At 42.1% G+C, this 63,868-nt stretch overlaps 5 protein-coding genes and 1 long non-coding RNA gene across 8 annotated transcripts; 2 read left to right on the top strand and 4 right to left on the bottom strand.

The window, feature by feature from the left end:
• Window positions 1–12,113: 12,113 nt before the first annotated feature.
• On the bottom strand, window positions 12,114–15,933 carry arl4aa (ADP-ribosylation factor-like 4aa). The gene is made up of 3 exons (XM_069537630.1): window positions 15,829–15,933; window positions 14,764–15,111; window positions 12,114–13,577 (listed from the first exon to the last, which is right to left on the bottom strand). Exon 3 carries the CDS (start codon window positions 13,482–13,484, stop codon window positions 12,882–12,884), a length of 603 nt encoding a protein of 200 aa, XP_069393731.1. The 5' UTR covers window positions 13,485–13,577; window positions 14,764–15,111; window positions 15,829–15,933; the 3' UTR covers window positions 12,114–12,881.
• Window positions 15,934–16,173: 240 nt separating this feature from the next.
• c13h7orf78 (chromosome 13 C7orf78 homolog) lies at window positions 16,174–19,287 on the bottom strand. The gene is made up of 4 exons (XM_020103438.2): window positions 18,665–19,287; window positions 18,373–18,457; window positions 17,932–18,074; window positions 16,174–17,769 (listed from the first exon to the last, which is right to left on the bottom strand). Exons 1-4 carry the CDS (start codon window positions 19,085–19,087, stop codon window positions 17,683–17,685), a joined length of 738 nt encoding a protein of 245 aa, XP_019958997.2. The 5' UTR covers window positions 19,088–19,287; the 3' UTR covers window positions 16,174–17,682.
• A 941-nt stretch (window positions 19,288–20,228) lies between these two features.
• LOC109639782 (uncharacterized) lies at window positions 20,229–24,520 on the top strand. Its single transcript, XR_002203441.2, has 3 exons — window positions 20,229–20,320; window positions 20,494–20,574; window positions 20,760–24,520. It is a non-coding gene; the product is annotated as an uncharacterized lncRNA (long non-coding RNA).
• A 9-nt stretch (window positions 24,521–24,529) lies between these two features.
• vwde (von Willebrand factor D and EGF domains) lies at window positions 24,530–41,669 on the top strand. 3 transcript variants are annotated; one of them, XM_069537981.1, is made up of 32 exons: window positions 24,530–24,858; window positions 25,646–25,836; window positions 26,756–26,987; window positions 27,108–27,182; window positions 27,745–27,992; window positions 28,617–28,706; window positions 28,906–29,053; window positions 29,727–29,941; window positions 30,030–30,103; window positions 30,250–30,523; window positions 30,735–30,931; window positions 31,021–31,871; window positions 32,457–32,593; window positions 32,839–33,003; window positions 33,269–33,373; window positions 33,815–33,929; window positions 34,713–34,963; window positions 35,434–35,653; window positions 35,878–36,015; window positions 36,607–36,819; window positions 36,964–36,993; window positions 37,087–37,416; window positions 37,673–37,768; window positions 38,294–38,389; window positions 38,472–38,567; window positions 38,825–38,920; window positions 39,142–39,237; window positions 39,711–39,806; window positions 39,883–39,978; window positions 40,122–40,217; window positions 40,310–40,407; window positions 40,885–41,669. In XM_069537981.1, the coding sequence occupies exons 1-32, from the start codon at window positions 24,789–24,791 to the stop codon at window positions 40,897–40,899; spliced, it is 5,250 nt and encodes a 1,749-aa protein (XP_069394082.1). In that variant the 5' UTR covers window positions 24,530–24,788; the 3' UTR covers window positions 40,900–41,669. The 3 variants fall into 3 exon arrangements, with proteins under 3 accessions (XP_069394082.1, XP_069394083.1, XP_069394081.1); XM_069537982.1 differs by lacking the exon at window positions 36,964–36,993; XM_069537980.1 differs by having other exon boundaries at window positions 36,964–37,416.
• A 39-nt stretch (window positions 41,670–41,708) lies between these two features.
• On the bottom strand, window positions 41,709–44,871 carry seraf (Schwann cell-specific EGF-like repeat autocrine factor). Its single transcript, XM_020103409.2, has 5 exons — window positions 44,658–44,871; window positions 43,785–43,880; window positions 42,898–43,002; window positions 42,399–42,494; window positions 41,709–42,042 (listed from the first exon to the last, which is right to left on the bottom strand). The coding sequence occupies exons 1-5, from the start codon at window positions 44,869–44,871 to the stop codon at window positions 41,930–41,932; spliced, it is 624 nt and encodes a 207-aa protein (XP_019958968.1). The 3' UTR covers window positions 41,709–41,929.
• A 2,707-nt stretch (window positions 44,872–47,578) lies between these two features.
• On the bottom strand, window positions 47,579–54,119 carry tmem106ba (transmembrane protein 106Ba). Its single transcript, XM_020103404.2, has 8 exons — window positions 53,976–54,119; window positions 52,245–52,455; window positions 51,181–51,244; window positions 50,878–51,037; window positions 50,091–50,231; window positions 49,772–49,821; window positions 49,619–49,672; window positions 47,579–49,257 (listed from the first exon to the last, which is right to left on the bottom strand). Exons 2-8 carry the CDS (start codon window positions 52,441–52,443, stop codon window positions 49,137–49,139), a joined length of 789 nt encoding a protein of 262 aa, XP_019958963.2. The 5' UTR covers window positions 52,444–52,455; window positions 53,976–54,119; the 3' UTR covers window positions 47,579–49,136.
• Window positions 54,120–63,868: the final 9,749 nt, after the last annotated feature.

Genomic DNA, 63,868 nt, shown 5'->3' with positions numbered 1-63,868 from the left:
GCTCTTTGTGTTTCCTGGTCAGCGAGCATACTAACTAGAGGGAGAGAGTGGATTTCCCTCCACTCTCACCTCATTAGGATGCAAGTGGGGCCGAGGTCTCCGGTGGATAGGGGGGTCTTTTGTCTGTGTCTGAGCCGGAGTGGGACCCATTTGTCCCCCTGTCTCAACAGGGACGCAGCATTTTAATAGCCGGAGGTTGACCTAGTTGCCTCGTCTCGCCCGCACTTGTCTCACTGAGCATTTGAGAGTGAAAGAAGGGGCAGGGAGGAGAGGGGAGAATAAAGGGAGGAACTGGGGTATGTCCCCCTCCCCTGCTGAGTGATGGGACAGCTGAGGGCAGGAAAACAAACCCACATATTCTCACCGCTCCCGCTGCAGAAATAGAACGGCAGCATCCATGAAGGCATGTGTGCTGCCAGCTGAGGCCGACGGGCGAGATGCTGCTGAAGATACAGAAAAAAACCTTCACGTGTAAAAAACATCACCAGAGTCGTTTGAATCATGAATCATCCACACGGCCAAGTTTGGAAAAACCGGTGAAATCCAGGAAAGTGTTTTAACTTCTTCACTTAACAGAAACGTATCTGTGAGCACATGTTATGAGGCCTTGGCCTCCCGATGTACAACCATAGATTTGTTCCTGTTAATTGGGAAAATATTCAAACAAACTATCGTCACAGCCACGACGAGTTGACGCAGTGTTTGAGTCAACAGCGGTGTCAGGTGAGCTCTGCAAACATGAGGAGCCGGTGCCCAGATGAATTGTATTGACTGAACATACAGTGTAACACACAGTACCTGTCCCAGTGGCGTCTTTTCACTGTTTCCATCAGGATGCAACATGTTTACAGCCTCTATTACCTTCTACCTCTTGGTTTTACAGCCTGTTTTCTCCTCTGTGCTGCTGGGAATCGCTGAATTTCCTCCTCTGGGTTCCATAAAGTCCGTCTCATCATCTCTCAGTCGTCCTCGGGGTGTTTTAGAAAGAAATGTGTTGTCAGCTCTCAGACGTCGGCATCTTAAAGAGCTACAGGGGACACTTAAAGTCGTCTTATCCACCCAAACACTCAGAGAAACACAGACATGCCCCGAGACAAAAGAAATCAAACAGGACGAGTTGTTTCGTCTGGATCCCTGTAGGACGGGATTTAGAGAAACTGGGGATTCAGAGCAAAGCCCTGACAATGTTCGAGTTGGGCCGCGGCACGTTGTGTGGAGTTCTCTCGAGTTATAAAAACATGCTGATGCTGACAATAGCTGATGAGTGAGTGTTTGCTCCTTCCCAGATGTGCCTGTGCCCACGTGTTTGTCCGTCGGAGAGAGCGTGCACGGCCTGTGGCACGGACTTCCTGCAGGGCCAGGATGCACCTGCTCTGGTTGAACAGGTCGTTTGTTGCACCAAACGCATCACAAGGGGAGGAGGAGGAGGAGGAGGAGGAGGAGGAGGAGAGGGGACCATTGTGCTGAAAGCTGCTGAACTTGTAGAACAGTGTCCAGTCATCAAGGAACACAGACTGTTTATTTTCTGTCTGTGTGTGTGTTTGGGAATATTTCCATTACATACAGATGTAGTTCATTTCTTTATTTGCTTTTCTCATGTGAAAAATATTTCTCTTTTTGTTTCCTGGTTCAAATGGAAGCGTTCGGATTAAAGTTTCACTTCTACATCACAAGTGTTGACTACACACAGACGATCCCTTGAATCATAATTTGTCATTTCTATTAGTGATTAATATAAATTAATTGACTGTATTATTATTTTAACTTGCATTCAGTTTTGTAAGACAACTAACTAAACATTTAGTTTGTAGGTTTGTGAAACAAATCAGAGACATCCTGCAATTCAGAGGCCTGAAGCCAAATCTATGTCTCGCAGGGTTTGTGGGATTTTTTTTTTTAGATGTAAAACATTCAACATGAACCAGCTTCTAAAATGGTCTTCATGTTAAAGTGTTGCACAAGCACTGCTGCAAAACACCTGTGATCTATTTTTATCAGTGATTTCCTCCTGATTTAACTTCCTTTTCTTGCATCACTCACTTTTCCTTCCATTCAAGTTTTTCCACCGTCGACACACACGACAGACGCTGAAACCGCAGCTGTGTGCAAGAAAAACTTCCCCTGAAATCCCCAGACTGAAAAAAAAAAGCTTTTAGAACTTGGACTCCTGCCGATCAGCACCTAAATATTAGACTTTCAAAGTGAAGCTTTAGGTGCAGATCATCTGGAGCCAGAACTGAAGTGCACTGTTGCTGCTGCAGCTGAACAAGGCGTCGTCTGTCTCCTCTGTGGTTTCAGAGACAGGTGGAGGTGGACACAGGCCACTTTTGAAGTTTCTGCTTTCAGTCCCCGTCGTGTCTCGGAGCTCAGGGGCCTCGCTGCAGCGAATCAAACGCGGCCCAAAGACAAAGCTACTTTGTGATTCTCTCTTTTTTTTTTCATGGCCACAGAGATAGGTTGCTAATGAGGCTCCAGCCTCGGCTCAGGTCGGCTTTGGGACTCGTGTTTCAGCTCATGTTGCAAAAAGAAACTTTATCAGTCTGCTGTCGATTCTGCAGCTTGTGTTCAGCCCCAAGGCTGTTTTTTTAAATTTTTTTATCCTCATTATGGTTTTGCAGAATAATTTAAGCATGTGGCACGGCCGCCACTTGAACTATCACACACATGTTTTCATTTTAGTTTTTCAGTGTAAATGAAGTCATCACTTATCACCAGTGCTGAATGGAGGAGGTGTCAGATGTGGGTCTCTCAGCAGAATGAAGGACAGATCTTCCTGCATGTGAAGGACAGAAGATTACTCTGCTTTAACTGGTCAGTCTCAGGAGATCAGGTGAATTGAGGAGGACGAAGCTTCAGCTAAGCCTCGTCCTCGCTGAGTGGAGCCAGGAGGACTCCGTTTGTTTCAAGGGTCTGGACGTTAAAGAAAAAAACCCTCAGATCATCCGACAGACTAATTCCAGCTATTTGAAAACATGTCAGACAATAGTCTCATTTTGAATCTGTCGACTGTTCGTCGTGTTTATAAAATCTTCACTTCAAACGGGGAAATTACTGGAAAAAAATCTGACATGTGAGGTTTAACTGAGGGTAAAAGGAGCCGGAACAAAAGAGCTCTGTGGGAGGGAAAGTGATAAGAGGCTTAACATTGGCTCAGTGTCAGTGCAGCTCTGTACATGGACTTTACTGCCACGGGAGACACAGCAGGAAGGAGACGGTGCATCTTCCTGTACTTTACTCTGAGAAACATTAGAGAATAGTGAATTATCACTGAGCAGGAGTTCACAAACACTTCAGCCCCTCGACCACAGAAATAAAGACGCCAGATACCTGCAGCCTGCACGCTCCTCTGAGGTGGTTGAAGAAAATTAGGTTAAATTAAATTACCTGCGTGCAAGTTGCATTACGTGTCTTCGTGTTTCCTGTAGAGCAGTGAACTGACCTGCCGCTACTGACGCTGACGTTAATCTGTCTTAATCACCTCAGGGGGTCGCGTGGGGACAAAGAAAATTGGAAGACTAATGAAATATTCTATATCTGCTGGGTTTTATTTTAAATCTTTTTATCTCTTGTAATAAACATAGGTAAAATATCCTATTTCTAATTTATTTTAAATGTCGTGTTTTCCCTTGGAAATAATCTCATGATCCTGACGGGGCCCAACTCAGGAGCCACTGAGGTTAAGTACCAGTTCCTGTGTTTGCTGCGTTCGCTGTGTCCCTGTAATGATTTAGCAGAAAGTTGCACCAGATGACTGACCTCTGACCATCAGTGGTTTCTTCTCCCTCTTTCATATTTGATTTATAAATTCAGATTTACACCAGAGTTTAAAATCGTGGGATCCGATTTATTAAATCACCAGCAGGTTTAGTGATGGATTCATAAATAACTGCTTGAATCGCTCTCCGGTTTAGAAAAGTTGAGTTACCGTGGGCGTCAAACCTGACCTTAGCCTGACTTTCATTTATTTGGATTCATGGCTCAGGGAGGTGATTGGATATAAACCAGTCCACCCCTGAAGCAGCGTCTGATAGTTCCACTCCTCACCCACAGCGTCTGACACAGCAGCAGGGGACCATTGATAAGCTTTCTGATATATTGACTTTTAGTCCGTTTTTTTAAAGATAACGTCTTAATTCGGGGTCACACGTCCTGACACCCTGCAGCTGACGAGGCGCTGCAGCCTCCACACCTTCAGACGTGAGCTCAGGAGGAGACCGGCATCCCCAGCCTTCCCAGAGATGCAGATAAGAGTCTCCTTAAAACCAAATCAACCTCGTCTTATCTGCTGCGTCTGCTCAGCTGTAAGGCACCGAGTGCATCGCCCTTCAAAATATCTCTGAGCGGTGGAACGAGGCAGAAAAGGCTCCTGCAGCTCTGATTTCCATGGAAATCCAGGCAGATTGAGAAGCTATGGCGAGAACGTCAGGAGCGTTAATCACGGAGCAACATCAATATAACATGGCTTCTAAAAAAAGGGCCCAGTTCATTATTCAGCCTTTTCTTCTCTCTGGAGTTAATGAACTCCTCAAGCTGTTTAAAAGCCTCCGTCAGTGTTGCTGCCAGCATCAGGGGGAGTCATGCTGTTTGTAGCAGGAGGAGGTCAGCAGTGACCAGTTTCATTACGAGGAGGGAGGAACAACAACGAGCCCCTTCAGACGTCAGTGTTTACAGACGGAGGCGCTCAGGTTTCGCTGCAGATTAGATTCACGACCCGATGTGATTTCAATAAGAACAATTTGATTTAGAGATTCTGTGAGGACGGTCATTGAAGCAGCTAAATTTAGTGTCTCGTAGAGAGCACAGTAAAACACCTCAGTTAGAAACATCTGACCTGACGCTTTAAATCCAATTTAATCAATGAAGTGAAGCCTGATCAGGGGATGGAGGCGTGGCATCATGGTCCCACTGATGCACGTGCTCAACCAATCATGGGCCAGTCTCATCTGTGTATCCTGACGTTTCAGCCCGTACGACATATTTTCACTCTCAGCCAGTGGCTGTTCGTTAATGTTTGATAATGACACACTTATCTGTTAACTCCCCGTCTAGATGTGAAGCAAATTAATCAGGTGGAACCACAAAATGAAGCCAAAACATTCCAGATCAAACGCTTCCACCTCGACGAATCACAAGTCAGATTCAGCTGTCAATCAAGACGGTTTTCTGGTCTCAGTCAAAGTGCTTCACATTCACACAGTTACTTTTCTATCATACATCATTTATGAAACAGCCGTCAGTGACCTTTTTTTTGGGTAAAGAGCTGAGGACACTTCGACATGTAGAACTGAAGATGGAACCACCGACCTCCTGGTTGTCATGGACAACCTCCTCTACCTCCTGAGCCACAGCCGCTTTTTTTAACCACGGATAAACCGACTGTTCTCTGGTTTTTATAAAAACTCTCGCCTCTTGTTTGTGAAAAAAACAAAAGATCTGTACTGTCGGAAATTCTCAAAACAGCCCAAATTCAACAATCAGTCAAAGTTACTGTCTTCATTCTGATGTTTGTGAACATGTTTGAAGCTCCTGGTTCGTCTCTGCAGGATTTACTGCATCACACTGCAGCCACATGACCGTCTGATTGGATTCATTGCATGAATGAGCAGGTGCTCCTGGTAAAGTTGTGCGTGTTTGTAGATTGAGTTAACATAACTGGATATTTCCCCTTCACTCTGAACTGCGTGAGAACCATTAGCTCTAAGTCAAACATGTAAATTCACCTAGAAGCTACGTGGCAGCTTGTGGACTCTCATCTAGACTTTGCCACCAGAAACCTCTGCTGTAATTTCGTCACCAAATTTAGTAAATCACTAGTTTGAAACCAGCTACTCATCACCAACACCAACTTAGTGGTGTGACTGATCTCAGCCGTCCTCTAATTAAACCATCCAGAGAGAAGACGAGCCTGTGACCTCTGACTGAACCCGGTTCTGTCTTTTGCTTTGGGAAATAATTTCAGGGCTGACGGCACTGAGAGGCGTTGAGGTGAATCACAGACGGGATCTGATTTGAATTTCAAGTATCGCAAAGACGACAGAGCGTCTAAACCAAACCACAGTCCTGTGGGAAGAAAAGGGTTTCTAACAACTTTAATAAAAATGGCCATATACTAAATTTGTGTCAGTGTCAGGGAAAGACGGTGTCATTAGTTTTTGTTGTTTTCAGACATGAAAGTTCTGAATCAATCTCCTGCTCAAGAACTCCTGTGGCAGCGTTCAGCTCTTTGAGACGACTGCGATGTCAACACCACAAACTGTAGCCTGCACCAGAATCTTCTACGTTACACTAAACGGTTGAGTACGAGTCGTGAGCTGCGACAGTGTCTTCTGGTTGACAGAGTTCATGGGATGACATTCCTGGGATCAGCCCGTGTGAGAGGCTCATTGTTGAGGTGACGATTGCTCTTTCACCTCCGCCTGAGTGAGCATGACCGTCGGCAGCTGGAACGAGAGCGCAGGAAACCCCAGTGTGCGTCGGAGCCTGGAGAAGATGACGGGCAAACGACTTTTTCATTCTCTCTGCCACTTTGACCTTGAACCTTGGGCTACGGCGTCACACCCACTCGACAGCAGCGCCGCACATAAGTCCAGACACAAATTGGGTCCATAAAGAGCCGTGTCCCCTCCAGTCGGGGCATTGTGAGGCACAAGCCTGTGAAATCTGTCTTTGGTCTTGTTTGGGCATGAGGGATTACGGTGGGGTTAGGCCGTGGTCTCCAAAGCTTTATGTTCGCGCACCGACTCGTGGAAAGTCACAGCGAGCGGGGGATTCGTTGGGTCGCGTTTCATCATGCGACAGATGAGATGCCTGGGCTGTGTGGTTTGGTGAACTTGACACTAAACTCTCACCAAGAAGGAATAAAACACAATTAGTTAGAGGAAAGGACGTAAACACACGAAAGATAAGATACGACAAGAGAAAAGATACATGAAGATATAAAAGATGAGGAATAGAAATAGGCATTATCATATTTACCCTAGAGATTTTAAAGTGTGTCTGTTTTTTTGCAACTGTTGGTGTTCAAGTTGTGTGTTTTTGTGTGTTTACACACAAAGTGTTTTCCCATCACACATTTTTGCTTTTTATCAAGACAATCTCTTCAAACTCAGCCAGGCAAAAGCTATTTTTAGCAAAAGATGTATTTTTTATTTTCAGGATTTCTACTGTTTCTTGTTTTTGCCCAAATTGAAAGAAAAGCACATAAAACAGGTGGAACGAGTCATAACACTGATATGATATGATGATATGTGTTAGACAGCTCTCCTCCACTGTATTTATTGTGTTGTACTAATGTGCACACACCAAAAGTGATGTTATAGCGTGAGGACTGTAGTACTAAGAATACTGATGCCCTCGACATACTTCAAAAACACATCATGTTTCCTGCGAAGCGAAAGACAGAAAAATGTTTTACTGGAATCACATCATTTAAAAATCCCTGATAAATAAGCATCTCAACGTGGGTGTGAGGGCGATAAAACACAGCCTGTGTCTGTTTAGCTTGAGTTCACTTTGGCACAGCTCCCTCGTTCTGTCTCCTTGGTTCCTGAGGATTAATGAAACCAGCTTCTATTCTCTGAGCCAAAAAAAAAAAAAAAAAACAGGAGTGCACTTCTCTAGCTCTTCAAACAGCGAGTCCCTCCTCCTCCCCCTCCCCCCCCCCTCTCCCTTTGCAGGTGGCCCCCTTCTCCACTCCGAGCACGGCTGCAGGCCCGCGGGAGGAATTCACATGTAAATAGGCCACTTGCTCTCGGTAGACTGGGAGAAGAAGAATAAATGGCGTCACGATAACCTTGCATAATAAGCAGGCTGGGAGTGTGCATGTACTGCAGCGTCTCATTTTAAGCACACGGCGGGATAAATCTCAAAACTCAGCAGAGAAAGCCAGCAACCCTCTGGAGGTGGGACTGTGGGAAAGTGCAGTTGTGCAGTTTGACACAAACATTACTGAGTCACGGACTGAGACCCTCTGATATGCATTTTAGACGATGGCTCCTTTCTTCTTACCAACAGACATGTGTATTTATGGAGCTCCAGGGGGAGTGTACCACAGGGTTAAAGGTCAGAAAGGTCACACACATTGTGGATAATGATAATAACTAAACGTCCCTTTTAGCTCATATTTATTTTTGGACCTTTTTTCCAAATAAGAACGATTTAAATTCCCTCCCAGAGTTTAACTCTAGAAAATGTCCAAACATTTGGTTCCAGACTTTCTCCAGAGTTTGTCTTTCACGTATGAAGAAGCAGCAGACAGAAGACACTCTTCTGTCCTCTTGTGTGAGACCATGGGACAGAGGAGTGTTGGAACAGGAGGCCTGACTTGGTTTTGGCAGCTTGTGCGACACAGATATCCACATTGTTTGTCTTCTGCTCCACAGTCCTGCCGACGTCACATCTGTTCGAGCTTCCAATCCCTGACATACCTCAAACAGAAGACTCTCACACACACACACACACACACACACAGTACTAATATAAAGTCAGGTTTGTTTTATGTTGATAGTTAAAAAGTCTTGTTTCCTCCTGGAAATTCTTGTCCTAGTTCTAATACGATGTTTGTTTAAGAAGCTAACAACACAGCAGAAATGTGTTTTCTATAGTTTATATGACAGCTGCTCTTGTGGAGGTGAAGCTTGGCATCACCCTCGGAGCCTCAGGGTGAGGATCATTTTCTGCAAAGATAATACTGGGGTCGGTTGGAGCACGTTCAAGATTTGGATGAACAAGAAAATCTCCTGGTTGAGTCATCGTGTTATGAAGCACCAGCCGTCCTCGATTAAAAAGTAAAAGTGACTCAAGTCCACTTCTAATTCCCAAAGAGCATTTTTTTAAAAAGAATCCAATTACAGGGCCTACTATTATTCTTCATGCCAGCGGCTGGTGAAAGGTTTTATGTTTTGTAGAAACTTGCACATTGACTGAGCATTTTCAGTCGGGTCACTTCTGGAAAATGAGGTAATGTTGGTTGAATTAAAAAACTATGGTGTCATGTTGAGTTCTCAATCACAGAGCATTCCTCCGCCAAGGCTCAACAATCCCCTTATGAAACATTTAAATCCGTTTGATCCGGATTTTCAATTGGATCTGCACCAAATGGCACAAGCTCATAAATATCAGTCCCCTACATAAGTTTTTTTTCATGAATTATTCCCCGAGAAGTGTAGAAAATGTAAAAATAAGTAAATAAACTCAATGTAAAAGAAAGTGATAAAAATAAATTAATCCTGGATCCATCCCTTAATTTATCGAATTCCTTCTTCCATCCTTCCACCAAATTTCGTGGGAATCCATTCAGTAGTTTTTGCGTTAATCCTGCAGACAGAAAAACAAACCTGCAGCTTTGTTCACGCGTCCACGAGACGCCCTGATAATTTGTGCTCCTGCAGTAAACCGAGGGAGTGTCCAGGTTGAGAAACACTAAGTTTATCTCTGTAAGTAAACTTTGACATTTACGGCCAGCAGCTCCTCCCACTTCACAGCTTACATGTTGTAAAAAAAAAAAAAAACCTCACATTGTTTCACACGTTTTCACGGAACACACACGGAACATTTTGTACAGTAGAGAAACAACAAAAGAAGAAGAGCAGCTCTGACACAAACTGCTGCTCCAGTGCAGTGTTAAAGCCCTAATGTCTGGGAAACTGGGGGATTCTTATCTGCATGAGCTGCTCCGAACAACACGAGCACTGCACTGGGCTTTTATTTCGTGTTGGTTAAAGCCCCTCGGTGCCAGCGGTTAATGGGTTAATGGACGGCCCCTGGACAAGAGGTTTATTCACCCTAATCCACCTCGCACCGAGGATTTCACCAGAGCAAGGAGGGATAAAGGGCAGAGGCAGCCACTCTCCACAAACAGGAGAGAAAACACTCTGTGCAACTTTTCAAACTTAAAACAGCAGCTTCAACACGAGGGAGAATGATGCAACTTTAACTTCCACTCACTGTGTATGTTTTCATGTAACACTGGTGAGTGGGTACGACTCATTTTTAGATATGAACTCCGGGAAAATGGTCGGAAAATTGGGTCAAGACATTTTCTGGAGTTTGTTTATGAAGCAGCAGCAGGAGGTTGTTTGAGGAAAGTCTCTGGAACGTACAGGTGAGGGGTGGAGCTTGAGTAGAATATGCAGGAGGCAGGAAACGACGTATAAACCCCAAAAATCCCATCATCTCTCCAAGTTTGACGTCTGTGCGGCTCCTCGTTTTCACCCTGAGATCTTTTTCTTTCTCCAGGTTTCAACAAGAACACATGATCCCTGCAGCCCAACGTCCTCCCTCCTGAAAACAGCGCATGTTGCTTTAACAAGTCAATGAGATTACAGTGGTTACAGACTCGCCATATTTGTTTAGAGGCGTTAGACTGAGTCAGCGAAAATACAGCACAAGTGAGGGGATAAGATTTATGACTCTGAGGGCCAATAATTAACAGTAATCCTCTGGTGGCTCCACCAGCAGATGTACGGAAATGACCAGAGGTAAATAAACATCAAGCTGACTCACACACACTCACACACACACACACGGACAGACACACACACATACACAGACACACAAAGCTGAAAAGGAAGCAGAGGAAAAGTGTGAGTATGCCCTTCTTTGCCCTTTTAGTTTCCTTCCTCCACTTGGCAAACAAAGTCCAGAAGAGGCACCTGCCCTTCCCGACACAAAAACACGATTCATCAACATCTGACACAAACATGGCATTCTGGGAGATGAGCTGCCCTGTGACCACAACGCCGCAGGTTCGAATCCAGCCAGGACCCCTGCTGCTTCTCGTTCCTCCCTCACTCGCTCGACGTGATTCCTCTTCTCATTAATTTGAGTTGTGGTGCAGCCCTGAAGTCTGACAAATGTGTGAAACCCAGAGTTGAAGACATGTTTTTCTTCTATTTTTAAATGCATGACATCTCCTGAGATTCAGCAGCAAACCTCCACACCACCTCATAATTATCACACTGAACTGGAGCAGATATTTTTATGGTGAGGCTGTTTGGTCATTCAGCCAAACCACCAATCTGCATCACACACACCGGTTTTAGAAGGACGGCAGCTGCGTCAGCCGGTTTGAGCTTTACAGTCATTAATTGTTTCAAAGGGACGGGAGAAGCAAATGGTGTCAGTGCAGGCATCCGCCCATCTCACTCGAAAACTACGCAGTAATGCCCCTGGATTCTCCTGCCCCAGCCTGTTGTACTGGGTCCTCCAGACTGCCCCGACAACATTTTCAACTCAGCCTGTTTGCACTGCGACGCATCGGTGCACCTCTTGACGCTTCACACTGCAGCAGCCACAGTAGAAAGACCTGTACGTTTATTTAACTGTGAAGAGCTTAAACCTGCTGAGGTTTAATACGTTACATAACATTTGGTGGGAAAAGCTACAATAATAAAGGCATGGCAGGTTTCTTTCCACGCAGCGCTCTTCATGTACAGTCACTCAAATGGAGCTGCAAGTTTTGGGCGTGCTCCTGCGTCAACACGAACATTGAGCAAGATGCTTAGAACGAAAACGAGGACGGGAGAAGAGCACGAAGTGTGTTTTTCAGAAAAGCCGATGAATCACATTCTGATGAAACTGAACAGTCAAGTGATGTTTTCATATATATTGCATATTAAAATAATCTTAATAACCTAAAATATTTAATTTAAATTTAAATATTACCTGTAGAGATGTCACGTTTCATTCAAACTTCAAACACTCATTCCACCGTGGAGGGAAAAGTTCATATTCAAACTATTACCACCTGTTTTGGATTTTAAAACTAAAGTCTAGAAGCGGAGGAGACTGTCTGAAGTAGTTTTCCTAATTTTCAAGTTAAGTGAATATCGTTGATGAGTGAATATCTTAGGACAAAACAAGACATTTGAAGAGGACGTCTTGGGGGTTTCTGGAAACACAAATCGTCAGTTCTCAACCATTTTCTGGTTTAAACAACTAATCGATTAAATCAAGAAAATAATCGTCAGATTTATCGTCGGACTGCTCACGTGCTGGGACGTCTTCAAATATACGAATTGAGTGTCATGTCATATTAGTTCCCTTCAGTCATGTTTGCGTCCCTGATTTTCTTGAATAGCACAGTGGACAATATAACAGCTACCATTGTCAACTTTGTTCTAAATATCTTTTATTGAGCAAATATTAATGCATATAACGTCTGTGTAATGACAATGTGGCCGACGAGGCGTCCTATACTGTACAGCAGTCTGTCGCATTTTGCCCAAACATTTCCTGTAAAATTCCAACACAGTATTCTCTATTTAAAATCTGTAAACTTCATATAAAGAAGTGATACTCTAAAGTGCTTTTAAAAAAAATCAACAGATACAGTATTAGACAGCAAGCAAGTCCATAATAATGCGGTAATGCAAGATAATACTCTTCTTCCTCAACGAAAGTCCAGTGTAAAAAAAAAAAATTAACATATAAAACAGTTCGTATAAAACTGACGGTCGTCTCTCTGGCCCCCCCTGGTGTTTCAATGTTGAATCAAGAACCAAAGCAAACCTTCAACAAGTCCAAACCTTCTCTTAAATTATTTTTGGTAATACTTTTTGGAACAGCCGGTAGCCACTCATGAAACATTACACCACCCTTAGAAACAACTTCCACCACCTTTACAAACCCCGAACCCTCCGTGCATTTAATCCGTATAAACTCTTCATCACATATCCACATGTCTACAACCTTCTCGTCTTCATTCTGTATTCCTTTACGTGTCACTTCCTCGTCAACAGCATCATCGCAGGACCACGAGCTCAGTTATGGACTGATAAAACTCAGCGTGTTGAGTGTGGACCTGCTCGAATCCACTCGGGAGACAATCCTTTTAGGTTTCCTTCACATAAAACAGAAGACAAGTCCGTCTCGTGTCCAAATTATCTCTTTTTCCTCTGCTGCCGAAGCATCTTTCTCCTTTTCAGGATCATGTCGTGGAGTCTTTCGAGGCCGTCCCTGAGTCCGTCTCCAATGATGGCACAGGCCGGCTGCAGGTGCCAGGGAGTCGCCGGGCCCAGCTCTTTCAGCGCTAGCAGTTTCTCCAGCTCGTCCAATCCCAGCGAGTGTCTCAAGTCCTGTTTGTTGGCGACTACGAGCAGGGGCACGCCCTGGTTTTCAGAGGTCTTGGCGATTTTATGGAGCTCTGTTTTGGCCTCCTCCATCCGCTCTGCATCCACAGAGTCCACCACAAAAATGATGCCGTCCGTGCATCGCGTGTACGACTTCCACAGGGGGCGGAGCTTCTCCTGACCGCCGACGTCCCAGAAGTGGAAGGTCGCACTCCTGTGGCTGCCCAGAGAAACTTTCACCTTCTCCGCATTAAAACCTTTAGTGGGAACCGTGTTCACAAACTCGTTGAACTGCAGCCGGTACAAAACGGTGGTCTTCCCCGCAGAGTCCAGCCCGAGGATCGCGATGTGAAAAGACTGGAAGATCGGGATGTTCGAAATGAAGCTAGGTTGTTCCGACAATCCATTCCCCATCTTTCCTCATGGGGAAGGATTTGTGATGGGGGAGGTTTGATCCAAATGTCCAGCGAGAGCAGCTTAATTCCCAAAAACGACTGCAGCAATTACCTGAAAAACATACAGCTCATGTTATTGTGGGTGAAACGCAGAAGAACGAGCATTTAAATGAGACAATGCAACTTTTACTTAAAAACCACTGCGGCTGGAATCAACGGTAATTACAGCATCAACTTTAAGTCGCGATCGTGTCACGTCCTCAAAAGTTACTCAAATTAAAAAGCTGGATTAAACATTTTAATGTGATTGGTGTCGACCACAGTTGGCAAATCATGAATCGTTAACAGTTAGAGCCTCAGTTCACATCAGCCTTTAGGCAACTTTTAGCTTGGGTTTTGTTTTCACGTTGTCAGAGGCAGCAAGAAAAATCTGCTCGATAAAGAAACTGAATGACAACAGAAGGGACGGATAAATTCAGGGACTCGATTTTAAACACAGTGGAAAGTCAAACAAGCTCAATGTGTGTGGAGACCAAACAGAGCTCAGCAAAGAAATAAAGACATTTTCATTTGACAATTTAGAAAAAACTTCATTAAATTAATACTAATTCTGCTTTTTGACCGCTGGGTGTGTACACAGGCAAATGATAATGAACATATTCACCACAAAAACTGTATAAAACTGATGATGTGGTGTTTTTAAACTTGTTCAGCTGCCAAAAAACACTATGAGAGTATTTGCTTCTGTGGAAATGGAAATTACATATGCAGGGACAACATGTCAGGACATTTGAGGAGTAAGAACAGGGTGTGTTCAGGAGAAATAGCGAATGCTCGTTAATGTGAAGATCTATCATCTCTCGTTTCACCCAGAACAAAGTCCACCAGTGTGTCATCAATACAGCCTGAAGGACAACGAGGAAAAGACTATAAAAAAAACAGGTCTATCCTGGATCTAATGTGATATATTACAGTGATAACATGACCAATATTATGATGTAACTGTTACAGTACACAAAGTAATACTTCTACATTCTTCATTTTACACCTGAGGCCTCAATTTAATTTAAAATACTGAATAATGAGCTCATAGAACCACAATGTAGTGAACATATATGAATCATATAGTGTCCAGGTTTGATTCCTGGTAGGCCCTGTGGATGTTGCTAGTACAATAATAATACACGCTGAGCTGCATTTCAGAGATGTCTCACAGTGTCTCCGTGTTGTGTTTGTGTATAAATACACAGAGAGACAGGTGGACTCGTGCGTGTCCATGAAGAACACATGTCACCTACCGGAGAGTCATGAGGAGAGACACCGGGGGAATCCTCGCTCCTCTGCGGCGGCTGCTTCAGGAACTAACCCGGGGGGGGGTCCTGCTTCTTATCTCGGCCTCGACCACACGGACAGGTCGCTGAGGACCGGAGACAGTGAGACACGCAGCCTGTGTCCTCTGCGTCCCGCGTGTTTCTGCAGCCGAGGACTCTGCTGCTGGAGCCCGGCCCCGGTCAACGCCCACACGGACACTGCGGACGTCTGTGATTGGTGCGCGTGCTCGCCCCTCTCTCAGCTGATTGGCTCACGGGGGCTGTCAGTCACGGGTCTGCCCGGGATCACCTGTTGCTCCACAGTGTCTCGTGACACTTTAATGAGACAGTTTTCATTAATATTATATTATACAAATATATATATAATATATATTATACTAGGTGTTAATAATACTCTGTTGAATACAACCCTGTAAATATCACAGAAACCAAATGTACCAAACTTTTTTTTTAAATATGATATTGTTCTTTTTTTTTTAATATTACATTTAAATAAACATTTAATGTAATCTAATAAAAGCCAGAGACAAACATCACATCCTCAAAAAGTATCTCTCTATTTTCTAAACCCATCTTCGTTGTCTGTTCCATCTGTCTCACCTACATAATGTTCATTTATAGATATATTTATTGTTCTCTCTTTTTTATTATTATCTCTGTCTAGTGAGGTGACCTTCAGTGCTGTTAAAGGAAACAATAAATAAATGAATCAATCAACATTTCTGTCAACTCGCATGTAACAGAGTCTGTACAGAGTCATATTTTAAAAGCTCTGGCATATAGATATGATAAAATCACACTGTCAAACACATGTGGAGGAGTAGAGGTCTCACTGGGTAATTGTACTTGTAAAAGTGTTTCTGAAAATGTGCTTTTACACTATGATTGTACATTTTATCTCAAGTACAAAGTTGCAGCTTTTTAAAGTAATTGTACTTCAATAAGTGTTAATACATTTTTTAATTATGCTTCTACTTCAACACTCCACAAACACATTTTCTGCAAGTAAAGAAAAAGTAAAATCTAACTTACCGTTGATTCAGCTCAGCCAGTCAGCCTTCCTGTGTTTGTGTGTGTGTGTGTGTCTTTGTGTGTGTGTACGTGTGTGTGGGTGTGTGTGTGTGTGGGCTGAAACAGCACCGCCCCATTCAGCCTTGTGTTTTGGTTTGAACGGATTGGTCAGTGGACAGGAAGAGCAGCACATCATGCATGAAGGATAATAACACTCAGTGACTGGCTCTTTACATAACCTGCCTCTGCTTCTGTTTATCTACACACAGACAAACAACAGACACACAATCATTCTATCATCAACTGACATTTAGCAGAATTCGTAAAGTGTAATCAGCTGCTTATTTAAATGACAACAATACAATACAGTTTTAACCTTTATTTATTTTCTATGCACGGATCAATTAAACACAGCATTCGTACCCAAAACCACTTTAATGCATTTGTGTTTAAGAGTCAGACATTCCAAAACATCTTGATCGCCCCCTGGTGGCTGGCTTTCCAATTTAGCACATGAGTCATGGGCTATAAAAGAAAGTAAAATACTTTTTCGAGGAATGGTTTCTATAATTTGAGGTAGTTATAATGATGTTCATTCAAATGTTTACGTTTCTTATATATTTGGTTTTAGTCGGTCGTCTTTTTCAAATCTAAATATCCTTGGAAAGGGAAGAGGTATTCAGTTGGTTGTCATATGTAACTTCACCACTAGATGCCACTACATCCTTCACACTGAACCTTTACAACTTGTCCAGTAAATGCTAGCAGTGACCATTTGAAATTATATTGCATTCGTTGTAAATTTTTCCATGTTAAGTTGATATTAGCTGTTGATAAGTTTTACATTTTAATAACAACAACAAGAACAACATGAACAAGTTCTTCTTCTAAATGAACACAAAGTATTTTGTTTGGCTCTGCCCTCTGATTAATGTCCTTGGAAATATGCATCACATAAAATGACTTTAATGACAATGCTAATGTAAAAGTTTAGGAAATTATCATAATTTGTTAATAAAAGTACTTTAGTGAGAAACAGGAAACATAATCTGTGTGTAGGTCAGATGTTTTCTTAACTTTTCTAACCACTAAACAATAAAACTATAGCTTTTAATTAGCTGTGTGGACAAAGTACTTTTTATTCTGAGAGGCCAGTTCCTAAAAACACAACTAAAACAACTCATCATCTTCAGACTTGTACAGTATTTCCGTATGTAAAGAATTAAAACACAGGTAGATTTAATTAGATCATCATTCATGATAAAACAAACCCCTGGTGGTGGGAGATTTAATGACATCGTTGAGTGTATGAAAGAAAAACATGTGGTTAAAATAAGTGCAACACATGGCGGCCTGCGCATCACTTGCTTTAATGCAGTGACATTTCTTTCATTTTATATTTAGTCCCTGAGTTAAACACAGAGTCACGGATGACTCATTAATTTGTTCAGCTATTACAGACATGCTTGAAACATGTGCAGGCTTCACATGCTTATAATTCTTGGGGATCAGAGGGAGCAGCTGTCCGTCGACCAGTGGGCTTCATTCTGTCGGTGAACTTCATGACTCCTCTCGCCGCCTGTTCACCATAAACGATGTTTTATGACGTGTCTGTTTTCTCTGCCTCTGTCCAGTTTATGATCACAACTAAACAACAACAGAACTTCTGACAGCTGACAATCTGTCAAAATGTCTTTTATCTGATTTAAATTCTTTTAATTCTGTTGATGCAAATCACGCAGCTACACAGAAGATAACAAAAGCACTCTGGAAATTTTAAAAACATCTATAAGTGATGTGTGTTTGCACTTATATTTATCGTAGGTTATTTTTCTGAAAAGTTTTAATTATTTGTTACAGAAATGTGTTGAAACATCACGATGTAAGTTTCCAGGCTCTTGAGAGTTTCTCTTCTACTCGATCCAAGAAGGCGCTGTACGCACTTCTTCTTCTCCGATGTCTCTGTGAAACAGACACAGTCGGTGTTAATGAGTGCAGCTTTAATGTCGATGTAAATCTGAGCTGACTTGTGTCATCACGCTACATTTTATTCTTCTAGGTTTTTATTTCACAAACTGAGAAAAACTGAGACTTCAAAACTAAAACACCATTTCATTTACTGACGGTGTAGGAAGCTGATTTTGGAGGCCAGGGAGACTGAGGGAGGACGAGCCTCATATCCCATTGAGGCTCTGCAGGTTTATGTGTGTCCATCCTCGTCCTGGTGTCCCTCAAACTGCAGCGAGTGTCTGATTGTGTAGTCAGCACTGGAACAGGAAGACAAATCATTCACTCTTCAGTTGCATGAACCTTTTTCAAGATGTTTTTATGTTGTTTTACTATGATTGTGTGCTCCGGAGTGGCATAATGAAGTAGTTATTGTCTTATATATTATATTACTATTATCTTGAAACAAGTATAATAATAAAGAAGAGGAAACAGAATAGAATCTGAATCTATAACATAAAAACAATGACAAAATAAGAATATAATAATTATTTTCCACATAAAATCAGATTCCGAGACAAATTATCTGCCAAAATGAAAAATAAAAATTCTACTTACTCGTGTCCAAATGCTTCAATTTTAAAGTCAGGTTACCAGGATCCCTCTCGTGAGTCGTAACTATGTCTGGAAGGTTTTCATCAAGCTGAAGAGAAAGATTCAAGCAAAAAATCTTAACCTTAAAGTTCCCTCTGGTTAATTTGAAGGAGTTTATCGCCATCTTGTGGTAAAAGAATAATATTACAGGTACACTAAAAACACAGAAGGTAAAATGAGTGTTTGACTTTCTTGTTTTTGAGTCTGTGTCGATCACTGTCTCATGTCTTAACGTGCACATGAAACAGACACTTACCGGTCTGAAGTCGTGAGGTCTGGGGTTCTCGTACGGTTCAGACGGAAACTTTCCCGTCCTGACGAACTCCAGCTCAGACTCCAGAGCGTCAGGAGGCCTGTACGATGTGATGAACTTCACAGGGTCGTTCCTCTTGTAAGACTCACGTGAAACATCAGGTAGAAATATTCCACTTGTTGTTTGTTGAGCTGCTGGAACAGTAAAAGTCTTCCTCTCTTTCCTCTGAGGAACCGACAGAGATCTGTACAGTTTGAGGGAAAAATCCGGCGGTTTGATGCTCCACACGTCGAGCTGATGGCTCTCCGTCTCTGGGAGCTTAAAGTATTTACTTCTGGCCAAGCACAGGCCTCGCCTCGCAGAGAACTGGGTTTTTCTTTCAAAACAGACCGAGGGCAGCGGATCCAACAAACCACACAGAGCCATCTGAATATCTTGGTTTTCAGTCCCCGGCCTGTCAGCGTCCCGACACTAGTTTGAAGTTGTTGTTCTGTTTGTGCCAGTGAAACTCATTGTTCGCCCCAGGAGAGAGAAGCAGTTGATCACAGACACAACACGTAAAAAGTGCTGCTTGGTAACGAGAAGCTTTCGTCCTCTTTGACAAAAAGAATTAAGTCAAGTGGGCTGAGCTCAGGAGGACGTTGAACAAAAACAGGAACTAAGCAACAACAACGTGTCCTGTGAATGGAAGTCGCTTTACTAGTTCATGTAAAGACAGCAGGGAGAATACTCATGTACTGATGCAGTACATTCTGTGTATTTACATGTACAAATTCTCTTGTACAGTATTTAATCACGTACTTTTATACTTTTACACCCCTAAATTTCATTGCAAAATACTGATGCGTTTTACTTTTTGTTTACAGAACATTTACCAACTGTAGTTACAACTTTGTAGATTCAGACTATTAAAACATAAAATTAGATGTAAGCTACTAATCGACCTGGCAGTATATAAAGTATTTGAAATGATTCCCATATGTTCTAGCTGCACCATTAAGGTGATGTATACACATAATATATACACAATGAAACGTGTAATTCTACAGTATAAGTACTTTGGTGCTATAAGAACTTTTTACTGTCACTTTTGTACTCAAGTAAAATTTGGAATATCAGAATTTTACTTGCAACAGAGTATTTTTACACTTTTATTGAAGTACCACTAATGGACAGTGATGCTTGATGAAAACAACGTGTTGTCTGATGATGTGTCATCAACGTCATTGTGGAAAACATTTTATTTATTGTTTCTCCCTTCCTCCCAATTTTTATAATACAGTTTATTTTGAAAAAAAAGGAAACAAATTTGAAGCCACAGGAAGTAAACATGATACTTCAGGAAGTAAACATGATACTTCTGGAAATAAACTTGATGCCACAGGAAGTAAACATGATACTTCAGGAAGTAAACTTGATGCCACAGGAAGTAAACTTGATGCCTCAGGAAGTAAACTTGATGCTTCAGGAAGTAAACTTGATGCCTCAGGAAGTAAACTTGATGCCACAGGAAGTAAACTTGATGCCTCAGGAAGTAAACTTGATGCCACAGGAAGTAAACTTGATGCCTCAGGAAGTAAACTTGATGCCACAGGAAGTAAACTTGATGCTTCTGGACTGACAAACTGAAAAAGCTCCTGAGTCTCAAAGACTCTTCAGGTCGGATCACATTACAACAATATTTTAGTCACTGTAGAAAAATGACACAACAGCTGATGATGGTGACATTTGTATTTTGAAGGATTCTGTTTCCTTCCTGAGGTTTTGTTCATAATTAATATTTAACTGTGTGTTGAGTCACAATGAAAATCTACATTCCACATTATGGGCAGGAAGTTAAAGCTGAAGAGGATTTAATATTTGGTTCTGGAGAGAATACAAAGTCAAGTGAAGTTGTGCAGCATCTTTCCACGGTAAGATACAATAAGAAGATAAGAGATGTGTTGGATGTAACGACTCCACTAGATGGCAGCAGATAGATCCTACAGCTGGGAACAGATGATCAAATACTTAGTATGTAGTATAGTATGGTACTGTTTATAGTAATAAAGTGTTAGTATGATTTATTTTTTGTTAAATTTTTCTTTCTCCTCTTTAGTTACGAAGATGAAAACGAGGAAGAGGAGACATGAGAAGAGAGAATAAAGAGATTTAATCCACCAGATGTTTGAGAGTTTTGCTTCTCCCATGTCCCATCGGCTGATGACCTTACTGCAGACAGCCACTAGGGAGCGATGAAGACATTTTGGCTTCACTCTTAGGAAGCTGTCATGTCGTCCATCTTCATACAAACTCTGTGGGTGCAACTGTTGTATAATACGAATATAAACCCTGACTGATGCTGAACAGTAAAACTTTTTATTTTTGTTATAGTTCATCGTAAAGACTCGTCTGAAGTTTTCAGGTCACGATGGCAGAAAAACGAGGTAAAACGAGAAAGAGGTCACAGCTGTGATTTACAGGAGCCGACAGTCAGGACTGGACATCTTTGTTCAGACAGCTCACACGAAGGCAGCGAGAAACCTGAGCCGTGACACAAATTGCGGCTGTGAAGGAGCTGACCTCGCTGCCCCTGTAAAACCCGGAGCCGCCACCTTCAGAGGCTCCTCTCAACCTCCGGCCCCTCAGCGCCGCGTCTGAGAGACTTCTGCCGTTGTACCCAGTGACATTTACAGCTCAAACAATCACAGGAAGCTTTGGTCAGACCGGACAGACAGAGATGTTGCCGTTGAGCCTCAGACACATCTCAGTGTCACTCCGGCACCGTGATGGAGCTTAATTGCATCGTTGTTTGAACACTAAAAGAAAAAGTACCGCACATAAATCATCCTGTTACACGGAGAAGCTTGTAAATCATGACTCTGCGACTGCTGGGGGAAATAGACACAAGCTGAAACATTATCTAGGGTTGAACTGAGGAAACTTCTGCTCTCATGTCTGGACTTTCTTCTATCCCTCTCCAGCATCTGACTGTGTGTCAGGACCTCCATCTGTTTTTACTGTTCCAGCATCGTCGCTGAGGGAAGAAACAATTTTCAAGTCCCTGCGATCGCCGGCCATCTCGTCCCATCGGACGCTCCTCATTCTTTTTTTCGCCGAGCTTTTATCCTGTCTCTGATAGTGGAGGAGAAAGCCTGGAAATTGAACCTCTGAATAAAGGGAACGACATGTAATAAATATGGAAACACGGAGCACTCGTGTGCCGTCGGTTCAGAATAACCACTCTTCTTCAACGTAAGAAATCATTGAGCTTTCTGAAAACATCCCTGGAAAACTGCACCGGAACTTCATGTCGGGTGAACGTGGCTCAAGAGGGAGAGAGTGTCGTCCACCAACTGGAAGGTCATCGGTTTGAGACCGGAGGTGGTCTGATTTCTTCTCAGGCCTCATCCCTCTGCTATGTTTGGTGGAAACTGTTAGCAGTTTTTGTGTAATTTTATTAACAAACAAACAAACAAACCAACAAACCACCATCGAAAAAGACAGAACTATAAACATAATCCCTTCGGCAGATGTGTCGGATTCTTGTCCCTCCGAGGTTTCATTCCAACGAACACACAAAACATCAAACTGATTTAAATTAAAATGAGAAGATCTGATGATTGTTGAGAAAAGTTCTGAGGAGGTTTGTAATTTATTTACAGAGGAGGGGGGGGGAGAAAATAGCTTGTGTCATGACCCAGCTGCTCTCAGGTCACATTTGTTCTCTCACAGAAACAAAACCCGGAGCTGACGCCTCTGCAGCACCGAGCAAATCCGAACTCCCAACCTGCTTCCTTACGACAGATGAGCGTCACAATCAGTTCACAGAACCACAGGAAACACTGCGACATGAGCGCTGTGGATTATGGAGGTCACATGTCTCTGTCGTGATTGTTTTGGGGTCGTGGGCCAAAGAACTTTGTGAGTCTGCTCCTCGTGTTCACTGGAAGACGTTTCAGTTGTGCGACTGTTCAGCGGTGGAGGTTTTATACAGTTGGCTTTCCTTGCGCACATTTCCCATGGGGCCACTGTGGTGCTGCCATTTCTCCCACATCTGCATAACTGATTAGAATTGCTATGATTCAGCTGATAGATTAACCATGATCCTCCTTGTTCAACACTTTTCTTTCTCCTTGAAAAAAAGGTACAAACTCGTACATGTAATGTAAACGTTGGCTGGACACGGATCCGAGAGGCCGGTAGAGATTGAACCGCCGGTTGTGTAAGACAGGAGTGGGCAGATGGACGAGGAGGGAAGTGGGTTTTGTATCTGATGGTTATTCCAGGCTCTCACCGGGTTGATGGTCTTGGAGATTTACGAGGAAGGGGTTGTATATCCCTCCTCCGCCTGGGAGTCGAACACATGAGCGTCTCAAAAAGACAGTCAGGCACCTTCATATTCTCACAGACAGAGGATCAGTCTACGACCTGCACAGCTGTCAGCCTCCCATTGGTCGGATTTCAATGTGCAGACGCTTTACTCATCGTTAATCACAGAAGATTGTCTCACTGACTTTATAGAAACAGAATCAAAACCACTTTTTAAAAATATCCTCTCCAATGCTTTAAGTTCTTTCACAGGTAGAACTGATCCATCACTTCCCCCAGATCACATTTCTTCTCCTAAACAGATGAGTTTCAGGTTCTCGACAGAACAATCAGCTCCCGCCAGTGAAAAGCCCACATCCGCTGCTCGGCTGCAGTTAAAGTGTGAGAATGGAAACAAGGACGTGAATGTGAGATCTGACTCGTCCAAACTCTTTGGCTGACGCTGCTTCCCTGAAAACTGCAGCATGTGGAGCATCTGTTTTAGTGGTTTGGCTGGTGACTAATGAAATATCACTGACTGGCCAGACGTGAACCTCCATGATTAAAACATCAGTCAATTTTATTTTCCGTCTTTAGACAGAGAGAAAACGAGGGTCGGTTAATTTTATTTTAATTTGCTTAACAAGTCATATTCTATTCATACCTTGTGTTTGGATATTGATACTCTGACTTATCTCTGCACATATTATATTCAGTAAACTTAAGTTTTACAGTGTATTATGTGATAGATTTGAAAGGTTTTAGGCACTTGAGATCTTTAGTTTCGTATCCATCATATCAGTATCGTCTGGGAGGGTCAGGGATCTTTACACAATCGTTAATGGAGTCAAAAAGAAGCATGTTCAGAGGTGAGAGGAACGAGGAGTCCTGCAGCAGATGGTGTCCTGATCTCAGCATCACGTCAGTCTGACACCACATGAATCTAAATCCACAGGAGCAAGTGAACTGAAGCTTTTATGAGATGGACTGATGCTGTTTTATAGGAAGTGAGGTCACGATGTGTAGTGGACTCACTCTGATGATAAAAGAACAAGACAGCATCATGAGAATCTGAGAATCTGGTGTGTCGGTGATTCGTTAAGTGTGCACATGACAAGGAAAACTATAATGTCACTTCATCTCAACAGCAAGTGAACAGAGTGGAGAGAAAGAACAACAGACACAAATTACAAGCTGAGATGAAAAGAGATGAATAAATAAGAAATGAAAGAAATCTTACAAACCGGTGACATTAATACTGAAAATATGAACAATTTGTTTTAGGATGAGAAAACAAAGAAGCTGAATGATGAGTTGAATGTATGAAACTGAAGTTAGATCATAAATGTTTTAATTATTCATATTTATTCATATATTTAATTCATTTGATTGATTTATTTGTCGTTTTCTTACCAGATTATGTGTTTGTTGTGTTTTCCTGACACTATCTTTGATACGTTTAATATCTGAAATACACGTTTACTTGCAAATAGAAGGAAATAAAAAAAACTTAAAACAGTAACTTTAAGTCAGCCAGAGAACAGAAAGACTGAACTCTGCTTCTCATAAACACTTCTGCAGCTCAGGGGCAGATGTGTGCAGAGGTTTTGGAGGTTCGGGTCATGTTGCCCCTCCTAACGCACTGTGATGCTGCAGCCTGCAGGCAGAGTGTGATCAGCCGCTGCAGCCCGGCGCCTCCGATCAGCTCCTGCAAACCTCCACAAAGACAAACTCCGGATTTCACGCTGCGTCATTCGTCTTTTCGGGGCTTTAAAGGGAGTAAACGCGTGCGCTCCTGTCGCTCCGGGTGTTGCCAGTGTCTGGTCTCTGCAGGAACATGAAGCTTGAAACTCTAGTGAAACTTCTCCTTGTGTTTTTCCTTCCTCACGCAATGCGCGCTCAGACAGGTAAGTTTCAGATCCTTTACGCACGGTTTCCTCAAGTTTACCGAGCAAACTTCTTGTTTGGATTTTTCTCTGGTGTTGATGTTGAATTCATTTCTGAATCAAACCAAATCTGAAATCTGATTTCTAGGATCTATAGTTTTGTGCCTTTGCCAAATAGAAGCTGTCCCTCTTCTCTCATCCATCATGTTGCTGTCATCCAAGGCCACATAGCTCCAGGGTCATGGTCTCAGTCACGTACTGAGAACAGAGAAGTTCACTTTCTCTTCACCCACTTGTAGAGTCTGTGTTCAGGGGAAGCTGCCCAGGTCCGGATGAAATGATGGATGGATGAAGGATGGATGTGTGAGGACAGCTCAGCTCTGACAGCTCCTGTCATGTCCCTTCAGCGTCTCTCTGTCAGCTCTCCTCAGAATCAGACATGGTGTCACCTTTCACTTGACCTCTGAGGTCAGGGCCATGAGAGTGAGACCTGCTCCCTCTCTCCTGGTGACAGCTCGGGTGTTTTTCTTTCCCTCCGCTCTCATGTTTGTGGTCGTACGTTCTGATGGTTCCTGATCTCTACCCGGTCAAACTCTCTTAGACCTCTCTCCGTCTCCTCGCCTCCTTAACCACCTGTCTTCTTACTGATCTTTAGTTTTAAATGTCACCTTTTCCTGACTCGTTAATCAGTAAAGTATAAAAGTTTAACCATAAGCTTTATTTGAATGAATACTTGTTTGTCCTCCAGAAAACCTTCCATGTATTTCATGTGAACATTCAGTGTGTCTCTCTCTGGCTCTGCTCGCAGCGCTCCCTCCTGAATGTGCACCGGGGGGCCACTCCATCCTCCAGAACCCCTACCGCAGCGCCACCTTCAGCTCCAGCTGGCTGCAGCAGTCGGCCCTGCAGGACTTCATCTGCGACCACTCCCTCACTCCGGGCTGGTACCAGTTTCAGATCTTTGACAAGCCGGCCAGCATGCCCACTCAGTGTGTGGAGGTAAATTACCTTTTCTGTGAAACATCTTTGAAGGACGCAGGCACAGACGTCTGAGGTGAACAGCTCTGAGCACTTGTAGTTGGATCTCAGCTCCCTGCTCTCTATGCAAGTTATAATAACACACACATCTTTATTTGCAAAGACACAAATGTGTGGTTTCTAATTGACGGAAGGCAGCAGTGCACTGCCCCTCATCAATCCTGCTGGAAGCTAAAAGAAGAAATCAGGAAATCAGTTCAGAGCCGGTCTATCTCTTGGCATTTTCCAGACAAACCAAATTGCCTCAGATATTTGACAGACTCGTAAAAAGTGTCTGACGTCATGGGCATGTGATTTGTAAATCTCACTCCTATAAATCCGTGTTGACTTTGCGGTCACACACACAGTTATTGGTGAGTGTGTGTACATATATTTATGAAGGAGAGCTGGAATGTGTCTCATTTCCTGCGAGCGCCCCGCTGAGACGAGCCGGTGGGATCCATGTGAAGTGTCAGCCTCTCTTTTGCCTTCCCAGGGGATCCTCGCTCTCCGTGGGTGATGGATCCCTGCAGGAGTGGGCGGAGGACGGAGGAGAGGATCGCTGTGGACATGTGCTGCACAATAAGGAGACGTCTTTTACGATGATGACGGATAAATGGCTAAATTTGTCAGACCAGGGATTTAACTGTTTCAAGCACATATCCAGACTTCTAGCAGTTTCAGATGTGTTTCATATAATTGGAAAGTGAAGAAGTTTTTTTTTTTTAGGAAAACTTCACTTCCTGTGCTCAAGAGGAAAAAAAGCAACCATAAAACATTTCTAGCAGGAGCAGAAATGTAAAAAGTCGCAGTCATTTGCCATATTTCTGCTTAAACAGCCATTTGTGTGGTTTCTCTAGACTTTGACTCTTCCCTCCTTTGTCTCTTTGTGAACTTCCAGGTGAACCACTGTGGGACCCAGGCCCCGGTGTGGCTGTCCCTGCGTGAAGGCGAATCCTTGCCTGGACCGCTGGAGCTCCGGCAGCTGACGGCCTGCGCTGCCTGGCAGTTCTTCCCGAGCAGCAGCAAAGACTGCTGCTTGTTCCGCATCCCGGTGACCGTGCGTAACTGTGGAGACTTCTACGTTTACCTGCTGCAGCCCACACAGGGATGCATGGGATACTGCGCTCAAGGTCGGTCAACTGAACCTGCTTTTTAAGACTTCTCACTTTCTTTGACCAGCAATCGAGTGTGTTAATTAATGTTGATTTGCAACTCACCGTTATTGCTCCATCGCTCGATCTTTCCTACAGAAATGTCAGAGACTTTACCCACGACGTCGCTGACCTGTGGCCCTGACGAGGTGAACGTCGATGGAACATGTAAACGTGAGGATCCTGCTGCTGTGTTTATGGCCGATGCTTGTCTCCTCGTGTTAGGTCAAACAGCAGAACAATCAGGAGGTCAAGGAGTTGCCATGTGGACAGGAATGCACCGCCGGCCCCCTCACCGCTCCTCTTAATGAGCTGAGCATGTGTCCCGGGGTCCGCTGGGTCTCGTCTCCATGGCTACGGCCCTCGACCGGGGCAAAAGTTATGCCATGGCAGGTTTTAGGAAGCTGGCAGAGATGGAGGAGGGAGGTTTAATTAGAGGGAGATGACAACCCAGTCAAGTTGTTCCTCCACCAACCAGGGAAATAGTTTCTTTATGGACGAGGCTTTCAGAGCGTCAGTCACTTACTATAAAATCTTTTCATGTTTATATTCTTAATAAAAGTAAAATTACGATCTAATAAACTTTATTTATAGAACAAAAAGAACAGAAGATACATGCAGTGCAACTACACGTGTTAAAGTGAGACACTCAATGAACCTGGTTGAATCATTAATTAATGAGGATGTAAAAATGATCATTTCCAGATGTTATTAAAATCCTCCTCTTCTCTCTCAGCCGAGCAGCCTCCCTCACCCTCGGTGCCGGTGATAGTATCGGAGGTCACCGGTAACACTGTTTACCTCAAGTGCAGCTTCGACATCAGCCCCGGAGGCTCCAGCAGCTCCGGCAGCTCCCTGGGCTTCGTGGTGGCCTGGTCCCGTCTGTCACCTGAGGGACGGAAGGACGAGCTGAAGCAGGAGACCACCATCCAGACCTCGGCCTTCATCGAGCTGGACGGTTTCAACCTCCGCCTGGGGGACAAGGTCTGACGCTGGGCCGCGGTGCTTTGCTTTGTGGGGCTCTGGTTGGATTTAAGAAGAACTGTAGTTTATCAGCTTGAGCCCAAAAATAATAATCCTTGTTTAACATTAAGCGCAGGATTCTTTGTCGTAGCATTGTTTCCTGTCATTGTCACTTGGAACAACCGCAATTTTATGCTTTTAATATTTTCTATTCAGGTCCTGGACTCACAAATGTCCTAAGACTTATAAAGCTTGAAGTTTCCCCCACATCTGGACTAACAACAGCTGGACAGACACATTATAATATTTGAAATGTGTTAGATTGAATGTTTAAAGACAGTCTGCATGTAGCACTCCCACAACTGGACTTTCCATTCTTTGGAAATCAAATATGTGACTCCTGGAGTTTAAAGGCAGCAAATACTGGAGCAATGCTCAAAAGTGTTCGCTGCTCATCTGTGTGATCATAACCTTTAACTATAAAACCTTTTATTGATTCTGGATGTTCGGCGTGACCTTGATTAAGTTCATGACGATGGTTGGCGATGTAGTTACACTGATAAAGAAAAGAGAATGGATGGTTTGTACATTACTTCAAAAGAAAGAAAACAAATAAATCTTTCTCTCTTTCCTTCCCTTTCTCAGATTTACTGCTCCTGTTCCAGTTTCTTCTTGGAGTCCCCAGACGTCCGCGGTGCTTCAGTGGAAAGTCAGGAGTTTTTTGCTGGGATTAGGGTAAATCACAGTAATCTGAGACTGTGTGTCGTGTCTGGATACATTTTTGTGTGTTCATATGTTTTTGCATAAATGTTTATTCGATATTTTGTGGATATGTAAGAGAAATATGTTTCCCACTTCTCCGTCTGAATATCACGTAGCGGTGATGAAGTGTTTATGTATAAAATAGCTGACATTCCTCTTCTACAACATGCAGCTGATACCGGAGGTGAGCGTTGTGTCCGAGGACGGGAGACTGTACGAGTTGGTGGTGGAGAGCACAGTTCCTGTCCCGTGTGTGGAGGAGACCTCCTCCGCTTCACAGCTGTGCACTCTGTGGCTGCAGCTCAGCACCAGCAGTCAAGGTGAGAACTTCTGGCAGCAGAGTCTGGAAACAGGTCTGATAACAAGCCAGTCTGCAGAATACTTTACTTTCCAGTCAAGCTGTGGCTGTGTTTTTAAAATGGGGATTAAGATGTAACTTGAAATTCATTGTAATTGTTGAAAGCATGAATCCTTGGCTTTACACACACGAGTAAACAAAAGTAGAGAGAAACAGGTTTTAGGATGAGGAGAAACACATTTTAACCTTGGAAAATACATCTTGAGTAACTGTAGATAAAGACAAGCAGAGAGAAACAGAGCAGAAAAACTCTCCACTCACGTTTTTCCTTTAGATAATTATACTTTTCCAACTGACACCACACAGCAGTGATGTAATGATCCGTCAAAGCTGTCGCTCCCTGTGTTAGACGTGTTAGATCTGCTGTTGGATGTGTAAATTGAAGCTATCCTCTCTTTACCTATTTACACAAACACACACTGTGTGATTCTGTAAATAATCGGAGGAGATAAAAGTGCGTTTGATATATTCAAACGATGATTTGTTCTATCTGCACAGGTAACTAAAGGAGGGCTGTGTAGGGAAGTCATTCTATTTTACTGTATCATTACAGATCTCAATAACAGCTGACAAAGTGTGGGTTAGTTCAAATGACCCGTTTTATCACCATGTATAAAAACTGAAATATGTTGCAGATGTGGGGCTGCTGGGTGCGGATTTGTCTCTGTCCTCCTGTGTGGTGGATCTGTCCCATGGCCCCTGCAGAGTCGGGGTTTGTAGCCGAGCTCTGATCCACTTCAGCCCCATCACTGACTTTGTCAAAGACGGAAACAGGACAACTCAGATCTCTGTCAAACCCATCGCCACGCAGAACTTCCTGTGGAACGGATACTCCCCAGAACCTGTTGAGGTAAACACATCAAACTGTCCTGAGCGAGACGATAGTCGCCTGCGTCTCTAGGAGTATTATATTTGAATATTTGATCTCTCATTTTCAGATCACGGTAACGGATGTTCCCTCAGCCTACTGCTACGCCTTCACTGATCCTCACATGATCACATTTGATGGCAGGTACTTCAGTGTCTTAATCAGGGAACATCATACACTATATTCAACTGCAGTTTAACATAACGTGGAATTCTTCAATTGCACTTTAATATAGAAGCAAATATCTAATATGATCTAGTGACAGGAACCTGTGTTTTCTTTCCATGCAGATACTATGAGAGCTACCAAATCGGCACCTTTGTTCTGTATAAGAGCAACGTCTGGCCGTTCGAGGTCCATGTGCGTCAGTGGGAGTGCGGCAGTGTGGTGCACGCTGCCTCGTGCGTGTGCGGCTTCGTGGCGAGGGACGGCGGCGATGTCATTGCTTTTGACATGTGCAATGGGGAACTGGGTGAAACCAAACCTCATCTGTCTGTGAAGAACCGAGACCTGGGGAAGAGCGGCATTCGCATCACGGAGTCCTACCAGGGACGAAAAGTCACCGTGAGTTAACAGAGCTGTGTATTTTTTATGTTTAATCTTCACTATCATTACTGCAATACAATAAAAATATGTGTTTTTATACATCACCCACGTACATTCCTGCCAAGTTCCAGATTTAAAGCTATAGAAGACGAATATATCCATCATCCATACAGCTCATCTAACTCTGTTACACAAACCCTGAAGATGATCTCTTGTCTCTCGTCTCCAGATGACCTTCTCATCCGGAGCGTTTGTCCGTGCAGACGTTTCCGACTGGGGGATGAGTCTGACAGTGAGAGCCCCCGGTTCAGATCGGGGTCACACTGAGGGTCTGTGCGGGACCTACGATGGACAGTCAGACAATGACTTCCACTCAGCAGGGGGCGCCACACTGGGGGATCTGCACTCTTTTATATCCGAATGGAGGTCAGTTATTTTTAAGATGTCTTGAGCAGGAGTTTCTGTGAATGGTCTCTTTCCTCTTCACTGACATGTTCTTTTTATTCCTCCGTCAGACTCCCTCCAGGAAGCAGCCTGTTTGACACCCTGCCGTCCCAGCTGAGAGCACCGAGCCCCCGCAAGTACTGCACCTGTCAGACAGAGCCCCGCCTCGCGTCCTCCAGAGCTCGATTGCAAACGGTCACCACCCCTGACCCCACCTGCTCTCATTATGGCAACGTGCATGTCCTCAGCGTCATCCCCACTCTGGACGTCACGGCCGAGTACATCGGCTCAGTGGAGCTTCTCAAAGGCAACCAAAGACAGATGCTTCCCCCGGGTCAAAAGGCCCACGATCACGGTATTGGCTTCCACTTCAGAGCTTCCAGGGATGAATCTGTAACCTCATCCCAGAGTCAGCAGCAGAGAGGGAGGCGGCAGGCCCACCGTTACATTTCTAACTCCCCGCACCAAAGCCTCAGCCAGTCGGACTTAGAGGGTTTTACCTACTTCTTCCCCGAAGACCACGAACCAGCAGCTCAACTGGACTCTTCCCCAACGTGGCCCACACCCGCTGGCCTCACTGAGCCTCAGGCCCGGGCTCAGTGCCAGAGGGCTGTGGCACACTCGAGCATCGCAGTAGGTTGCGGGCGCCTGCTTGAAAAGTCACTAATCAACCACGTGGTGCTTATGTGTGTTACTGACCTGCAGCTGAAGGATGAGCAGTCGTGGCTGAATGCAACGTTGCCTCTGCTGGAGAACGAGTGTGAGAGGAGGCTGGTGGAGCAGAAGAGGAGAGAAAAAGAGCATCAGGATGTTCTGGCCGCCCTCAAGTGTCCCAGTCTGTGCAGTGGAAACGGACAGTGCTCGGAATGGGGTTGTGTGTGCTTCCCAGGATTTGGGTCCTATGACTGCAGTGTGCTGTCTGGTAACATACTGAACATACACCGACACTAACTCAACACTGAAGCTGAGATATCAGCTGGTTTTAGATGATTGAAGAAGAAATATCTGAGGTCACATCACAGTAGATAGAAATATATCTATGTAGAATGGTACTCAGGAGAGCGCATGCCTCTGCCAAGGTGTTTAAACTCAGATTAAGCCCGACAGCTCAGCCAAGTAAACTATGCAGATCATCGTTTTTTTTTTTAGGCCCTTTTCCGATCCGTCTACTAATTTTCGTGGAAACGTTTTCAGCGGTTTTTACGTTGTTCTGCTGAAAAACACACAAAGGGGCGGGGCAAACATGATCTCCTTGGTGCAGGTGATAAAACCAAGCTGCCTTTTCAGGCTCATCGAGTAGAATTAGGTTCAAAACAAGTGAAGAACTTTGATTTGATGTTATTTACTTGATCTGCACTGACACCACATCAACAATTAAAGTTGTCTTTGTTTCCAGTTGTAATTCATTTGGCAGTTGCATCTAGCTTCCCCTTGACTTCTATGGTGACAGATGTATGACTGTAACAGTCCCTACTGGTCTTTACTCTTTGTCGTTGATGTTGTGAAGACCAGATCCCAGAGATCACTGAGCTGGAGAAGGAGGGTCTGTGCGATGTGCGACAGGGAGACTGCTCCACCGTCCAGGTCTATGGTCAAGGCTTCAAGGACTCCTACGAGCTCAAGTGTGAGTTTGTTCAAGAAAAGGTACTTTGTTTTCCCGCTGTTTATTTTTCTGTGATATGTATTTGTATTTTCTTTTCATGTTTTGGTGGTGGTCATATTAAATGAATAAATACAGAGCAACTATGTCACAGGAAATTTTGAACACATAAAAGCAATAATATGAACAAGTAAAATATGAGGTGAAAAGAAAATGATAAAAACACAACATGAGAGCAAGTCTATAAAAGTGCGTTATAAGAAGTCATGTCTCTCTCTCTCTTGTCCAGTTTGTGGAAGGGGACTGGATCCTGGACGAGCCCCAGTTTGTCCTGGCCACCTTTCTGGATGTGACGGCCCTGGAGTGTGCACTCCCCCTGGAGGTCAGCCAGTCTCTTGCAGGCCTGGACCAGGAATCTGTGATGAACCGACCATTGGCCCGCTGGCAGATCAAAGTTAGTTTCTGTAACAGGGAAGCTTCTGTCACATTATTTTATCTCTCACACACTCCTGTGCATTGCTCAAGTCTTTAAAAAAAAAAAACAATTCATATTTAATCTTCTTATTATTTTTTAAGATCTATAATAATGAAAGCTCCCACAGAACACCAGTACCCTCAGTTCAACTTCTTGTAAATATTTGAGTGGTTGAAAATGAGACATCGTTCAGTTTATTTGTTTAATGCATTTCTCCGGTTTATCATCTTTCCTCTGATGGCAGGTTTCCAATGATGGCTACAGCTACAGCAACGCTAAGATCCTGACTCTGTACGATGGAGCCTGTCACATCTGCAGCCTCAACTCTGAAGTGCTCTGCACCCTGAGGGTGAGTCATCTTTCTCCAAAGTGATTTATATTAATATGTGGCTCAAAAAGGAGCAGCATGGCTAAAGATATTTGTTCCTCTCATTCTTTAACCACATCATCCTCAACAAGAAGATTTTTACTATCTCTGGATTTTTTAAATATATTTTGGACACCTCGTGTTTTCTGCTAAAGAGTGAACGTTCGTGTGGCTGTAAATTGTGAATGTGTGAGGTATTCATAAACACAAGAAACAGTTTTCTTTTCCTTTAAAATAAAATATGTTTAGTTCTTCATGTTCTGAGCATGTTTCACGTAAACCTGTGTCGCTCACCGAGGGAGGCCGGGGCTGTATTTCTTGATAAGTGATCAGTAAACATCAGGTTTCAAAAGGCCGTTTGTCTCCGAGAAGTAAACACGGAGCATGTGTGTTTTTTTTATAATATGTTGTTTTGCTTCCCAGGAGAAAACCTGCAACATTGACGGCCTGTGTTACAGCGAGGGAGAGTCCAATCCCAGCAGCCCTTGCCTCACATGCCGGCCAGACTCGTCCAAACACACATGGTCTATAGCAGAGAGTAAGAACACAAACATGTCCCTGTCCCGAATCTGTTTTGTCTCATAGGTTTGTTCAAATCAAACAGCAGAGAGAGAAAGTCCAAACTAAGCCGTGAGTGATGTTAAACTTTTTGAACTTCCTCGGTAGAGCTGAGGTTGGATCGCCATCACGGTGTTTTGTGGTCGGTGGTCGCTCAGGGCTGTTTGGATAATTTGTCAGCAGCTCTGTGCAGATTGGAACCATTGAAGTTGCTTCAGTCCCCCGGCGCTGACAGAAGAGTTTACCTCATTGTTACACTTTCTGACCAACTTTACTTCTTCAACTTAAAGTAGGTCAAACGCTGCTCTGCTCCCTTCAGAGGAAATTCACCATCGACTTCACAGGAGTTAAAGGATAATGACGACAGGCCGAGGTGGTGATTATGGATCAGGCTGATTATATCAGCTCCTTCATATATATCATCATTCACTCGTTTGATCATTCATGCGTTTAATCAATTATTCAATTATACTTTAAAAGGTAGAGTTGGACCGGTCCTGGATTTTTGATGTTAATACTGATACTTGAGACTTTAAAGAAGTATGACAGAAGTAAGGATTTGTGTTTCTACCTGTGTAAAACAATAACAACCACCACAGCTCACCTTCTTACCACAGAATATCAACAAAGATGGACGAAGCATCTCCACTTCCTCCCGTTGTACGAAAGCTAAAGCTAAAAATATCCCAGATTCCGATGCAGCCATTTTGTGAGTTTGAGGTACTCTGGAGCGATTGTTTCCCTCCTTTGTATTTCCCATCAGAGAACAAGCCCCCGGTGCTGCAGCCGCCGCCGTTTCATCTTCGCTCCTTCCAGGGTGAGAACTTCATCTATCAGCTCCAAGCTCAGGACTCTGAGGGCTTCAGCTTCACCCTGATATCAGGTCCTGAAGGAGCGTCTCTGTCTCCGGCCGGTCTGCTGATGTGGAAGGCCTCAGCTGAGACCTCGGACACACAGACGTTTTACTTCTCTATGATGGACGACTGTGACGCTGAGACCAGAGCATCTGTGCAGGTACTGCTGGCTTTGTTTTTATTATGTCATGTGGTAAACTTTACGTTATAGGATTTACATTACGTGTTAATAAATATCTAATTATATGAATAATAAAGACCTCAAACACGTTCACTCTGGTTCCAACAGCAACAAACAAGAGTCCACAGATTTTTGCTCTCTGTTGTTTTACTGCTGCCTACCACTAGAAGGAGCTGAGGATATGTTATTTTCTACTGAAGCTGCTGCGTCACAATTCCATATTTCATACTTCATATTGATTCTCAGCAGGTTTGAACTTTGTTAACACTGAAAATGTGACAAAATATAGTAGAATCAAGGTTAAGAAGCATAAACCATAAGGTTTTCTCTTTCTTTTTGTAAAACAATAGAGTCTGCTTATTGGTACGTTTGCCCAGGGTGACTGAAGTCTAAATAATGAATCAAATTTAGAGAAGTGGGTCTAAGACAGTATCTCTGGTTTCTCCCAGGTGTCTGTGCGTTCCTGTGAATGTCTAAACGGAGCTTCCTGCGTTACCAACGTCAACCTCCCTGTCGGCAGCGGAGAATACACGTGTGTGTGTCTCAGTGGATTCCAAGGGGAAAGGTGCGAGGTGGATATCGATGATTGTAAACCCAACCCCTGCAGACTGGGTCGCTGTATCGACGGACCAGACTCCTTCTCCTGTGTCTGCCCACCAGGGATGACAGGTACGCATCTTTAAGTGGATTCAGGGCTTCGCATTAAAGGGGCATTAATGATGGCATCTACTCATCTGTACAAACTGATCACCTTTCACTACCTGGGTCTTATTTTAACGTTGCTCTGCATTAAAGAAGTGACTGCACAGGCATGTTGGGTTGTATTGTCTCTATTTTCATTCTGGTTGATAGTTTTTAGAGTATTTTCACATTATGCCACTTTGTGTTTTCAGGCCGTACATGTAGAGAAGATCTTGACGAGTGCGTCTCTCAGCCCTGTTTCCCTGGAGCGAGCTGTAACAACACGCTGGGCTCCTTCATCTGTGGAGTCTGTCCACAGGGATTCAGCGGTGATGGAAGAAACTGCACTCGTAAGTCCTCTTCCTCAGATTTTATTGTGAAAAGTTTTATTTGAAGGACGAGGTGGTATTAGAAAGAACCAAGACCAGTGATGTGTTAGTCTGCGTCTCAGCACAGAGTTCTCAGAGTTCTTATGGTAAAAAGAAAAGCTGAAAAATGGGTCAAAAATTTCTTAAAAGAAAAATTAATAATTAAATTCCTGTAAAAATACTCAAAGTTAAGTAAATAGAAATGTGTTTATTTGGGATTTATTTTCAGCACAGATCTGTTGATGTGGTATTATATGATTTATCGGTTACAAAAAACAATGGATCTCAATTATCACAGATCAGTAACATATTTTATGTTTTAACTACACAGACAATATTCACATTTATTGTTGGTTTTGTATTTTTTATGAGATTTGGTGACAAAAAGAAAAATAAAGCATATCACCAAAATTTTCCCTAAGATGATGCTCGTCTGCTGCTTATTCAGCTTCAGGAGCATCTCACGATCACAGTTACGTTGAATGTTTTGGCCATATCCTCTCATCTCTAATGTTCCACATCACAAAGTTCTTGTTGTCCAGTTAAAGCTTCTCCGATCCTTTTGTCTCCAAGGTAACACAGAGTCAACGGCAAAAGTGGGAACCACGCTGGCAAGAGTCCCGCAGTTTTCCCTGAGGCCCAAACTCTCGGGCCTGACTCCGTGCAGCAGGAGGCCGTGTCACCCGGGGGTTCAGTGTTTTGAGAGCACCCACATCTCCGCAGGCTTCGTCTGTGGACCCTGCCCAACGGGTTTCCATGGAAACGGAAGAACATGTACAGCAACAGGTGAGAGTGAAGCGGTTCCTTATCATTTTAGATATGGATAAAAACAAGATGGATTCAACAAGTGGGACTTACAATCAGGGGGGGACATGACACCACCACCTCTAGTTTTTTAAGTCATATCCTCTAACTCCCAGTGTTTTACAGGTCAGGGAACAGTCACCAGCGGAGCAGACGGTCATTTTCACATTACCACATCAAATTCCAGCAAGGAAATGAGTCCTACCTCCTCCTCCTCTTCTTACTCCTCTTCATCATCTCCCACCTCAGCCAGACGAACCCCTGACCGGAGGACGAGACCAGAAGCCACCATCTCGACCGTCAGAAGAGTTTCGTCCACCGACAGGAAGACGACAGCGACTCCACAGAATCAAACTGTAACAGAAGTGTTTGCCTCCACTGTCCTCAGAGGTCAGCCCAGTGGGGTGGAGCTGACCCCCGACCTCACCACCGGGGTCAGGTGGGGGAAACCGTCTCACCACGTGACCTGCGCCGACTCTCCCTGCTTCCCGGGTGTTCCCTGTGAGCCCACCGTCACCGGGGCCTTTAGGTGTGGACGCTGCCCGTACGGTTTCACTGGTGATGGAGTCATATGTAAAGGTAGAGAGGAAATCGACCTTCTGAATGTACAGTACTCTCATTATGACACAACATTGTTCAAATCAGAGTATTAATCATGTACAATATCTGGTAATATACTAACTAGTGTGAGATACAAATTCATATTTCTTTATGTCAATTAAACGAAATGATATAATATAAATAACACAATATTATTCATAGGTGAAGCCTAATTTGTGCCTTATGCGTTGTTAGAGAGGCACCACCAAGTAAACATGTGATTTACGTGTTTCAGCCGTGTGCAGGTATCAGTGTGGGAGGAACATGGAGTGCTCTCTGCCCAACACATGCACCTGTAAAGAAGGTTACACCGGATACAACTGTCACATAGGTGAGAAGGAGACGGGTTTGATTCATTAAATCGTGTCGCGCTTCAGGTAACTAAAGCCCACATGTTGGTCCATGAACATGAAGCTCGGAGTGCTCTGTACATGGTCTACATCGGTAATAAGAAATACATATCATGGTAAATATCGTAATTAATGTTTGTGTTGATCAACCGATAAATCCATCAAGCTCAGGTGCAAAAGTAAATCAACGCTGGCTACATATATACAAAGTACATAAGGAATACACATTATATCATGTCACAGTAATAGTTGGTACTTCATAAAAGGCTCAAACTGAATATTCATCAGAAATACCAACTACATAAGTTGTCTCTGTCTAATTATCTGGTAATACAGCGAGTAAAACCACAGACAAAGATTAAAGTACTATATGTTATATATAGAGAAACACACAGACGCATGATGTAGGAAGATGCATCACAGGAAATGTAAAATATTAATTGTTAATATCAATTTTGTGAAGATTCTTCTCCCTCATCAGAACTGCCTTGTTTCTTCTCCCGCAGCCGTGTGTCGCCCCGACTGCAAGAACCAGGGAAAATGTGTGAAACCGAACGTGTGTGAATGTCCTGCGGGCTACAGTGGCCCCACCTGTGAGGGAGGTAACCTCAACTCGGTTTAATATGCTGACACACACACGTCATGATGAGTATTGTGTTGTTTACAACCTGTGTCGTTGTGTAGCGAGCTGCGAGCCGCCCTGTCAGCATGGAGGCACCTGTTTGGCCCGAAACCTGTGCACCTGCCCCTACGGCTACGTGGGACCCAGATGTGGAATCAGTGAGATGTTACTATATTTATATTGTATTATATGTGCATACTATTAATACTTTGACCTGGTAAGACATTACAATTTGTATTAAACACTTAAATTGTTTGCTTAAGTTACACAATAACCCAAATGTGAAAATAACAAGTGTTCACCTGTAACTCTGCAGCCTGAGTGATGATATGATTTCAGTTCTCTTGGTTTCAGTTGATAAACGTTTGTGTACTTGTATTTAGAAGTGTGTGTTTTAATCATGCTTGTGTCTCAGTGGTGTGTAACAGGCACTGTGAGAACGGAGGCGAGTGTGTGTCACCTGATGTCTGTCGATGCAAGCCCGGCTGGAACGGACCGACATGTAACTCAGGTAGCATCATGTGTTCACACTGCGGCTACATAGCGTCTGAATGTTTGCTTCACATGAATCATAAGTCTTTTAATATCCAGGTGTCACGAAAATGTGATCTTAAAGCGCAAGATACTGTAGGTTTAAAAAAAAAAAAAGGTTTTCAGACTGCAGTATAAAAAGATAAATGATATAAAGATAAATATTCTGCATCTCATTGTAGCTTCTTGTCCGCTCTGCAGCTCTGTGTAACCCCGTCTGTCTGAATGGAGGAACATGCATCAAGCCCAACATCTGTGCCTGTCCCAGTGGCTTCTATGGCTCTCAGTGTCAAATCGGTAAGTTGTTCTATGGTAAATTAATTATTCATTTTAGATCGTCGTGTTTTTCGGAATATTTAATAATCTGTTCGGCCTCCAGGAATTAATTTCGCTTCCAAATCTTAGACTTTCCCTGTTCTCACAGAGGTCAGAGGTCAGGGCCAGGTCACACAGATCTAGATCTCGTTAAGGGGCTTTGCTCTGAATTATTATAACATCAGCTCAGAGCACCAGGAGAGGAGCTGCGGAAAGAAGTCAACCACTTGCAACCACTGTAGAATTTTTGTTCCTTCCATTTTAGCCTGAGGATGAAGGTTTTGTCAATATTTCTAAAAAATGAATCCACTTACTGAACTGAATGGTGGGTATTACCCATGATCCCCGGCTTCCTGAACCAGAAGAGCTGCTGAAACACTATTTTAAACCAAAGGACTATCCATTGTTCATTTCTCTTGAAACCTCCAGTTGAACATTGTTGTTGTGTGTTTCAGCCGTATGTAATCCTCCTTGTAAGAATGGAGGTCAGTGCATGAGGAACAACGTGTGCTCCTGCCCCGAGGGCTACACGGGAAAAAGGTGTCAAAAGAGTAAGTGAGTTTACTGCCCACAAAGTTGAATGCAGCCTGATGCAGAAATCATTGTTCTGAATACAATGTGTTCCAGGCGTGTGTGAGCCGATGTGCATGAACAAAGGCAAGTGTGTGGGACCCAACACGTGCTCCTGTGCGTCTGGATGGAGAGGCAGCAGGTGCAACATACGTGAGTGTCTCTGTGTTTTGTGTCAAGAATTAATCCTGGCACAGGCTTGTTGACGCTTCGGGTAGATAAACCGGATTTCAGGTTTTATGCTCAAACTCTTGATCAAGCTGCCGCTGTGTCGTCCTCTCTGTTCTGACTTGTAGCCGTCTGCCTGCAAAAGTGTAAAAATGGCGGCGAGTGTGTTGGACCAAACACCTGCCACTGTCCCGTCGGCTGGGAAGGCCTGCAGTGTCAGACTCGTGAGTTTATTCCTGATAAAATAAGATTTTATATATTTATGAAAAGTGAAATCATGAATATTGATTGTATTTTAAAATCATTCCTTCCTCAGCGATCTGTAAACAGCGTTGCCTGAACGGAGGGAGGTGTGTCCTACCGGATTACTGCCACTGTCGTAAAGGCTACAAGGGTCTGACCTGCACAGTGAAGGTCAGTGTGAGGTTCATATAATCATATAATATGAAGTTCAGTGGGAGAAGTACCCAACGGCTCTAATACCTTCAGGGTTGAAGGTTCTATTCCCTCAGAGGTTCTGCTTTGCCTCTCCTGTACAGGGATTGAATCCAAGCATCCATTTTGTCTGAAAGGTAGAGGGAGGATGTTTGGGAGAGAGGTTTAAATATTTCTCATCGTGCAACAGATGTAATGTTCTTCATCCAGATGTTTAGAGGAGTCTGGGGATCATAGACTACACTGTAAGTGATATTAAATGAGTTTCTGGGTTTTTATTTTTGGCACAAATGCTTGGCTCTGTTACTTTATACAGGAGGCGCAGACTGCAGCTACAGAATACTCGAGAAACTGTAGTACTCTCTAAGTATAAAAAGACCGCCATCGCTTTTAATATGGAGAATAATGTAGTTTTGTGAAATCTAATTCTGTTGAATTTGTTTTACACCTTCACAGGCATCACAAGCATGATGGGAAAGAAGGAGAGAGAGACGAGGCGAAGGAAGCTACAAAATGCACAAAGCAAGATGAGAGCACCACAAGTTGTGTGAGTGTGTGTGTGTGTGTGTGTGTGTGTGTGTGTGTGTGTGTGTGTGTGGACGTTTGCATGTGCTTGAATGTGTGGCTGCACATTTGAGCACTAACAGAGGGACTTGATGTATTGCACTTGTCTTTGTGTCCCTGTGTATTTCACTACCTCAAGGCTGAAAGTCACACACATCTGTTGGAGTCATCAGCAGAGGTTTTATACAGATGTGAGTGTTTGTGTTAGTGCAGGATATCAAGTAGAAAAAGTCAACGGTTCATTCATAAGATGGAGGTTATTACCGAGCTTTTACTTCCCACTTTAGCCAAATTATAGCCTGGTTTAACTTTTACCAAACTGATGATGTTTGTTTCTTACTTTAGAGAGAATAAATAAATGTAAGTGTACTTTCTCATTCTGCTTAACTTAGATGATACACATCAGTAACTTGTTTTAGACTGAAGTCGTTTATATGAATATGTTGAAATTTAGCTGAATTACATTTTTAAGTTTTCTTTAGCGCTGTCTTTAATATATTGTTTGATCGGGCCCAGTTAAGTTATGGGCTGTCACGTATTTACACTGACAGTAAATCTAAGTATTAAAGTCATGACCGCCTGTTTGATTTAGGTTGTTTTTGAAATGTTTTATCAGCACCAGATTACACTGTGGTACAAGTCACATTTGACAAAATAAAGAAATGGATCTATTTCTATTCTTTAGTTTTTTTTTTTAAATCAGCTTCAATGATTCATGCAATCAACTATTTTATTTATTTAATGACACAAATCACAGTAAAGTACATACATGTAGCATGTTTGCTCAGTCAAACAAGAATATAATAAAGGCTTGGGGATTAAAAAATAAGAATTACATCGTTGAAAAAAATGTAAAAACTACCAATGTGCAGCTAAAAAAATTTAACTCTCCTAGTAATCACAGAGTCCCTGATTGGGCCCTGTGGACCAAGTCACACTAGTGAGAATTCTTCCTCTCCTCGCAGCGAGGGCCAGAATACGGCGGGCGACAGCGGCACTTTTCAGGAGAAATACACTTCCCTCCATTCAGGCAGGGCTTCGTGCACACGGCTGCAGACAAGAGAAAAAAAAAAACAAGGGTGTAAATCATTTGTAAAAGCTGAGAAATTGGAAGAGAGTTTGCAACTGAAATTCAGAAACTGGCCACAAAGTCTGGTTGATGTCACATCTGGAAATCGCTGACTCAAAATCCCCTCAATAAACACGTAAGAATTTATATTTGTCTCGTCAGTTTGGGAAAACTATTATCTGGTGGACTTATGGGGGGTTCCTCTGGGGATCTCAGGAATGTACGAACAAACTGAAAAGAGGTTGAACCAGGTGGAGAGGAAGAAGATAATTCATGGTTGTAAAGCTCAGTGATGTATGTAACGAGTGCTCCGTGTGTGGGACCAGTTTGAACTCACCAGTGTGGCAGGCACCGCCCAGCCATCCCTCCGGACAGCTGCAGATTCCTGGGGCCACGCAGATTCCCCCGTTCCTGCAGCCTTGAGGACAACTTGCTGCAGGGGAACAAATGATAGGGACATTCTCAGCATGCCAGGAACCATGTTTGAGTCTGCTACTGATGAAGATAAACGTTAATGGCTATGTAATACGGAGTTGGGACATGGCAGAGACAGAACTGTGTTCGGTGAATGTTCTGCGTCCATAGCTCCTCTAGATGCAGTATATTTGCAAAAAAATGTACTGCCAAGAACATCTTGACCATTATGAATAAGCTATAAAATGCCATTCATAACCGCTGCCACAGATAGATGCTTGTGAGGATCACTTCTCATCAAAAGCCTTAGAAATGTTTTAGTGGGCTCATTCTGATGAGGAGCTGCAGCTGAGAGACAGGCTCCATTTAAAGACTTTAACCCTTGGTGTTAACGGGGTAATTAGATACGGTTATAAACAGACCCTCTTGGCATTTCGAGCCGCTCCAGCTTGAGGGACAGATGCACTTGGCCACTCCGTTGACAGCAGTGCACTCCCCTCCGTTCCAACATCCTCCGTCACACGTCACTGCCAAGAGACAAACACGGATCACACCTGTCAGCAGTGATGTCGACAATATACTTATATATGTCTTTCAGCAGGATTCATTTCATATTTGCCCTTGTTTGACTTGCGAGCCCTGAAATGAAGCAATGTCTACTTACGACTCTTTCTCATCATAGTATTCATATGCCTACGTGGTTATTAGGTTTAATTTTACTTTTAAAACCACTAGGAGATCAAATGATCCAAAACTTCACCAGAAAATCGTAAGAAGGTCTGGTTTCTGTCCAGGTCCTTGTCTTTGACCTCTCAGATTTATTTTACGACCCAATCAGACCCCACAAGAATTCTCCTCAGTACGAGGATTGTTGTTATTTTGCCATAACATGTTTCTTTTTGCCAAAATGTCTTTGTCTAATGTAAACTTCCCCACCTAGGCAGAGCTACAGCCTGATACTGCCATCCTTACCATAGGGTTCACTTACTATATTGCACATTAAGGTTGAGTCAGTGGAAAAGTTTTGACTGAGAACTACTTCTGCAGTTTAATTTGTGGAATAATGTAAGTTCCGTACGTTCTGACAGGATGTTATAAATGTCTGGTAAAAGAGCAACAGTCGTGTGATGGAGCGAACGTGTGGATATCCTATTGCAAGGCAGAAAGAAATACAGGATCCAGCCTTTAAAGTTAATTTATGACGGATTTTGAATTAATCCACGACAACGTCCAAATCACACGGCCATGATCTTGTCAACAACCACTGGACCAACTGTGTATTTAATTCACTCCTAATAAACCAGCGTACCTTTGTGACAGTATCTTCCGCCGAATCCTGGGGGACATCTGCATTTTCCAGGGCGAAGACACTCCCCTCCGTTCTTACATTTGGGATAACAGTTGGCTGCATTCACACGAGAACACAAGAGATATATCATCTGCTGGTAATAGTTTCAGCCACAGAGTATTTAGGATGATCTAAATAAGTTGATTTTGCAGAAGGTTTAGTGATGAACACAAGTAATGTGCTCAGCAATATTTTGGAAAGGAGCCTTATATGTCTTTTAATCAATATTTTCACATCAAGTAGTTTGACCTGACATGAAATAATGCAGCTCTGATGTATGTTGCATGAAAACAGACTAAAGAGAAATATAATATAGAGCTGCAGGGATTGGTCAGTAAATAAATTGATCAAATGTATTGTATTACTCATTTTCAAGCAAAAAGACTCAAACATTTGCTGCATCCAGCTCCTCAAATACTATGATTTGCTGCTTTTCTTTGTTTTATGTGATTACACACGTAACATATTTGGAATTTGGACAATTGCTTTGTCAAACAATCAATCTGGAGAGGTCACCTTTTCCAGACGAAACAATTAATGAATGAATTTGGTGAATATCGGTAACGAATCGATAACAAGGATAAAAGAAGCTCTTTGGTTTGTTTGACTGTTAAAGTCTACAAATAAACAGGAGATTGAATAAACACTTAACATCATAGTGAAAAGTCGGTTGAACAAATCTCTACTATTCTTTTTTAAATCAATATTGTCCAACAACAACTGTCACAACCCCAGATATTCACATTATACTGCGGTAGTTTTGTTTCCACGGGTCACATTTAGAATTGTTCTTGAGTTTTACACTAAATATATTTGATAAATGTAGATCCTCACCGAACTTGCAGGTCTCCCCCTCGTATCCTCTGGAGCAGAAGCATGTGTTGTTGCGGATGCAGATCCCGGCGTGTTCACACGGAGGCTCGCACGTCGCTTTGGGGTCGAACACGAACCCGACCGCGACTCCCCGCGGAGCGTCCGAGCCCGCGGAGCAGACACCGGCCAGGGCCAGGAGCGAGAGAAGCGACCCGGCGAGACCCGCGAAGCCCATGATGGAGGTGTCCGAACCGGGGAGAGAGAGAGAGAGAGAGGAAGAGACAGACAGAGACAGGCGAGTGGACGGAGATGGAGGAGAAAGTACCGAGACAACTCCACGTCGCCCCGGCAGCTTCAGGCGGGGAAAGTGCGACACCGGCAGGTCAGAGCCGGAGGCAGCCACCGGTAAGGCGGGGCGGAGCGGGAACAGTGTCCTGTGGTGATGGTGGAGGTGGAGGGAGGTTTGAACGTGTCCTCATGTCCTCGTGTCCTCATGTCCTCACACATTTATCACCGTTTATTAAAACTCAGGGTTTCTCTGAAAGAAGCTAACGCTAGCTTTAGCGGTTTAAGCTAACTAACTCTCGCCACGTTAGCTAGGTTAGCTAGCTACCGCGGTCGTTTCATTAAGAATGGGACAGCGACGGGCCACTGTTACAAAGCGGGTTTATAAAGTTTCATAAAGTTTAAACAATAAAGTAACGATAGCGATTTGAAGTCACGAAGAAGCCACTGTCCAAGTTTATGTGCTAAACTTAGCTGAAGCTAAAACAGTCGAAACTTTGCACAACAGCCGCACTCTGAAAATTCCCGATGATGCGCGTCTATTCACGATCTTACGGTACAGGTGCTTTATTATTATATTATTATACTACTGATTTGATTTTCATTATATTATTTGAATGAAATGTAATTAAATACATTATATTTATGCTATATTACATGTTATTATAAGAAAACAGATATTTCACCTCACTCTTTTTCACACACTGTCAGTATGTCAAGATTTTACTGGAGAATATTGGAGAATATTTTCATTGATGTAACTGCAGATTGTTTTTACATAGACAGGTTTGAGATGAATTCCTTCAAATTACTTGTGATTATTCATAGCGAGCAGCGTTTAAAGCGTGTGGCAGCGTGTTATTTTCAGTAAGTGAGGCCTGGGTTAAGACATGTGTTCATATAGAGCACATGTGGAAAAGCCATTTCCTTGTACATGGAAGTGCTGGGCCTATATGAGCTATGGGGAGAGGGGAAGTTCTACTATAATGGCAATAACACAACCAATCAGCAGCGGATGTGGCTTCTCCACTGAGCCTCTCTCCAGTTAAACGTAGGAGTTGAAGGAAAGTTGTTTTCCATACGATTCACTTTTCTTCTGCTCAAAAATCAAACTCACACTGTAGCTACTGATGTGCCATCATGTACAATGACAGTTCATCCAAACAGCATCATCCTGTAACTTTTAACTTCCATTGGCGAGACTTTAAATCACCTCTCCTGCTCTGTCACTGTAAGCCAGTGCAGAGAAGCAGCTTCAGAGGCTGGAATAAAAATCAAGACAGTTTATCTTTTGGATTGACTGCAACACACACAAACACAGTGAAGGACGGGTTTGTTGAACATGGCTGAGTCCAGTCTTGGCAGAAAAGGCAAAGCTTTAAACTCATTTTCCAGCTTGGACTGGGACAGACTGACTCTGCGTCTTCTCAGCTTAGATCCAAACAAATAGTGATTTTTTTTGGACTGGGCAGGGAAGCTGAATCAATACAGAATTTTTGGCACATGATAATCAATCATAATATAATTTAATTACAAAGCATTTCTATTTAAAAGAAGTGAACATTTGCACATCAATGCAGACATGATAACACAATACAGCCAAGACACAAGATAATAACAGATTATAAACAATGGTAAAAACTGAATATTGTCAGATTTATATTAAACAACAAAAAGTGCAAAAATTGACATTGATGGATAATGCTGGTGCTTCAATGTCAAAGATTTGTGAATGTTAATCAAATTTTGTGTCATACAATAAAAACATGTATCTAAATAATGTGCATCATATGGAACTTGAGATGCAAGTAAAATACCTTGGAGACGCACGGATACGTTTGTTCAGTGGTTGTGTATGTGATGGTTTTGTCTAGGTGTGTTTTTCTTTCATTGTTTTGGCCACATGTATCTCAGCTCTGGTCCAAACCACTGACCTGGATCTTTAGAGAGGAAGTGAACTGGAGCTTTAATGAGTCCAGCAGATGTGATCGCAGAAGACGTCGTGTGCTTTTAAGCAAGACGCTCATACTGAGTAACACAGTGTTATACAGTGCAATATGGCCAGGATGATGTACTGCAATTAAATTACTCTTAAAAAATAGTTTTGATTAGATGTGTATTTGAACAATAGATGGTAACTTTTATTTTTAATTTTCTAACAGCTATGAAAAGAAAAGTCAAACTGTATCTTGATTTTTTAATATAATTCGATGAAAAAGTCTAAACAATTTGGATGTGGCTCATCGGTGTGTGGATATTTACTGGATTATATCTCGAGATTATATGAATGGTTTCTTGATGCTGATGCACTGGAGTTAGAGGCTTTTTTTCCCCCCTCTAGTGGTGAGTCAGTGGTTGTTGTTGGTCAGATAGTTGTTCTGTCCATTTATTCAACAATTAAGTCCAGAGCAGATTAACTTTATTTTATTATCCTTTATCATCATCTAGCATCCATGGAAAGTAAAGTACAGTTACTCAAGTACAGTTTTTAGTAGAATTTTCAGGTATTTGGACTACTTGGCAGTTAAAACTACATTACTGCACTGCGTTTCAGATGAACTATCCACGTGAATGATATTGTAATTTAGTAGAGCACTCAGCACCACCTAATGTGTGCAGAGAATATTACAAGAGAACACAAGAAACTGGAAACACTGTCAGTGGATCATGATTTTATTTTCAGCTTCATGCATTAAGAACACAAAGACATTGAGGTGATGTTAGGCAGAAACAATAATGTGTTAACATATACAGTGTCTGTTGTGAAATATGAGGAAGGGTTGGAGCTAAAGTTACACTTTTCTTAAGCTGACTAGAAATCATATTAACTGCCAGAATAACCTGTGTGATAACTTAGATCAGAAACTTGGATCTTTGAAGAAATTCATGTTTTAAGCATTCATGAGTTTTTTTATTTGTATACCCCAGATCACAATTTGTCTCATAGGGCTTAACATGGTGGGACATCGTCTGTCCTCAACCCTCAACAAGAGTAAAAGTACCAAGAACCTATTAGCAGGGGGAAGAAGTCATTAAATCTATGCTGTAAAATATAATCATCCGCCAATCCAAATAATACCACGTTATAAAAGTGACAGACAGAAACCATGAATTAAAAACTAGCAGTCAAAGAAAAATACAAGATAAGAGCTTCAGATTGGATTAATACAGCAATGAAGCCAAATTAAAACTTGTTAAAGGGAAAAAGTTATTACCAAACCAAACACAGCTTTGGATAGGAAGTGTTTTAAAGCCAGGAGGAAAGCACATATTTTATATTTACACATTTCTGCATTTAATCATCCACTGTAATGCTCCCACATTTCCCATGAGATTGAAAATATCATCCCTTTTAAAAGTAAAAGTTTTTTGTCTTGAATGGCAATGGGTTTCAATTATTCCTTCAGAATATGTTGATGTCGGTCTTCACAGTTGTCACATTTGTTTTTAAATTACCCTCATAATCATAAAAATGACTCCTACTACTACTATTAGTAGTACTGCACTGTAGCCCTGTACTCAAACTGACAATAAAGAACAAATAATAAAGACGACACATCATACATATTGCACTATACAATATCAAGAATAAGATTTTACTGAAAAAAGAGAAAAACTGCAGCAGGAAGGCATGAAAAGAGGGCAGAAGAAGAGAGTGGTTCTATACTGTGCCCAAAAAAAGTCAAGTCCCTCCAACATCATAGTTATTGTATTCTTTATCAAAAGGGGGTATAGAATATAAGGGCGCGACAGCAATCATAGCATTCCTGTCATATTCATTCAACATTCATATTACTTTCTGTAGATAAGGAACGAGCTAAAGTGCATCATATCTGAAACCAATGGAATTCCTTCCACTGATGTGAATATTAAATTACATCGCTCTACTTTGCTGGCACCAGGGTGGAGGTTGACGACAACCCTCCAGGTTAATCCTGAAAAACTGTCTGAGGAAGGTAAATTAATCTGCTTTGACATCCTCTTTGAAAAGTTACACAAAATACCCCCTCTTAACATCATATCTGACCTGCGGATGGAAAAAAGTGGTTTGGAATTTAATAATGGATGAGCCACTGGGACAAATTTAAGAAATTATATGTTGCTGTTCAGTTATCCATTGACACTGTGCAAGAATTCCCTACATGGAAGTCATCCCAGTCGATCTCTGAGAACCTTAGTTACAGCAGTGTGTGACACCGGGGTCTCTTGCTTGCCTTATTGGTAGACCTGCACATGCCCGTGCAAGGAGGTGGTGTTCCCACCACAGTCCACATACTGGTACATCTCCTGGGAGACCTGCTCCGCGTGTCCGAAGTACGTTGCCGTCACCGTCACCCTGAAAAATAACCACACATTTAACTAATGAACAGAAAACAATAAAGTGAGATGTGCTGAGTCATTCAGGAAGTTTGTCGGTTAAAATTTCTGTCAGGATTGGAGCTTCAGTAGAATATATTTTTTCTCTGGAGGGTTGGTGCAGTTTAAGTAGTATTTTCACTCGTCTGTTTGTTGGCAAGATTACGCAAAAACCAACTGGACAGATTACCAGTTGGTGGAAAGATGTAGTGTGAGTCAGCAATGACTCAAAATGTTGGTGCGGATCCTTTAACATGATCAAATCAACTGATGCTCCTTCACATGACTCAATAAATAAGATGCTAACAGTCATACTAACTAATTTAAAAGGTCATACTTACTGCATCATGACCACTATGTTGTGAACTTTAATGGTTGGCAAAGTGCAGTAGTCACTGAAAGAACGGAGATTCAGATTGAAAATGATTATCATGAAAATGAAATGAAAAAGTGTCAATAGTAAATTCTTTAGGACTTATAAGTGAAATACTCACAACATATAACTCTTCTCATCAACAATGGTGGTGGGGACCGTGTAGTCGATCTGCAAAAACAATTTATTAAACATTTGAGAATGAAGTATGGTTATTAAACTGATATATTTTAGAGCAGTCACATGACTCTGAAGTCTGAGGTAAATCTGACAAGGTCTGCTTGGTTTTGTGACTGTGGGGGTAACAAGGAGCTGCTGTGTGCATTTCACATGATGCAGTCAAATGTGGATCAGAAGTTTACTTCCTTCACTTCTATGAAACTGAGACAGAAATAATTCGTTTTCTTACTGTGTTCGTAGTAAGAAGTGTTCCAACCCACCTGCTGTTCATCCAGTGGTATGATCACTGTGCTGTTGCTAAACTTGGTCTTCCCTATCACCGTCTTGGAGAACTGCACTTGTGCAGTGATGTTGGTCACAGATATGGCGTAGTAGTTGTTATTGGTGATCTTCAGAGTGTTCTATGTGAAAAAGGAAATACAGTTTTAGATTCTGGCAGCAGAACAGAAGAAGGAAAAACTTGGGTATAAGATTTTTTGTGGCTTCTTGTGGGCAGCAGAAACAAGCTATAGACACAACACTGACATTATTATCATCGCATTATATTTTAATATGATGAACTAGTCTGCAAACAGTGGCTTACATACACATGTATAAGACACAGAGCAACATTATTCTTCATTATCAGTCATGTTTATGGCCATAGAGTGAATCTAAGGAGGGAAACTTTTAGCTGCTAAGTGCTCTTCAGTTCTGACAAATATACTTTAGACAACAGGACATCTCCCCAAAAGTGATGCTAAACTAAAAAGTACCAATCAAATAAACCTTTCCCAATGATGGTTTCTATTTTTTTAGGTAGTTCTTATCACACTGAAAATCATGTGTCAGTTTGTCCAGTAAATTTTGTTGTAATAAATGACTTGATTACGTTACAAACAGAGTGAAATCAGCTGAGATTGACTCGCCATTAGTTGAACACGTGTATTACATTGAAATGTCTGTTCTCCCCAGGACGATGGGACACCATCAGTCTCAAGCCCTGAGTTTAGTTTATTGTGATCCTCATGAAATGCAGCATTGTGTTGCCAAACTATACAATCTTACTGTTATGTTGAGATAGACGATTCGTTTGTCCTGGTCATAGGAGACGTAGGCAGACTTCACTCCCACGTAGGATACATCAATGGAGCGAGGGAAGAGGAAGAAAACAGCCAGACCTGACAGCAGCAGGCAAAGAGCCACCGATATTGTGACATATAGTTTTCTGCAGGAGAGGAGAAAGAGAAGTGGGACCCTGAAACCAGCTGATGACTTCAGAGTTTAACACGCTACTGCGTGTTTGTACAGTTTCATCATACAGACAGCTAACACAGTTTATCTCTAAAAGCACAGTGCGTGCTGACTTACGTCCTGCTTGGCCTGAGCCTTTGGTCGCTGTATGGAATCAGAGCCACCAGCTGATTCTCTTGACCTGTTGAGTTATTATAAAAAAAGGAGAAGCTGTCACTTTACTATCGGAGTGAGTCAGGAGCAGGTTGGGAGTTTTGCACCATTTAAGACTGTTGTAGAACTCAGAGAGGAAGAATCTTAGCCAACAGCTGTATTGTTAGGTTGACTTTTTCTACTTACTTTCAAATAATAGATAATTTTATCAATGATTTATTCTGAACCATTTCATGCATTGATTATTAAGCTCCTGGGTTCGATGATTTGTCATATTATAATAAGACTTGAGATGAAATACAATGGATGTTTAACATTTAAATTACTCTTAACTTTGTCTGTAAATTTGGAAAAGGTCTATCACCTAAAGAAACCCCATTTTTCCCCTTTTTTCTCATTATTATAATGGATTCTAATTGATTATATATATTATATTTGGAAATACATGCATTTTGATTTCTTGTGACACTGAGTGAGTCGGACATATGAACCCATTCAAAGGCTGAATTGAATGCAAACATTGAGCTGTTAGAGGCCTCTACACTTGTGCAAATGAAACCTTAGCTTGGTAACAAAGTGTCTTCAAGCCAACAGAGTAATTTCCATATGCCCGAGATCCTTTGCCTCTTGAAATATACCTTAATTATAAAGCATCACACACTGACGCTAGTTTCGTACGTATAAACGTGTCTTGTAGTTTTCTATCATCACGTCCCAGAATCTTTGAGAATGAATCAGGGGTTTAAAGTGCACTGCTCTTTATATAGTCTTAAAACCGATAAAGGCGATTGACAGATAAAGAGGATCACTTTTTATCCCACAGCAGGGAGGGTTGCCATGTTACAGCATTAAGGGAGAAGCATCAGTAAAGAGATTGTACAGACAACTGAAGTATTAGACAGTTTAAATGAAATTACACCTGAGTGAACTTGTTCTGCAATTGTTTGTCTGAACCTTTGTGCTTGTGATAAACCATCCACTCCTCCCAATAGACTAGACATTAATTGCTCATATCTAGAAAGTTTTACCTCGTGGGATTCTGCCAGTGCCCTGACATGTGGGGCACGTTACGCTGTCCCGGCCAGTGAACTCCACGTAGGGGAACTGAGACACGTCTCCATTTTTGCCGTCCTCTTCTGTCTGACCGTCTCTGTACTCGCCATTACTCGTCAGCGCGTCCTGGCTCTCGTCTTTGTGTTTGGCGAAGTGTGACTGGGACTTGCCCATTGCTGCAGCTGTCTGTACACAACACAAAAGATGGTGTGAACAGAGAGAGGGAGAGAGAGGAGCAGGCATAGGGGTAGAGCAGGGTGTGCTGACAAACCACATGCCAGGTAGCCATTTGAATGTAAAATTGGACCTGGACAGATTCCAGTAACTAATCAACTGCACGGTGCACTTTCAAAGTTTTGAGAACTTCCGCTGTTATACCTCAGAAATAATTCTGTTCTATTGAACTTGCAAGTGCGCTGATGATAGAATCATAGAATACAACTGTTGCTGAATTTCTCTACAATTTTATCCTTGCACTTGTGTAGTATCCTTCAAAAGTGACCATACCATTAATTACACAGTGTTAGCAAGTTAACATTATTTTTCTACCACTGCATGTTTTGGTTAAATCACCTGTAGTATTCAGAGGTAGAAAGTTAATACTGTCTCATAACCTACCCAATGTACATGCAACAGTAAAGAGGGTTACACATTAATATATGTGTAATTACAATAATGTAGTAATATGGACTATTCCAAAATGGGCTGTTCAACATACAATATACTTTTAGTTTAGTATATTTGGATGCAGCCCTTCAATGATTCGCTGATCAGTCAATCAACAGGAAGTTCATACACAGCATATTGATAATCATATATTGTTTTATTATTTATTAAACCTTTACTCTTTATCAAAATAAAATGACTATCTGTATTTAGACCAAGCAAAAATAGATAAAACAAGTCATTGTTCACTATAGTATAGTCAGAATATCCAAGTACTTGTACTCAATAACTTAACTACAATCTTGAGGTACTTTACTGAGTTTACTCGACTACATTTCTATAGGACATACTGTATTTCTTAATCCTTTAAAAACTTCTCATGGGCTCATAAATACAACACAGTTTAGTTTGAAATAAATGGTTACACACTACTTTGACATATAAGCAACTGATAGAGTTTTTTGGTATTTCTACTACTTGTGCCAAACACTTTCCAGATGGAAATTAAGTATTCAGGTACTCTGAGAGGATCATGACGGAGGATGCAGTACTTGTGGTGGTAATGGAGTATTTTTAATCTCTCCTAGTGGTACTTGGTGTTAGGCCACTGCAGCAGCTGATGCTAACAGCTAACACTAAACAGTGCGAGCAGGTGATCACGGTGATAATGAGAATATCTGTGAAACCACAGACGATGCAGGAGCAGGATCTCGTGTCCGTGAACACAACACGGATAACAACGGCTCAGACCGCCATGCTGCTGCTGAGCCTCAGCCGGGAACACGACGTCCCGGCCGCGGGAACACGACCACAACCCCCCCGCTCTCTCTCTCTGACGACCATCGAACGATATGTTTGTTTACTCTGTTATTCTATTGTCCTCAAACGCTGTCCCCAGGGAGGATCCAGCGTTTAATTCAGATTTGTCGCGAATTGACGGCGGATCTGCGCAGATCAGATCGCTCTGCATCACAGAGATAAATAAACAGCTCCACCGTCCATTTCATCTTATTTATCTTTATCTTTATTGAACATCTCACCTCTTTTCTGTTTTAGTCCGTCTCGATTTCCATCCGTTTCGTCGTCGCTGCTTTGTTATGGTTTTTTTCTCCGGTGAGGACTGAAGCCGACACCCCCTCCTCTGCTCATTGGACGGACTGATGTCAGCGGTGATGTCGGTGGCACTGGTGTCCAGAACAGACTCCAGCCATACACCCCCCCTCTCCCCCACACACACACTGACACACGTTTGTACTTGACCATCCAAACTAAATGCCTAACCCTTAACCTTAACCTAATCCTAACACAAAAAGCTAGTTGTAAAAGAACACACACAAACACACTGCATAATGTCACAACACAGTCTGCAGAAACACACACACACACACACACACACTGTGTCATGTTACAACACAGTCTGCAGACACACACACACTGTAACATGTTACAACAACACACTGGTGTTCAAAATAACACAGTGAGATGACGTCACAGTGAACACACCATGTAACATCCTGATCGTTACAGTAGAAGTATATTTTTCTTGAGTAAAAACACAAATAAAGTTGCAAAATTAAAAACTTTACTCAGGTGAAAAGTGCAATCAGATAGAATTTAAAAATTATAAGGCCGCTCGAGTCAGGACAGTCATAAATAAGAAAAGACATTTATAGCTGTATACAAGGTATTGAGTGTACTATAAAAACAGTATGAGTATTCCTCAGACCAAATGGACAGTGCTTGGAAACACTGTCCCACAGATCCAGACAACATTCATGATGTGGGTTGGCTGCACTTCCTGGAAAATCTCCTCAGCTGACAGACATATGTCAAAGAAGGTCTTGCTGTGACCAAGTTTTCCCACAGCCACTGCCATTGTCACCATTGATCAGCCATAATTTGCCATGTTATTACATTACACTGCACAAAACAGCCGCTCTTCAGTGGAAACTGTCTCACAGGATAAAAAACAAATGCCAAGAGGCTTATAAACAGTACAGTTAACACTTCACTTGTTTTACTCTCACTACTTTAAACCATTGTTTGGGGACAATGGTATTTGCTTCGCATAAATAACCTATCTCAGCTAAAAAATATACGTAACATGAAATATTTAAATACATTTATATTTGAGTCAGAAATTACGTAAGAAATGTCTATTTGATAAAGCACCTTTCACAGAGAAAAGTCACAAAGTGCTTCACAAAAGCACAGTTGTTAAAAACGAAACAATAAAATAACCATAAAACACAAACACACATTTGGACAACCAAACAGTAGGAAACCAGACAAAGGCCATTTTGAATAAACAGGAGGAGGAGACATAATATTCAGTTGTTCAATGCCGTCTCAACTTCCTGGAATTTGTCCCAAGGTCTGAAGTATCCAAATAAGTGTTTTCACTCTGGAAAAGATACAAACCATGGTTCAGCTTGATCTGGACAGAGACCACTTCTTTTGATTCGACTGAAATGTCAAACCTATTTTCATGGTTCAGTCTAAACTAAAAAGTCAGAAAGTCCAGAACAAACAAGGTTGAAGACGCAGAAAGAGATAAAGACCCAGTACACTGGGAAACTTCAGAATCCAGTGGACAACACAGAACAGTTACAGCCATGTGCTCTCCAACAGCCACATGATGGCAGTGTGGTGCCACGTGTGAGTGAATCACTCAGCAGCACCGAGCCAGAGCATCCTCATAACAAGGCAACATCAAATTATAGCAATAATAGATTTATTTTAGTCGGTTTAATCTCTGTATGTCAGAGCAGCCACTCTGAATAATGCATGACCTGGCAAGCTGAGGGAGAAGTACACTTAGAAAAAAGCTAATCGAAGCAATAAACTGTAATGCCTAAACACTGACCTGGGTCAGGAAAACACTGGCAAATATCAATTAGAGTTTGTTTTGAGTGCCAGCTGGATCTCGTTTAAATATTTGGGACCAAAGATATTGTGTATTGTATTTTTCTTAATACTTTTACTGTGGTTGTTAAACTCACTTATGAGTCCTTGTACAGCGCTGTGTGCAGCAACCATCTGGCAGTAACATTAAAAATGTGCTGAAAATAAATAGCGCATTTTGACACTGGTTGGCTTTAACAATGACCTACTTGGCATCGTCAACAGGTTTGTTATAATGCCAGTGATAATGACAGAAATCAACATTGGGCCTGAATATCCCCTTAAATAGAGATTTGCTAAAATATGTTTTTTAATTATCTGCACTCACAGTGTTTTGTAAATTTTTTATGACCAAAATATATATATACTGTGAATTTCCTCAAGTAAATGGTGAACGAAGCGGAATATGTGTCCTCCAGTTCACTCCAGGACTGAGGGTGCAGATCCGCTGCCGCTGATTCAAGAGTTTGGGATCGGAGTACTTCCTCTTCAATTATTTACTGGGTTGGAAATTACCATGAGCTATGTCCAAGCGGGTGGTGGTGGATTTGTTGCTCTGCAATTTGGAAAGCTACCAGCCATTGTTCAGAGCTCCGGTTGCATCTGAAGGAGGCTGTCACACTGATCTGAATCATTGTGGGAAAGTTTTCCTGTTATGTTAATCTTTCTTAACACTCGGTTACAGATTTTTTAATTTTGGATTACATTTCCTGAAATCCGTTTTCCATTAAAGTTGGTGGAAGGATGGGACATTGGCCAAGAATGAAACCATAAAAGTTTGGCACAGATCTGGATGAAGAGACAGAGCTTTTGATTGATCAACATTTCTCTCCTGACGACCATAACACTTTGTGTGTTGTGATTGTTTCTTGCTGCATCACATTCTTACCTACAACAAACCAAACTGCATTTTACTTCAGTTTGACGTCATAGTGAGGATATTTGATCCCACCAACTGCCAGAGAATCCATCCCTAGAAGAAAATGCGCACTGTCAACGTTCTTGTGATAAACTTCGTTCTTGCCAGTGGGCAAATGGGTTCACTTCCTGCCCTGCTAATTCACGCAGTAGTCTGTCTTCCACAATCTGACAGTCCTTCGCTGTGCAACTCACAGCACCAGTGCATTCGTTGTAGTACATAGAGAGGACTAATTCATTTTGAATCACGGTGAGGCAGACACATGAAAACACCTCAGCACTAGTCTGAGGAGGGAGGTTAAAAGTGGCAGTGCTGGTCCAGTCTGCTGTGTGAGGAAGCTGCCTGTGTGTTCACGATAAGAGGGAGTGACTGGTGAGGACACGTCAGCCTACTTCAGGTGTCAGCACTTCAAACCAGAGGCACGGCTTCACAGGGAATGTGTAAAACTCCATATTGCAGAGGTGAAGTGGAGGATATTCTGATTTAGTAATATTTGATGAAAAAAGAGAAGAGAAATGAATCCTCGCAGCAGTGACTCGCTGAATTTCTGATCTTGGATTCTTTCTGCTTTTTTCTTCCTCTGGCTCATGAGAGCATCCACTTTATATTTAATTGACAAGCCTCTCATGGTATATTATGACAATTTACAGCATTGCAGCGAAAGACCACAGAGTTATTAGACATGATCGAACATATAATACCAAATACCACCAAGCCTGTTTGACGTGATGAGAAATTACTGTGCTTCATTGAGAGGTGTACACTTATCAGTCCCAGTCTTGAGATGATGGACCGGTGATAAACTGCAGTGACATTGCAAATAAACAGCAATGACTGAGCTTTTAATCCTATAATAACAGCCTCTTAAGTGAATTGAAATGTACTTGTCTTGAATTGCTTTGTACAAACTGCTCAAATGCAGTTAATGATAATACTAATTCACACGATTTTCAGACTTCATGAAAAGTAATAACAGTAATCATATGTTAGAATGAATAAATAAGTCTGACTGGGCTGGTGGCAGCATAAATATCATTCATCATGGGTATTTGTCTGCTTTCAAGAATACAGCCAGTGTAGACACATCCTGGTAATTATCATAAAGTGGGATTACACACCCCAAAATCTTTGGTATTTTGAAATGGATTCTCAGTAGGAATGCACACACCCAACAGAGACAACATAAAAAGACTGCAGCATGGAAAAATAGCATATATAACAAATTTAACAGGGATTCATCATGGTCTGACCCAGCAGGAGAAGGATTTATTTTTGCACAGGACTTACTAAACATTTTACGCAGCAGAGAGAAGAAGCAAGCGTTGATAAAAGGATGAAAGAAATCGTCCGTGTGCCTGCACATTATGTTAGATTTTGCTAAATATGTAGAACAAATTGAATCCGCAATTTGCAAATGAGTGACGTTTGCTGTTAAGTGAATTAAATTAGCAGAATTTATGATAAGAGTGTTTCCAATTTTTGAGTTTTTAAGGAATTTGACAGCTCATTTCCCCTGACATCAAATACAAGCACATCTGCTGCTTGCACATGTGAAGAAATGGTTACAGAGATTATCCGAAAATATGACAGTAAATTCTTTAATGGGACAATTAATCAGACATTTGCTGCTTTCAGTTTGTTCCACTGTTGATGCTAAAAAAGTGTCCTGCACTAATTGACGTGGAAAATAAAGACCAGGGACTCAGTCCACAGAAACCTGGAGCTGCACCACCTTTGCTGCACAAAGTGCTGTTCACCTGTTTATTTAAAGTTTGATGGAGCTCTATTCAATGCGCAGAAGTGGATAATCAGTTGTAGTTGCCGTTGTCTTGAATGCACCCTTTGTTGTGAATGTGCTGATGTGATAAACAAAACCAATGACGCCACTACAGAGCGCTGGTTGCCTGAAATCTTGTTAAATTCGTCACTGCACTCCCTTGGGCCCGGAACAATACATGTGCCAAGTGTAATGCCAATAAGATTAATATTTACAGTAAATAGTTATTAAGATACGTGAGCGACGTACAGACATACAGATTTTTTGAGTTTTTTGATAGAATGGCATGGAAGGAGTGCCTTGACATGGACAGTAATTCGTTGTAGTTCAGATAAAAGAGCTTGAACCTCAATCCAGCAGGAATCCAGCAGGGCTACTATCTGCTTCTGGGCACATGACCAACACTCATCTGCTGTGACACTATAGTGACCGGACAGACCCCAGCAGGGAGTCTGTCAAATCATTCCAAGCAGATCTACCACCATGCCTGCTCAGTTTACAGTATCCAATTGTTGTCTTGTGCAGCTGACCCGTGATTCAACTCTGTCCAGCTCCGTTCATATCTGTCTGGCTCTGCCCAAAGAAACATCATCCTCACACCCTTTGGAGAGACAGATCTTGTTAGATTTGGTATTAGCCGCAGGTTTGTGATTGGCACTTTGTATTAGATCATGAGTAAAGAACCATTTTGACCACAAATGTGTTGCCGAGCTGACTGACCACTTTCAATGCATTTCAGAATCCAAATATGTGGTGGCTGCCAAGGTGGCTGGTTGATTCACGTACGAGTTTCTGTCACAATTTGCCAGCACTTTGTTAGAGGCTGGAGGCTGATGGTTATTTCCACCCTGCTTATAAAGCATGTCATCTTTGAGCACCATGCAGCATTTCTGATTAACTCCTGCTGGAATCCAATCTGATGCTCTGATGCTCTATTTTAAAGAGAGCACTCTGGTTGGAACACAAAAAAAATATTTATACATATATATACCAGAGGGTTTTACAATAAGGATCAGATCATAGATAAGGAATGGGAGGATGGAATAAGTATCCCTGTATTTCATCTTATATATGCCGATGTCTTCTGGGTAATGCTCTAGTCATGATGTAAGGCTACTATAAAAGGACCATAGCAATTGTTTATGTATATTGAGTTATTTTATATACTGGGTTAGCAGCATATGTTAGTGGAGGGGTGCACAGGCCAGGATACGATACCTCTGTCATTTGACATTTCTTCTTGTCTCCATAAATCCTCAGTGGTATAATTAGGTTCCTGCACAGGTCAAGGTCAATTATCTATTTGTCTGGAGTACATTCCATTAATGTTGCGTTTTGGAGAACAGGTTTCTACGCTTATCACTGGAAGAAAGATACAGGAGATTCATTCTTCATTTTAACTCTGAATTTCAGCTACACTGCAAATTGCGGTCAGGGAGAAAATAACAATTAGCACCCAACATTTTAATCGATGTTATTGAATATGTTGCAGTTATGAAAGTTCATCTCTCACAGAATTATAACCACAGTGGAGCTAGACACTGGCTAAAGACTTTGTTATCCCCAAACATCAATCAATCAGAGGAAATTACATTGCTGTGTAAATAACCCCAACATTTGCAAAGGTAGAAAACCTTGCCATCAATAAAATCTCTACAATGGATTAAGTCTTATAATTAACAAAAGGTTTTTTCTATTGGTTGTTGTAAGAAAACAATAATAAAGTATAGCTACTTATTGAAAGCATTTTCTTTACAGTAATCGTTCCCTGTAGTTGAAGCGAAGTTGTTATTGTTTTGGCCTTAACAAAATCTTGAAGTAGAATACTTCCACCCGCTTAGCAGCTTGTCTGACACGCCCTCTAGCAAAGCCAAGTGAGACGAGAACATACGTTCGTCTCATTTGGTCTCGATAATCACAGAGGTTGTGTTGATGTCTTAGCAGATGATTTGACTCGAATTGAATTTGGCAGAGGGTTAAGAGGTTCTGATCTTAAAATGCTGTTGATGACAGAACTAGTCACTGGTAACAATCACTTAACAGCTCTTTATTGTTTCTGAGAGGCTGTTTTGGTGTTAGCTTGTGATGCTGCAGTCTGCAGTCCCTCTAATCTCCTTGATCACCCTTTAATTTACCAAATTGCATTTTGATCAGCGAACAGGATCAACAGGACCAGGACACCGGACACAGCATTGATGCAGAGCTGGCTGGGTAATTTTGTCATGTTTGGCTTACCTGGACTCTGGAAAATGGCACACATGTCACACAGGGGCTGCAAAGGTCATAGAATAGTTCAATTTAGTATTATAACATCATGTAAAGAGATTAAGAAAAGCTTGAAATTTGCTGGAGAAAGAAATCAATTCTTGACCACTTATACACTGAAGTTCAGAAATAAGTTGTTGTGGGAGCAGTTTGGTGTGGTTCAAACTAAAATCAGTTCCACTGCCCAACTAACACTGACAATGAAATATGGGAGATGTCAGGTTTTTAGTTGTATTTCCGCTCATGTTTATTTTCTGTCACTGCTCATGAACAAGAACAAGCTGATGATTGGGGTTAACAGAGCCAGTTCCATTCTCTCTGCGGTGACTCTTGGCCATGCTCACTTTTATTCTTGTCACCTCCATTTGAAAGATTTGGTAAACTAATCTCCTGTAAAATTACATTAACTGGGACAAGCAGCGCCAGCCTTCTGTAGCTGTCCAAATAAACTTCGGTTTTACTGAAATTATGTTGCCTGAGCTAGACTGACAGTAAACACAGCATTAAACTCCCTGGATTAGTTACTGTGGTTAACTGCAGAGGGATCTACTTCTGGAGGATGTGAGTCTACTGCAAAGGCAGAAAATGCAAAGTTAGCACCTGGTAAAGACCCGTATTACAGCAATATACCTTATAGATCCAGTTTAAATGTTCTAAAATGGTTATTTAGGATCACAAATGTTAGTGAATCACATAAGTCAACCTTCAACTGATTTTGTGATACAGGCATTAGAATATATTGCTAAACTGGCAGCTTGTGGCATGTCCTTCATTAATCAGAGAACAAAAGAGAGTGCATGAGTGGGTTGGGGGTAATTATTGATCAACATCCCTATCAATCCCCCACAGATGTATTAAGGTCATTTCGTGTTTTGGGGCCAGAGGAAAAAATCTTCATACAATGAAAAAAATGTGAGACGATGAGGTCTTTCCACGAAAGAGAGTTTTAAAAGAGTTCCCATACACAGTCATGGAAATCTCGTGGGTGTGTGTTGGGACTTTCTCCACCCTCATTTTTGTTTGAGACTCAGCTAAGAGGCATCGCAACGGCACATTGAGGAGTTAATGAGCTTTACGCACAAACACAAACACGCTTTCACACTGAAATGTGCAGACTGTGGTTGAGAGCATGCACGCACAAGAAAAGTATATACTCTCAATAAAGCATGCGCACGCACACACACATGCACATGCACACATACATTCTTGCCTGTCAAATCATATTAACATCAGGTCAGGCTTCTTTTTTTGAGCTTGTTGCTATGGCAGCAGTGAGAGAAAAATGGCCGTCTGCTGGCATCTGCAACAACGCAGCAGCAGCAGTTAGATTGGTGTAACTACTCGAGATTGCTCTTCACCACTGTGCTTAATGTAACGTGAGAGTGTGACTCAAAAAAACATTATTAACCACTTATGTTTGTTAACTGCTAATGATTTATATGAAATGGCCTCATTTTCTCATCATAAATAGAGGTCAAAACCTTTCAGGCCTCCAACATATTTCTATTAACAGATTTGTAAAAGCCCAGATTAAAGTTTACTATGGTAATATCTCCCTATTGTTGTCTAGGTGATCTCATTAAGATGAGGATATTATATTATAATATTGATCTTCTTTTTATCCAGTGTCTCTTTCCTTTAGCTGATCGTGTTTTTAATACAACAATGTTCTCTTTAAATAAGATATAACTAATGGCAGTCAGTAGGGAACATACTTCCTTCAAGGCCCAACAGTCCACTTATGAAACCACATTTGAATTCACTAGATCGAGATTTTATTTGGACCAAATTGAACACAGATGTGACAGGGTTGAAAATAAAACCTCCTTTGTAGACGTTAAAAAAGCAGTTATTGGTCGTGAAACAAAGTAAAGTCTCTAATGTATCTCAGCCACAACAAAGCAAGAATTTATGACTTTACTATCATCTAATCTGAAAGAGTTTTAATAATCCGGTTTTAATAATCCACATTCATATAACAATAACTCTACAAATGCTACTTTTCCTCATGGCTCAACTCAAACTGAAAACAGTGTCATGTTTTAACTTTCTAAAATCCCACATGTTGTCCCGTATCTAAAAAAATATGCCCTGAGGAATCTGTCAGTCTAATTACATTGGTTTCATCTGGCAGTCAAAATCCTGACTATCTATCTAGGTCAAATTCTGCCAATAATGTTATAGACAAAAAATGGAAATGCCGAGTTCCTTTTTTCAGCTGTGAGATGAACTGCAGGGTACCAAGCCTTTTTTTTTTTTGTTTCCAGCAACTCGAACACAAGTCAGAATTAAAATCCCTTCAATCAAATACAATACAACATGTATGAATTGACCTTTAGCCTGTACTGGCAGGTAACGGCTCTTCCTCGGGTTTCACTCTGGACTTCTAAATAGATGGATTCTGACTATCCTGTAGAAACTTTTCTGTCAAGAGCCAGGAAGTTGGAAAATTGTGGAAACAAACATTTGGTTTGTGGGTCGACAGTTTTTTTTCACCCTCCTCTTATTTTCGGTGGTTTGGCAGAGTGGCCACTAAAAATGCTGTCCTATCTGACCTCGATCTGCTTCAGCCTGTTTTTTTTTTTTTTGGGCGCTTCTAATAATGATGACCCATATCTGCTGTGACTATTCATGGACGAGCTTGTTTAGGACAGAACAATCGTGTTTGTTTTTAAACTGAAATTTAAATCTGAATGTGTCAAGAGGAAAACAAATGAGATTAAAGAAAAAGAACTGAGCACACACACAAATACACACACATTTCAAGTTGGATTGAATAAACACAGCTCAATACAAAGCTTTATTAATAATTTTGTAATCTTAACTTGTGATTACATTTTAAGACTTAAGAAACATCATAAAAATAATGTCCTCATCTTAATATAGAAAATACATTATTTTAAGTCATTCTAAATGTTTATTAACCTTTTTACACAAACCCCAAAGTGTTTTTTGAGTCTTGATTGTAAATGACAGATTCACCCACAGTAGGGTTGTCCCATATAAAAACTAGAATTACACTCAGTAGAGCGTAAAGGCCCAACAGTCCCCTTAAACTGTCTTCAATC

Source organism: Paralichthys olivaceus, chromosome 13 (assembly GCF_024713975.1).
Source record: "Paralichthys olivaceus isolate ysfri-2021 chromosome 13, ASM2471397v2, whole genome shotgun sequence".
In the NCBI taxonomy this organism is placed as follows: Eukaryota; Metazoa; Chordata; class Actinopteri; order Pleuronectiformes; family Paralichthyidae; genus Paralichthys; species Paralichthys olivaceus.
This window is presented reverse-complemented; position numbering and strand designations above follow the sequence as displayed.

Bases quoted from the DNA above. Each gene is read 5' to 3' on its own strand.
- arl4aa (XM_069537630.1), bottom strand. From the start codon at position 13,484: ATGGGGAATGGATTGTCGGAACAACCTAGCTTCATTTCGAACATCCCG.
- c13h7orf78 (XM_020103438.2), bottom strand. From the start codon at position 19,087: ATGGCTCTGTGTGGTTTGTTGGATCCGCTGCCCTCGGTCTGTTTTGAA. The intron at 18,458-18,664 runs GTAAGTGTCTGT...CTTTCTCTTCAG, and splicing joins GACCTCACGACTTCAGACCG to CTTGATGAAAACCTTCCAGA. The intron at 18,075-18,372 runs GTAAGTAGAATT...TTCCTGTTCCAG, and splicing joins ATTGAAGCATTTGGACACGA to TGCTGACTACACAATCAGAC.
- vwde (XM_069537980.1), top strand. From the start codon at position 24,789: ATGAAGCTTGAAACTCTAGTGAAACTTCTCCTTGTGTTTTTCCTTCCT. The intron at 33,004-33,268 runs GTTAGTTTCTGT...CTCTGATGGCAG, and splicing joins TGGCCCGCTGGCAGATCAAA to GTTTCCAATGATGGCTACAG. The intron at 39,807-39,882 runs GTAAGTGAGTTT...AATGTGTTCCAG, and splicing joins GGGAAAAAGGTGTCAAAAGA to GCGTGTGTGAGCCGATGTGC.
- seraf (XM_020103409.2), bottom strand. From the start codon at position 44,871: ATGGGCTTCGCGGGTCTCGCCGGGTCGCTTCTCTCGCTCCTGGCCCTG. The intron at 43,003-43,784 runs GTACGCTGGTTT...GTCTCTTGGCAG, and splicing joins CGGAAGATACTGTCACAAAG to TGACGTGTGACGGAGGATGT. The intron at 42,043-42,398 runs GTGAGTTCAAAC...TCTTGTCTGCAG, and splicing joins GGGCGGTGCCTGCCACACTG to CCGTGTGCACGAAGCCCTGC.
- tmem106ba (XM_020103404.2), bottom strand. From the start codon at position 52,443: ATGGGCAAGTCCCAGTCACACTTCGCCAAACACAAAGACGAGAGCCAG. The intron at 51,038-51,180 runs GTAAGTCAGCAC...CCTCTCCTGCAG, and splicing joins AGGCTCAGGCCAAGCAGGAC to AAAACTATATGTCACAATAT. The intron at 49,822-50,090 runs GTGGGTTGGAAC...TTGTTTTTGCAG, and splicing joins TACCACTGGATGAACAGCAG to ATCGACTACACGGTCCCCAC.